This window comes from Trichoderma aggressivum, assembly GCF_033847375.1.
Source record: "Trichoderma aggressivum f. europaeum strain CBS 100526 chromosome Unknown scaffold_011, whole genome shotgun sequence".
Classification (NCBI taxonomy): Eukaryota; Fungi; Ascomycota; class Sordariomycetes; order Hypocreales; family Hypocreaceae; genus Trichoderma; species Trichoderma aggressivum.
The window spans coordinates 433,916-494,863 of NW_026946377.1; the positions used below are offsets into that span (position 1 = coordinate 433,916).

General features: G+C 52.0%; 13 protein-coding genes across 13 annotated transcripts; 7 read left to right on the forward strand and 6 right to left on the reverse strand.

The window, feature by feature from the left end:
• Positions 1-968: 968 nt before the first annotated feature.
• Triagg1_3771 (uncharacterized protein) lies at positions 969-2,158 on the forward strand (the record flags this gene model as incomplete). Its single annotated transcript, XM_062898100.1, has 8 exons — positions 969-1,003; positions 1,124-1,155; positions 1,215-1,241; positions 1,305-1,384; positions 1,464-1,486; positions 1,565-1,593; positions 1,666-1,923; positions 1,986-2,158. 8 exons carry the CDS (start codon positions 969-971, stop codon positions 2,156-2,158), a joined length of 657 nt encoding a protein of 218 aa, XP_062757274.1.
• Positions 2,159-12,740: 10,582 nt separating this feature from the next.
• On the forward strand, positions 12,741-14,948 carry Triagg1_3772 (uncharacterized protein; the record flags this gene model as incomplete). Its single annotated transcript, XM_062898101.1, has 1 exon — positions 12,741-14,948. One exon carries the CDS (start codon positions 12,741-12,743, stop codon positions 14,946-14,948), a length of 2,208 nt encoding a protein of 735 aa, XP_062757275.1.
• Positions 14,949-18,675: 3,727 nt separating this feature from the next.
• Positions 18,676-19,999, reverse strand: Triagg1_3773 (uncharacterized protein; the record flags this gene model as incomplete). Its single annotated transcript, XM_062898102.1, has 3 exons — positions 18,676-18,888; positions 18,954-19,704; positions 19,794-19,999. 3 exons carry the CDS (start codon positions 19,997-19,999, stop codon positions 18,676-18,678), a joined length of 1,170 nt encoding a protein of 389 aa, XP_062757276.1.
• A 942-nt stretch (positions 20,000-20,941) lies between these two features.
• Triagg1_3774 (uncharacterized protein) lies at positions 20,942-22,878 on the reverse strand (the record flags this gene model as incomplete). The annotated part of the gene is made up of 3 exons (XM_062898103.1): positions 20,942-22,500; positions 22,573-22,689; positions 22,743-22,878. The coding sequence occupies 3 exons, from the start codon at positions 22,876-22,878 to the stop codon at positions 20,942-20,944; spliced, it is 1,812 nt and encodes a 603-aa protein (XP_062757277.1).
• Positions 22,879-26,027: 3,149 nt separating this feature from the next.
• On the forward strand, positions 26,028-27,221 carry Triagg1_3775 (uncharacterized protein; the record flags this gene model as incomplete). The annotated part of the gene is made up of 3 exons (XM_062898104.1): positions 26,028-26,697; positions 26,758-26,917; positions 27,116-27,221. 3 exons carry the CDS (start codon positions 26,028-26,030, stop codon positions 27,219-27,221), a joined length of 936 nt encoding a protein of 311 aa, XP_062757278.1.
• A 1,967-nt stretch (positions 27,222-29,188) lies between these two features.
• On the forward strand, positions 29,189-29,792 carry Triagg1_3776 (uncharacterized protein; the record flags this gene model as incomplete). The annotated part of the gene is made up of 3 exons (XM_062898105.1): positions 29,189-29,435; positions 29,478-29,549; positions 29,662-29,792. 3 exons carry the CDS (start codon positions 29,189-29,191, stop codon positions 29,790-29,792), a joined length of 450 nt encoding a protein of 149 aa, XP_062757279.1.
• A 1,101-nt stretch (positions 29,793-30,893) lies between these two features.
• Positions 30,894-33,247, reverse strand: Triagg1_3777 (uncharacterized protein; the record flags this gene model as incomplete). The annotated part of the gene is made up of 4 exons (XM_062898106.1): positions 30,894-32,638; positions 32,705-32,832; positions 32,997-33,111; positions 33,178-33,247. The coding sequence occupies 4 exons, from the start codon at positions 33,245-33,247 to the stop codon at positions 30,894-30,896; spliced, it is 2,058 nt and encodes a 685-aa protein (XP_062757280.1).
• A 145-nt stretch (positions 33,248-33,392) lies between these two features.
• Positions 33,393-34,545, reverse strand: Triagg1_3778 (uncharacterized protein; the record flags this gene model as incomplete). Its single annotated transcript, XM_062898107.1, has 2 exons — positions 33,393-33,760; positions 34,056-34,545. The coding sequence occupies 2 exons, from the start codon at positions 34,543-34,545 to the stop codon at positions 33,393-33,395; spliced, it is 858 nt and encodes a 285-aa protein (XP_062757281.1).
• Positions 34,546-35,376: 831 nt separating this feature from the next.
• On the forward strand, positions 35,377-37,039 carry Triagg1_3779 (uncharacterized protein; the record flags this gene model as incomplete). The annotated part of the gene is made up of 2 exons (XM_062898109.1): positions 35,377-35,511; positions 35,627-37,039. 2 exons carry the CDS (start codon positions 35,377-35,379, stop codon positions 37,037-37,039), a joined length of 1,548 nt encoding a protein of 515 aa, XP_062757282.1.
• A 2,214-nt stretch (positions 37,040-39,253) lies between these two features.
• Positions 39,254-41,087, forward strand: Triagg1_3780 (uncharacterized protein; the record flags this gene model as incomplete). The annotated part of the gene is made up of 4 exons (XM_062898110.1): positions 39,254-39,314; positions 39,527-39,657; positions 39,738-40,112; positions 40,173-41,087. The coding sequence occupies 4 exons, from the start codon at positions 39,254-39,256 to the stop codon at positions 41,085-41,087; spliced, it is 1,482 nt and encodes a 493-aa protein (XP_062757283.1).
• A 2,235-nt stretch (positions 41,088-43,322) lies between these two features.
• Positions 43,323-44,263, forward strand: Triagg1_3781 (uncharacterized protein; the record flags this gene model as incomplete). The annotated part of the gene is made up of 2 exons (XM_062898111.1): positions 43,323-43,583; positions 43,688-44,263. 2 exons carry the CDS (start codon positions 43,323-43,325, stop codon positions 44,261-44,263), a joined length of 837 nt encoding a protein of 278 aa, XP_062757284.1.
• Positions 44,264-46,584: 2,321 nt separating this feature from the next.
• Triagg1_3782 (uncharacterized protein) lies at positions 46,585-46,935 on the reverse strand (the record flags this gene model as incomplete). The annotated part of the gene is made up of 1 exon (XM_062898112.1): positions 46,585-46,935. The coding sequence occupies one exon, from the start codon at positions 46,933-46,935 to the stop codon at positions 46,585-46,587; it is 351 nt and encodes a 116-aa protein (XP_062757285.1).
• Positions 46,936-54,644: 7,709 nt separating this feature from the next.
• On the reverse strand, positions 54,645-56,166 carry Triagg1_3783 (transcriptional regulator family: Fungal Specific TF; the record flags this gene model as incomplete). The annotated part of the gene is made up of 2 exons (XM_062898113.1): positions 54,645-55,454; positions 55,552-56,166. The coding sequence occupies 2 exons, from the start codon at positions 56,164-56,166 to the stop codon at positions 54,645-54,647; spliced, it is 1,425 nt and encodes a 474-aa protein (XP_062757286.1).
• Between the last annotated feature and the right edge of the window lie 4,782 nt (positions 56,167-60,948).

The window sequence follows — 60,948 nt, forward strand, 5'->3', positions numbered from 1 at the left end:
TCCTACCCGGCCACGACGCTATTCTCCATCCAGCTACTCTTCGACCCCCAAAGGCACACGCGCTGCTATCAATCAATCAATACCCTTGACAACATTTGAAGTAGGTACTTTTGTCATAATTATTTCTTTTATTTATTTATTTATTTCTTCTTTTTTTTTCTCCTCATCCTGCTACACCCACCGCTTCTTTGAACCTTGTCTCAACCCGTTCCAAGGGGAGAATCAGAAACGAGAAAGAAAAAGAAGAGAAAAAAAAAGAAAAGAAACAATCGACAGATCGTTGTGATAAGTTGAGGAGAAAAAAAAAAGAGAGAAGAAACAGCATCCCATCCCACTCATTCTGCTTTCTTCTCTCATTCTTCGCTTAAGACCCCCTCGCCCTGCAGAGCCGTTTTTAGTGCTGCAACTCGACATTCCCAGACTAGCAGCCAAATTCAGTCCAACGGCCGATATCCTCACAATCCCCGTCGTTTTGCAATATAACCGCCATTCACCGCCCCCACGACGGTGCAATTTTTCCGGCTCGTCTTGAGAGAGTGACATTATCTGATTGATTACTCACCCTGGCGATTGCAACACGACGTCTTGTCTGGCCTTTTTTCTCTCCCTCTCCTGTGCCCGTTGCCTTTGACCTATCGCGGCTTTTCCCTATTACTCGCTGTGCTCTTCGCCGTCTGACCGTCGTCCAGCGCTTCCATTGGCCGGCTTTTCATACCCCGGAACTTGCAGCGTCTGCGGCTACGCGAGACGAACAGTCCCGAAATTTGTCTCAGTGGCGGCTTCGTGTTTCACAGCGCATCGCCGGCTCGGCCCTCGAGGCTTTATACAGCTCTGTGCACCGTCAAACCCGCTCCTCGTTGGACTTGAAAAGCACTGCCGGCTGGTTACGCTGCTTTTGTCTCACCTCTTGTTATAAGTCTCAAACCCTTTAGGCTACATTGCGCCATATACCAGTACCATCGTTTGCCATGGCGCCGCGAAGTCCCTACTCGTCGTCGTCCAGGTAAGGCAATAACCCTGTGGCACCCAATTGACCTTGGTCGATATCAGATGATATTCTCCTCTCTCCTCCATGGCCGTCTCAAACGTTCTCTGTCTAACCGCATCGCTTTTCTCCTCATAGCCGTGAGCTCCATGTGGTTGTTCTTGGCGCAGGTTTGTCACGCCTCAAGCTCCCAAGCCGGACGTGCCACATCGCTAACCGTCTTGCTTAGGTGGCGTCGGCAAAAGTTGCCTGACTGGTGAGTCTTGTCATCGCCTATCCCAGCCACCATTTTTCAACGCATCTGCTGACGGCAGAACAGCTCAGTTTGTCCACAACGAATGGATCGAGAGCTACGATCCTACGATTGAAGACTCGTACCGCACTCAGGTCCAGGTCGATGTAAGTTTTTCATGTTCCTCGGGTCATTCTTACCTGCGCATTGCCGCCAAGTTTCTAACACTGTGTTTCCGCTTTCTAGGGCCGACAAGTAATTCTGGAGATGTAAGACTTCTGACCGCTCTCTAATCGTTGCCACATGCCTTGGTTGTTGTTGGACAGTTTCTGACATCAAGATGACAGCCTCGACACAGCCGGCACTGAACAATTTGGTATGCTCCCCTTTGTCGTTTCTTCTTCATCCAGCAGGGGTTTTTTCTTCTCTCAAACTGACAAGCGACTAGTGGCCATGAGAGATTTGTACATGAAAACTGGTCAAGGTTTCCTGCTCGTTTTCAGCATCACATCAGCCTCGTCACTTAACGAGCTGGAGGGGCTTAGGGAAGAAATCCTTCGCATCAAAGATGACGAAAATGTTCCCATGGTGATTGTCGGGAACAAGGCCGACTTGGAAGAAGGGAGAGCCATTCCCCGCGCCAAGGGCTTCGCAATCTCACAGAAATGGGGAGCTCCGTATTATGAAGCCAGTGCCAGAACTCGAAGTAAGTGCATTCCCGCTTACCCCCTTTCTGAATCCCAGTCGACCGTACTGACCATGGCCAAGCAAACGTTGATGAAGTCTTCATCGATCTTTGCCGACAGATGCTCCGCAAAGAAGATGACACGACTGACCCCGACGACAGTTCCAGGATAGATGCGCTCAAGGCATCCAACAACAAGCGCAGGCGACGCTCCAAGTTTCGTGATAGCACCCATCCGCGATGCGTCATACTGTAGTTGGCTCATCCCCTATTTGACAACACAATACGCCCATGTGGGCTACGGCTTAGAGCACATGGACAAGCTGCCAACGAAAACAAGCAGTGGAGGAAACCCTTCCATCACATGGACCGCATATATACCCTGGTATTTGATTGTGTTTGCTATTGAGCAAAGCGGGATTTTGTTTTTTTTTTTCTTTCACGCATGGCAGAGCCACTTCACCCTCACATGGTTTGTTCGAAGCCTCTCGGCGATCATTCCTATGTATCCGGCGAAAAGGGGGCTTGTGACCTAGATTCGAGCCCAAACACATTTGGGAGAAGACCAATCGATTCGTTCCTCTTCGCGGCAAACATGTTGCAAGGCCGCCATCACCCTGCTGTAACTTCTTCACCTTGAGAAAAGCTGAGACTAGATGTGTGCCTGACGTTTTCTTTTCTTTTCTTTTTTTTTTTCGTTTTCATCTCCTCGCACCGGAAGAAGGGGTGGTAATTCCTGGGGAGGCGGGGGGACATGGCACAAGACATTGACGGCGTTATTAGACTTGGACTGGCAAGACTCGGAACGGATGTTGAGACAATAGAAGCACGCATACTCACTCACGTGGCGCGGGATGGACATCAAAGAAGGAGTATCCAAGAAGGAAGAGTTAGGTTGACAAGCTGCAGCAATTCCATTTATTCCTTACCCGCAAACAAGGCTTCCAGGTGTTTCCTGAAGATGACTGTTTCCCACACCAAATTCGGTGTATATTTCCCTTGCGGAAAGTCTTTTAGCAAGAACATTGTGTGACTCCTGAGGAAGCCTCTCTTTAACAAGGGGGAGATGAAGTTGGTATTCGCAAGGAATGAATTGATTGAGGACGACCGATGAAAGTTGATAATCATGAATGGATGGTTAGGGACAGACATGAAACAAATAAATAAAAAAGAGTGAATGGGGGGGGGGAAGAGAAGAGAAACAAAAAGGACAACCTCCCTCCCTCTCGAGGAGAGAGGGAAAAAGAAAGAACGGGTCTGGCCGGGGATTGAACCCGGGACCTCTCGCAAGCAAGCTGTAGGGTTTACCCTAAGCGAGAATCATACCACTAGACCACCAGACCGAAGATGTGCTTCTTGGTGAAAGAGACTGAAATATTTGACATTATATGCTAACATCTTGCGCTCATCGATCGGAAAACGTGAAATTGACTTATAGGTAATCAAAAGCACTCTGATCGTTATTTGTCTTTCTGATTCCGAATTCACGGTGAAGTTGTAGATGGAGTGCATGTAATGACTTACCCGACAGGGTCCACATTTCCCCCATTCATGCAGCAAGTGCATACTCTTGTCATTAGGTGTTGGATATCCAAGACAACGGCCTGAGTGGCCCAACCATTCTTCACGACATCGTCACGCTGTCTCAGACTACAGCTGTAGGTAGGGTTCAAATGGCGCGCTTGACAAGGTCCAAAGGACATCGATGGATGACTACAACATGGTCCGATGTCAGGAGCATCTATCCCTCGTGTGTGAGGAGATATGGTTGGCAAACAATGCATGAAGTTTCCTCATGTGTTGGAAGACCCCTTGGAGTGTCCGGTGAACAATCAACTGTTTGCGTCTTGGGCTTATCCTGCGTATAGGTACCCAGTAGTGGTGCTTGAATGTGACGATCGCAAGGGACTTGCATGATGATGGATCACCTTCGGAAGGAATGACACGAAGATCGTAAGCTAGGCAAGTGTGCGTTTTTAGACGGTTGACACGAACGTGATGATATAGATGCACTTTTCAGAGAAAAAATATGATGGGGCGAAATCAATATTAGTCAAGGCTCCGAATGAGATCAGACACACAACAGCAAATGAGGGGGCAGTATTGGCTGAGACAGAGCGATTCTCACTGCAGCATCGTCAACAACTTGCAGCATTCTCTAGAGCCCATTTCGGATATAGCAGGGAGAGACAGTTTTAGGACAGTACAAGGGGGAGAAACACTGGATGATGTCGACCTGTTGCGATAGGTTGAATGGATGCGCCGAGGAGAACTTGGTCCATTGGACTGAGTGGAAGAATCAGTCCCAAAGCAGCATCTCCGTAATATCAGAAAATGAGAGCGCAGGTGATAGTCGAGCGGGGAAGCTATGGGGGCCTAAAGGCAGAGATGCCGGTCTATTCGACTCTTCAGGTAATGCAATTTCAAGGCAGCCATCGATCGAATCTGGCCTCCGGCTGACTTTGAACAGGGAGAGAAGCGGTGGTGTGAACTGCACCAGTTGGAAATGGCCACTTGATCGTGTGAATGAAGCCGGTGAATGTAATTATGAGCACCAACACTGGAAGGAGCTGGAAAGAAGGCGTTATCACGCATTCGAAAGGCCTAGACAAACTCTCACTCTACTCAAGTCAGCCAATACTTTGTAGTCCGAACTGAATACTGAAGCACGTAGAGGAGATTTTGTCTCGTAGATGACGACTGTGCCCGCTAGTTGTCGTGGCTATACGCACTGGAGAAGGTATAGAGTGAGACGGTTTGTTCTTGGTGGGGATACAAGCAGCAAGGCGAGGCATCTAGCAACAGAAATAGGCACCAATCGGATAATCAGCTTCTTCTTCCTCTTCTTCCTCTTCTTCTTAAGAAATGGTGAAGACATACCAACCGCCAATCTGAGAAGATCACAGCCAAGAGTGACGCTGGCTCGAAGAATCTAGTTGTCGACTGAATTCGACAAACAACTCATGAAAGGCACCTTAGAGAAGCTCGACTGTTAGGACGTGTTATTCGCAGAAGCGGTTATGGCTGTTATCAACTCACGCGGGCTGCTCCGGCGTCACGCACTCTGCCCTTTGGAAAACTGCGCTGTCGTTACGGCTGTTGGTCGAATCGGGCCAACTACCAACAATCCGCGCATGATAGAGGTGATGGATGCATGCTTTTCGACACATTACTCCACCCTATTGACAGACAGACAGGCAGAGAGAAAACGCTTCAAGGATGACTCGAGGTATGGCTAAACTGTGCGAGTACCACGAAAGAAGCCACCGGAGCCGAGCTGTTATCGTGGATACGCTCTGGAAACTCTGGAAGCCTACCATGTGCCCACAGTCGATTAGGCTGAGATCAAATGTCCCAAATAGAGCAATGGCTAGTAGTACCGACGAAAGCCACTCGGCCTTCGCTCTGAATTGACTATCAGATCAACGTGGGAAGTCCCCTACTTGCTGCGCTGGCGATGAGCACGGGCTGATTCTGACCTGAGGTAAGTTGTGAACCGAAAAGGGGGGCTTTTTCATCTGTCGGCCGTAGGCCGAGATGGAAGCTTTCATGAGCCTAGAGAAAGCGAGCGACGCAGCCCACTTTCATCCTGCTGAATCCAAGCACTTGGGGGTACTAGTAGCAGCCGAGACCACTCCGGGGTCGATTCCGCCTTTCAAGTGTGTGTGGATGCAAGGTGAAGAAATGTGATTGACGGGCTGACACACAGTAGCGTGTCGTCTGCTTCTAGCCATGGCCAATGAACTAGTATCTCGTAAGGAGGCCCACGCCTGGGAGCGTACCGTCCAAAAGGCTTTCTCAAGGGTCGAAAAGGAGGCCCGTCGTGTGCCGTACAAAGTGGGCGTGATGCTCTTTGGTGCGGGATGTGAAAAGGTATGTACTCGTATGGCCCACGTGAGTTTGGGAGAGATGCGTTTTGGGCATCAGGGGTGTCGATATGATCAAGATTGCGGCAGTGGCTATGCATGTTAGTCGATGCCTGCCGTTTCCGCTTGGCCGAGAGGTGGGATGAAGATGCATACTTGTATGTAACAGCAGCAGGAAGAAAGCGGAGATGAACTTGTGTGTGGAATGAATGAGCCAAGGGCCGGTAGAACGCGCAGTGAACGGTGAGCAGGTGTGGTTGAAGCGATACAATAATGCAGGCACAAGGGTTCGGCTCAGCATAAACATGGCAATGTGCCAAGAACTTCGAGGGCGAATGAGACGACAAGAACCATGACCTTGGCCGAGGCTGAGGATCCCGCGTGGCAGATGCCATGACCAAGTTTGGCTGCATGTCTCGAGTCGGCTGCAGTCACTGGAGCGTTGGAGGATTTCGGGTATCGCATCCTGGGTAAAAGTTTGGTTAGCAGGAGGGCGGAACTGTGGTTTCGAGGTGGTGGGTAGAAGCACACAACCTCGGCGCACTTCCAGATCCAGCACGCGGTTGATGCCTGCCGCCTCCTGCTTCGACTCGCATTGTTCCGAGCGCAATGCCAAAGGGAAGAAAAGAAGTGACAAAGTAGAGGGGAATGTTTTGCGGTGAGGAGTGAATTTGTGGGCAAATGGCGAGATGAAGAAAAGAAAGAAATCAAGCTGTGCTCGTTGTGGCGAGGGCGTAGTTTAAGCGAGCATGAGGAGGAGGGAGCGCGGTGATGTGATGATGCCACTGAGCTGTGGAATTGTACCAGGTACCTGTACCTGGACGGACGGGGAATACAGGTACCTACCTAATCTGTCAACCTCTGGGTACAGGTAGTAATTACATGTAGGTACTAAATGAAAGGTCGTATAATACCTAATGACTTTGGGTAGATTAGTAAGGTAAGTATCTGTTCATAACGAATAGCTGCCGAAGTTGGGACGAGTAAGTCGTTCGAAGCACTGCTTTATGGCGCGGAACTATTCGGGAGAGTCGCATCGTGGGAACATTCAATGTTCTTGGTGATGTACAACAAACGCCTTTCGATGTTACTATACCTTAGTGCTTTAAGCTGCAGAAGCCCCATACCATGCAGTAGATAGGTACTAACCTGTCTATATTGCTTTGTAGATTTTGTCAAGCTGAAAAGACTGGAATTGTCTTTTGTATCCGAATACTACCTTGCTCATCTGCTCTTCCATTGCAGGTGGCTGCTGCGACGACATGGCGTGTCACTATTTCCAGCCCTACGAGTCTATCGCAAGGGGATCAGAGCGCGGAACCGGCACGGAGTTAATACCCGAGTTGGAACCGCTAGGTATAATACGCCTGTATTGTGGTGCGTGTACCCCTTCATTTCCCCGGAGAAATACGAGTAGTAGACGCTCAAGGACAAGGTGATGAACCAACTGTGTTGTCGCCGGGCCTCGCTTGATCCTCGCTTGTGGACTCTTGTTTCTAGGATTTCCAGGTAATCTGCCCTGTACGAATTGAGCTAGGTAGCTCGTTCAGCACTCGCTGGCACCATGAAATAAGGAATACTCGTACTATCCGTACACGCACGGCTCGTGATCAAGATACGGCAAGGTGGAGATGTATGACTAAACCCACGCGATTTGCTCCGTGCGGTAAGATATCAGCCATCGTGGAGCAATTTGATGCTAGTCATGCTCTCCCCTTTGTTGCCGCCGAAGCCTGCAAGATCAGTATACTACTAGTACCTAGGTCATCGATTACCGAGTGGTATGGAGAATAGCACCCCGTAGCCTGCATCTATCAAGGCACCGCCCACGACGGCTTTGTCATGGCCGATGCCACTTGATACTACTATTGCCTTGAGAAAGGATACGAAGTAATAGTCTGCCGCCATTTGCAGACAAGACGGCTAGCCCCCCTCAACGTTGTGCTATGCTGGCCTGAGCTTAGCCCTAGCTAGTCGTCGTGTCTGTCCGTAGGGCAAGCGGGCCACTTCTGCGGCCGTGTGGTCCCCCTCTTGGGATTCAAGCCTCCTTGTCCTTGTCCTCTGTTCTATCGAGTCTTACCAGGAGGCAAGACTCGTATCAAGCCGCCTAACACAGCCATTGAAAGGTGGTTTGCGATGAACAGGTTCGGCCGTCGGTCGCCGGTAGCAATACCTGCAGAAGCTCCGTTAGCAGATGCGATCTGGATTCGGGAGACTGGTATTGGTACGGGATAGTACTCGTAGAACACCTGTTCTCGTACCGTACCGTAGTTCTTAGTCAAAGAAGTGCACGGAGAATTCGAACTACATACAGTAGAGAGCTTGTACGAGTACGAGTACAGACGATGGCTCGACCCATGCTGGACTGATCCAATGCCGGTTCCTGATGAACAGGGGCAAGTCGGCGCGCCAGTGGTGTGATGGGCGAGCTTCGTCGGGGGGGGGGGCAATGATCTCCTAGACTCCCCCCCTCTCTTGCAGCGGAATGGCGTCCGCCAGCGCAAAATGAACGACGCGCGCGCGTCCAATGAAGCGGCAGTTTGGCATCATGTCCATCGAGGACAGCAATTTGACATGCATAAGCTGCCCTGCTAGTGTATGGCGACGGCGGCGTGTGGTTGGCCGGCCGTTGCTCCCCATAATCTGCAATCTTAGTGCTAACGAATGCGGCGTAGCCTCGTACGGAGTGGTACCTCTAGCACGACGTGCGCCTCCGAGCCGTGGGACGTACTCCAAAGTCGGCAGCGACCCCACTGCAGATAGCCCCACCAATGGGCAATTTGCACGTGCTTGTGTCTGAGCTAAAGATGGTCATGAGCCATTGCCGAATCTCGGGTGGGATGGGACAAGACGAGATGCGATGTGATGCATCAGTAATTGTTTGCGGTACTCCCTATACGGACGGATACTACTCGTACGAGTATGTACTACTAATTTACGGCCACCAGATTTTGCAGCCTCGGGGGAGGGATGCAGGCGGTTGAGCGCGCCGCCTCCACCCGCGATGCTACGTGTCCTGTCCTGTACTGCCATGAGTTACGGATACCAAGGTAGGTAGTACATACCTCAGCTGTATCGTCTTCTCGTCATCACTCATCACTCATCACTGCGCGCTGCTTCATGTTTGTATGGATGGAGGGATGCTCGTTCAGTGTGGCGGGCGGGAACGATGCCGCAACTTGCCTCAGAAACACCCCCTTGGTGAGGCTCGCACGAGCACGGAGAGCAAATCCGCGCGTGCCAAAAGACCCAGCCCATCTTCAAGTGCCACCATCGACCACAAGCACGTTTCAATGTTGGCTGTCAAGGTTTCCGAGGACGGGTTGCCGCCAACTTCCCGCGGGTGTGTTGCAGTGCAGGCAGTGACAGGGGCAATGATGCTGCATCCCCCATGATGGATAATGCAAGTCGAGAAGAGGAGAAGTACTAGTAGTAGAGGGAGAAAAATCAGTATTGGATCGTCTTTCTTTGTTTTTCTTGAATGTTTTTTTTTTCTTGGAGGAAGTATACGTGTTCTTGTTTGAATGGCCGCTTGGGTAAGCATGAAGAGCTGCGCGCGAAAATCAAGTCTATATAATCAGCACGATCCAAGGCGATGCACCGTGGACAAGGTTATTCGTCCGTACTGCCAAGCGACACGCAAAAGGGGGGGAGGAAAAAGAAACGGGGAAAAAGAAAAGGAAAAAAAACACCGTCGCATCAGGGACCATGGCGGCGTGTTCTAGAAGTGCCAGGTGCGACAAAACAAGTGCAGAGGCGGCACGGGTTTGTTCCAGATGATAGACACGGCCATCGCTGGATGCTACTGTACGAGTACACGATGCAGTACTTGGTAGTGCTGCAGCACGCAGTGGTCGGCCAAGTATCTGCGGTAGTACTCGTACTTGTGTGTCTTCAAGCCCCCCCTGTCGACGAGCTGGAGGGGTAGCAGCAGGTGGCACAAACAAGAATGTCTGGCGCAGTGCCTTCAGTAACGCTTCGCTCAAAGCCGCCGCAACGCGACTACCTAGTACTTGTACAGCCCTGATAAGTTCAAGCTGGTTCCCCCCCTGCCTGTAGAGACCTGGACATACATTTAGCAGAGGAGGTTAGCAGCAAAAAGCTGCAGCACGCGCGCTGCTCCATGTCGATAAACATGGAGGATGGAAGAGCATCAACTTGGAGGGATGCTGCCTGTTGCGGAATAGGGCGCAGTGGCTGCCTCTAGTGGGCAGTGGCCATTTTTTCAATTTGTGGATCGATCAGAAACCCCACACACACTCTTTATCTTTTGCGGGACTGCCAGCCTGGATGGATTCTTGGGTTTGGTACTCCGTACTCGTGTCGTTTTGGACTGGGTTGGATGCTCATGCCTGGGCTGGGCCGTTGAACGAGGGACTCCCTGGCTTTGATTGTCTGCCTTGGTGTATGTACGAGCAGGTACTCACTCGTGCTGGTGCTGACGCTGAACCGACCCGATTGCGGTGTTTGTAGCAGTTGCAGTTGCATGCACGGGACAGGGACGAGTACAGCGGCGGCTCGGGCACTTTCATTGCACGCAAGCGGCGGCGTGGAAATGGAAGCGTGCATGCACGAGATATGACCTGTTACCTTTGGCCAAGGCAAGGCACCGATGAATCTGGCAGAGTGTAGAAGATGGAACTCTTGCAGCTCGGCAGCGGGTTTGGAAATGGGACCGTAGAGTTTTCCGCAATAGTCTCTCATTTCTGCTCTTCAGCCTGGGAGGCCGCAGGCCATGGAGACGGAGCCACGGCGGTTGATTCAGGGCGGAATGCAACAGGTGGTCGTCTAGGGAGTGGTGAGTTGACGTGACGTGCTGTGCTATGCTATGCTGTGCTGTGCTGTGCTGGTGCTCCCTTGTTTACATGGATCTTGGACGGCCGTATCGAATCTGACGAGCAAGGGAAGCAAGGTGTCACCTGGATGCTTTACCGGGATGAATCTTCAAAGACGCACGTAGGGTTTTGGTGATGTTTTGTTTTTTGGTTCATGTTTGTATGTACCTTTTTGCCCGTCTTGTTTGTACCTGATGTACATGTGCGACTTGGCACGCACCTCTTGTTGCCCAACACATTCTCTCTTAGAGAATATTTAGAAAAAAAAAAAGTATTAGTACCAGGTTACAGTAAATAGATGAATATCTACTAGGTACTAGGAATATAGTAATTTTTGTAATTTTTGATTTATAATTTTTGATTCTTCTTGTTCTTCTTCTTCTTGGCCAGCCTTGATAACAACAACAACAAGCTTTTCGTGGTGTACTTAGAAGAAGCACTAACATCATTTTTTGGCAAAGACACCAGACAGACCAGCAGAAAAGGAAAAGGGCATTTGGCACTAGTCCGAGGGGGGTGGTGCCCCAGTACGGATACTCGTAGCTGGAAACTACCTGCAAGGTACTGCTGCGACAAGCATGCTGACGAAACACTGGCCGGTACTCGCAAGACTAAACTTCCAAAGGAGGGCACCAGACCAGGCATGTGCAGGTACCCCCCCAAGCGTCCGGGAAATGCTGCACCACTCCCCCGATTGGCCTGATGCAAGCAGCCAGTGACATTGAAGCCGCACCGCAAATCAAACCAAATCAAATCGATGGGCAGTTCAAGTTTGGCCCTCTCTGGCCCTCTAGCACTCTCTGCCTCTTCCTCTGTTTCTTATGTTGCCTTCTTGGGGGGCTTCTGCACTCCCCTCCCCCCCTTCTCAAGTACCTCTTGGGTACCAAGGTACTACTCGTACTCTCATCTCCTCTCTCCTCTCCTCTCTTCGGGTCCCTTTCTAGGGCACTTCAGTCGCTGTCTGAGCCCGCTAATAAGAAACCCGCCGAAACCCTCCACTGACTCTCTGAGATTCATCTCATCAACTCACTCACTTCTCACTTTGAATACTAAGGTTATGTACTTTGTATGCCCGTAGACATTCATCACCAACCCGCTTACCTGTAATGACCCTCCATCCAACCCTCCCTCCAAAACAAAATCCGTCACCAAAACACCCCCCCCCCCCCCCCAAAATTGGTCCAGTGCAAACTAGCGCATCAGCCCCAGCGCCAATGAGAAAAAGCCTCCCTGGAAGCAGGTCCGAAAAAGCGCCCCCATTCTAGGCCTACCCATTGAACTCTTTTTCTCCTCCCAGCAGAGTTCCAGTTGAGTTGGATCTTCTCTTAAAACCCTTTTTCTCCTCAAGACGCCTCTCTCGTCTCTCCCCACCTTTTCCCGGCTGCAACTGCAACTGCGGCTCCCCCAAAGAGGCCCCAAAAAGGCCCCAAAAAGGCCCCAAAAAGGCCCCAAAAAGGCCCCCCCAAAAGGCCAAGCCCCGGAACAGAGGAGAAATATGCGAACTGCACCTGCGTCCGTGCCGCTGCCTCACTAAACCCGCTCAAACCGCCAAACTTTGGGCCAACTTGGACGCATCATCAACCTCAACCTCATCCTCGCCTCGCTTTCCCTCCTCAACCCCGTTCTCGCCCTGAACCTTTTTTTTCCGCCGCCGTCGCCGCTTCCACCCGCTTTACAAACTTCTCTCGCAATCCTTTCCTTCTCATCTCGCGCCGCGCCACTTCTCCATCCGCTGCTATCTGCATTTCCCTAGGCGCATCGCATCGGCGCTGTCCTCAACTCAATTCGCCCCAAAGGCTATATCGCCCACCGAACTTTCCGCGCGCCCCCCGACGACGTTTTGGATTATCGAGCGCATCTCTCGACGGTATATAATCCTGCGGGGAGCCCCCGATTCTGCCTTCGTCTTCTTTCCACGACCACCGCCCGAAGCAGTCTTATTTGAACCGCGACAGCATTATTCATCGCCATCACTCACTACCTTGCCGGCTCCATCCCTCTCTCACCATCACACGCACACACAGTCTCTCTCTCTCTTTGGCTACGCCTCATCATTCTTTGCTCGCTGCTACAACCCTCCACTGTCGCTGCCTGATTGTCATCGCCCGCCTCCCTTCGTCCTCGCGCCGTTGTGGCCATGAACGGCGACCACAACAAGAGACGGCCGACGCCGCCAAAGACAATACAACCACCGTCCACGACCACCTGGCGGCCTGTGCCTCACCAGGGCATCTGGTCCCCGTCGCCTCTGGATGAACTCCCAAACCCCCTCGATCGAGGCGTCGAGACGAACTTTGGTGCACCTCATTCGTCTTTTCCTAGACCGTCGTCCCACAGCGCATCTTTCGCGACTCAGATGCTACCACCGCAGAGGATCCCTTTTCAGCAGTATCCCCAGGTCCCTCTTCGCCCCGGCGACGTGGGCGCGTCCTTCTTTGACCATGACTCGCCCCTTCCCCAGGCGCCGGTGCGTGTCATGATCCAACGCCTGCCGCCCACAATCTCGGAGGCCGAGGTGCGTCTTATGCTCGTCTTTTCTCAGGAGCTCGTCGGCATCCAGCTCACGGGCCCCGACAGCTATGAGGGCATTTACTACCGTTCGGCTGTGGTGGTCTTTCGGAGTATGAATGGCGCGACTGAAGCCCAAAAAATGCTCCACGGCCGCGCCAACATGGACGGCCGCGCCAACATGGCTGTTACTATCTTGTCCTCGCCCGCCGTTGGATCGCCCGCCATTGGATCGCCCGTCAGTGCGCCATTCGCCGTGCCGAACCCGGCATCCAATGTCAGCGCGGATGTCTTTACGGCGTCAATCTATCGTCCACAGCCGGCCCCTATCGGCAACGGCTTTCCGCCGCGTGACGCACTGTCGCCGACGTCCAGGGCTGGTCGCTTTTTCACGGCTGCTCCTCCTCATCAGGACCTTGCTGCTCCGGACACCCAAGCCGGCAGCCACTACAAGAGCCTCTTTAACCCCCATTCGCCTATCGGCAACCATCTCGCCAACGAGGCGTCAGGACGACTGGGTAAGCACCTCATCAACGATGAGCTCGGCGATGATGACGACAGAGAGCTCCTTAGGGATTCGTTTGCCTACGCGGGTAAGGCCACCCCTGCCCAGCGGAGAGGCACTACGCCTCAAGACCCCATCAACCAAGCAATGGCAAACCTGGCTCTCAACTCGGGCGCCTCTTCTACGCCCTCGCCAATGTCGGCGTCGTACATGCCGGGTCTGACTTCCGCCAACGGCAATGGCAACTATCTGAGCCTTGAACAACAGTTGCAACAGCAGCAGCAGCAGCAACAGCAGCAACAGCTACAGCTACAGCTACAGCAACAGCTACAACAGCAGCAACAGCTACAACAGCAGCAACAGCTACAACAGCAGCAACAGCTACAACAGCTACAACAGCAGCAACAGCAGCAACAGCTACAGCTACAGCTACAGCTACAGTCACAGCAGCGTCATCAGCTTTCTCAACTGCCGCAGCAAAATCCACAACAACAATCGCTGCCGCAGCATAATAAGCAGCAGCAGCAGCCACGAGCGCAACCTCAGCAGGACAGGCAACAGCAACAGCAGCGACAGCAGCAGCAACAACGGCAGCAGCAACGGCAGCAACGGCAACAGCAACAGGCGCCGTATGGAAGACCCAACTTTCCTCCCGTCAACCCTGCGGATCAAAACCCGCCCTGCAACACCCTCTACGTTGGCAACCTGCCCGGCGACACGTCCGAGGAGGAGCTCAAGCTCTTGTTCGGCGGCGTGCGGGGCTACAAGAGGTTGTGCTTCAGAACTAAGCAGAACGGACCCATGTGCTTTGTCGAGTTCGAAGACATTGGCCATGCCACCAAAGCACTCAGCCAGCTGTACGGATTTTGTTTAAACAACAGCTCAAAGGGTGGCATCCGCCTGAGCTTCTCCAAGAATCCTCTTGGTGTCCGCAACAACCCCGCGCAGCCTCCTCATGGAAACATGGCTCCTGTCAACGGAATGCCCTCGTCCACAGCTAACGGCTTTACGGCGGCCAGTGGCCCTCCCCCGGGCCTGCCTAGGCCGCCCAACTTTGGCAACCGGGCCTATACATCATATACCCCCAACGGCCGCGGCAGCAACACGGGGACACCTGACAATGGCTCTAGTGCTGGCTCTAGTGCTGGCTCTGGTGCTGGTGGCTCTGGTGCTGGTGGCTCTGGTGCTGGTGGCTCCGGTGCTGATGGCTCTGGCGCTGGCTCTGGCTCTGGTTCTGGTGCTGGCTCTAGTTCTGGCTCTGGATTTCAAAGAACACCATATTATAGGAACGGCGCCAACGGGCCCAAGCCTCCTCATCCTCCCTTTCCTTAATGCAGGGATTGTCAACGACGACGACGACAACAACAACACCAACGCTTGCTCCTCCTTGTTTTCTAATTTTACTCCCCCTCCTTTTTCTTTCTTTTTCTTCTTCTTCTCAATCATCTGGTTCTTCTTGTTTCTCGCTTTCATTTTCGGGTTCCTCCAAGGCACAGGGGCATCATTTGGATACAACGATAAAGTTCAACTAGCATCAGGGTTTACGAACAGAGAGGGGCGCAACGAGAATTCTTTTCTTTATTTTTACCATATACCATCTGGGCTCTTTTGGTCGCATCGCGTCCCCCATCAACTACGGCTTTTTTTCTCATCTTCAGATAGAGAGATGGGACAAGAGAAGGAGCGGACAACGGCGTTGGCTTCATTTGGGATTGATACCTTTTTGACTTTTTTTTTTCCATTGATTCCCCCCTACATCTTTTTTTTTCCTAATATGCTCTGGGATACAAACGAGAAACCCTCTCGTCTTGTGTGTCCATTGCTTTTCTCCTCTTTCTCCTTTTTTCTTTTTGATTTCGCTTCGGTCTGGGAAATGGATTACAAAAAAGACTTTTTTGTACTCTTGTTTTGGTTCCCTTCTTGTTTTGGTCTAAGAAAAAAAACTGGTGAAGAAAAAAAGGTGCAAAAAAAAAAAGGCGAGACGGCTATTTTTAATACTTGGTTGCTTTTCTTCCCATCAGCGCTATGTGTTTGGATTGGAAATTGGGGAAAACATCTTTTGCGACGGCTTCAAGTTTGAGATTACCATGTCCCCTATGTTATCATTACCCCCTGTCCGTTTTTTCTTTTCTCTCCTTCTCTTCTTGGGTAACCAATCCCGTTGATGGCCTGCTGCTTTATTGCGGCCATTCTTACAACCCCCAGCGTCTTCATAGAAGCGTTCACGGCATGCAAATGCTACATACCACTTTTATTTTTCGGTCTGTCAAACGGAATTGTTGTTAACTATACTCTTTATGGGTGGGTTGTTTCAGCTTGCTTTGCTCCTCGGACGAAATGGGCAATGGGCAATGGGCACAATTCGTTGCATGGTCATCAAAGGGATATTTGTGTTTTTTCCCCCCCTGTTGCTTCATTTTGGTGTGTGCGTTTTGCTTGCTTGCTTTTCTCTTTTTTTTCATCAGGGAGTGGTGTTTGTTGTGTGCCTCTGTGTTTTCTCTCTTTCTAATGTTTGCATGAATGGGACGGGTCGCTGATCTCGATGGGCATGGATAACGGAGTATCAAAGTTGGAGAACCAGGAGCAAACCTTTCTTTTCTTTTTCCTTTTCTTTTCCTTTTCTGTACGACAGAGAGAGAGGACCGGGAGGAGGAGGGGTTTTTTTTTTTTTTTTGGTTGGACTTTTGAAAACATTTTGCTCATTGGACGTGGGAAAAACAAAAACATTTTCAACGGCGCGATACGACAAACATGGCTATCATTGGGAAATTTGTTTGTGGCTGGGGCTGCCTCAGCTTCTTTTGTTTGGGAGGGGCAATTGTTCGTTTCTGTCGTTTCTACTGCTATTATCATAAAGCTTCTCTTTTTTTTTTACAAATATCAAAGGGGGGTGTCAAGCGTCTAGTTTTGGGCTGCCGTCTCCATGTGTGATTCTGTCGTGATACCCATAACTGATGATCCCGCCATCGTTATCCAGAACTTGGCGTATCCCGCCATTGGGTAACACGTCCATTCCGTATCAACCGACCATCCATCATCGACAGGCTGCTCGTGCTCATGTTCGTGACCGCGCACGGGTTCACGTTGCGAATCATGTTGGAATGTCACCCGCGTTCTACATACTGGGAGGCCGAAACCCCGAGATGTGGGACAAGACTCTGTCTGGATGCAGAGAAGGCCCGGCCCGGCCACTCTCTGCGCAGGGTCGACATGAAGCCGAGATCCCCCAATAGCCCGGGATCTTCCGTTTAGGTAGTGGAATAAGATGCCTCTGCAGCATCCCGTGGCTTGGTCGCGGAAGACGAGAGCTGACGCAACGCCATCCAGCGGCGCCCAAGAGAAGTAATTTGCCTTGAAGAAACAATCTCTAGTAATGCGACGGGGTTCATAGCTATCCAAGGGAAAATCGTCCGGCAACAAGGGCCGTAATTCCGGGCTATTCTTTACACGTCCTAGGCAGTAGAAGAGGGTTATGCCTCGAATGCTGTCTGTCTCAACAGCAAACAGGCGTGACCAGGTAGCAGGAAGCTTATAAGGGGAGATGTTGCATAGGGACAAGAGAGGCGGAGTAGGAGTATTCCATATTTGGGGGGCCCGCCTGTTGGGAGAGAGTTTGAGTCGTAAATGACCATCCTAAGAAGAGGAAAGAAAAACAGATGAGATGGTGGTTTGATTGGGGAGTGCGGGCGAAAGATGCACTTACCACAATCTCTGCTTCCAACCCTTCAGAGAGTTCCCCATCGGTTTCGGATCCAACAATGTATGCAGCATGCGTGTGGTTTCCTCTCAAGTATTGGGCATGTCTGGGAAGCCTCTCAACTCTGCTAATACCGTCGGAATCTGTTGTCAGTCTGATTATAGGGGCCAGCGTCCGGGAGTGACTCTTGTCAAACTCCCCGCCTCGCTCCCATGAAACGAACATGTCGCAACGCCACGATCTCTGATTGCCGAGACTCGTCTCTCATGTTGGAGGTGTAGAAGAGAAAGAGGCTGGTTAGGCTGATCATCTTGTAATAAGAAGCGAAGACGAGCTTGAAGGTAGCTCAAGAGAAGAGAGGGGAGAAGGGGAGAGGCGAGGCGAGGAGCAAAGACGTACGAGCCACTGCTCTCCGGGTAGTCTGGATGTTTTCTGCGCAGATGCCGCGCTGAGAGAAGAGCCTGAGATGCCGTGGAACTTTCGGCATGGTGATTCTTTACTTGTCCTGGACGTCGGTATGAATGCGTATGAAGTTGTATCGATTGTAAGAAGAAGATGAAGAAGAAGCCATGTGGAGGTTGATGTTGTCTTGTCAAATTATTGGGAGGCGCAGATTTACTAAGCCCTGGCATGGCTGCTCCTGCCAGTTCCTTTTGACGGCTTCAAACTCGAACTCGAATGACGGTGAGAGTTCCGAATACGAACAGACGGATACAGTGATTGATGTAAATATAAGAGACAGGTGTAGTGACTGATGCTGTAATTTATAACCTCATTGGCGATTTGAGCCGCTAATTGCTACAACTACCTACTAGGTAGGCCTATGGCCATCGCCTAGATACGTCGTACCTTGGGTAGGTATAAATAGAGCACAGCATCAATACCATCGCCGTATAATATTTCGAGGTAGCGCAAAGAGTAGAGTCCATCCCCCTTGATCCCTCCAATTTCCCAGTGAAGTGTTTCTTTCCTCTTGCTTTGATTTTTTTCCTCTCCTTTTCTCCTTTTTTTTTTTACCTCATGGCTTCAATGTTTGTTCCCTTACATTCATTCATGCCTCGGTCATGTAAAATGGAAGCCCCCCCCCCTATTCCCTGCCCCCAAAACGCCTTGAATGAAGCCCAGATTCCCACCCGGGCTGTACCACCTCTATCGTCTCTTGTTTCCCGTTTTGAAGTAAGGCATAATGTACAGTATATGTGCAAATGACAAGTATCTGCCGCTTTTTTAGGGGGGACTGGTATGTGCGTGCGTTTGTGTGTTTGTGTCCCCTCGGTGTCCTCTTTCGATTTGATGATTCGACTGCGTCTCATATCGTACATTCCCGTTCGCCCTCGCCATTTTCGTAAACCCAACCAGACCTTAGGCCGGCGTGTGGAAGAAGCGCAAGATGACCTCGTACATGGCAAACATCATTGCCGCACTAGGAACCGTTCGCATGAGGTGAGGTGTCAAGCCGCCGTAGAGGCCCATGAGGCCCTCCTCCTTCCAGACGAGCTTGAAGCACTGTACCAGACCGGTGTACTTGAGCTTGCCGTCTCCCATGGGAGCCTGTCGCAGACGGGTTCGCGCAACCTTGGCAGGATAGGATTAGCCTGCATTCTTTCTTCTCCTTCAACTTGTAACGTGGCAAAACTCACCTCGTGGGGATAGGCAATGACGGCAGCAACCAGCTTTGCACCTCCAGCAGCTCCGCCGTTGCCCAGGACATCCACCGTCTTGTCCCACCAGTTCTTTAGTCTGCCGCTGGCCTGGATCGCAGACTCTCTGCGGGCGAGATAGGCCTTGAGCTGCTCGTACAGCATCCACTGCATCGTCGACTCGACCACGCCCAGGTAGCTCGCGCTCATGCCCTTGTACAAGCCCCTGACGCCCTCGTCGCGCACAACCTGCTTGACGCAGTCCCAGCTGTTGCGATACAGCCTCTGCGTCGCGCCGCCGCTGCGCTCCGAGACGTTCTTGTCCAGCTGCAGCCTCGTCTTGACCATCCAGATCGGGTTCGTCGCGGTGCTCGTCGCCACGCCCGCCGTGACGCCGGCCAGGAGGTGCACCCACGGGGCCTCCTCGCCCTTGTTCCAGTAGTCGGCCATGAGCCTCTTGCCGTTGCCGTACACGTAAAAGTTGATGCTCCTGGCGGGAATGACGCCCACCAGGTTGGGTCCCAGGCCCTTGAACAGCGCGCGCGGCCCCTCGGTCCTGTACACCGAGCCCAGGATCTGCAGCGTTTCCGACAGGTGGTGCATTGCGCTGCGCACCGGGTTCAGTCGCTGCAGAGCTTGCGCCTGCGCCTCTCTGGATGCGCGGATCTGCGCCTGGTAAAAGTCGGACTGTAGCCTCGTCTTGAGGACATCGAGCGGCGCCGTGACAGCCGCGGCCGTCATGCCGCCAACTCTGGAATCACACAACGTTAGATGGAATCCTTGCATAGCCCCCGATCAACCACGGAGAAGCAAGAGAAACAGACAAACAGACAAACGTACCCTCCGGCCATGAAATGCACCCAAGACTTCGCAAACGGCAAGGCCTTGACCTGCCCTCTAGGACTGTCGTCCGGCAGCACATCGCCCGTCTCTCTCGACTGCACCAGCGCCGCATGCTCAGCCGAAGCGTGCGAGTGCTGGAACGGCCGCCCATCGTCTCGCCCTGGCAGATACGGAGCAACAGCCGCAGGCCCCTGCTGCGCCATGGCCAGGAAACTGCTTCTTTTTGCTTTCGGTGAAGGGGACGTGGTTCGTCGATTCAGTTCCTTGCCTTGCCTCTCTTGTCGCAGCCCCGATTCGGTAGGCAAAGTCGGAATTGGCGATGCGCAACAAGGAGTCGATCGGTTTCAACCTCGATTTACCGCGGTGGGGGTCATTTGAAGATGCGGCAAAAGTTGACCGGGCTGGGGGGGTGAGAAAGAGCAGCGAAGCGGTAGAAATAGTTGTTTGCCCGCAGTGATATCGTGAGAGAGAGTGAGAAGGAGCAGGACGAGGATTTGCGGTGATTGTGGGCAAAAGCTCGTTGAATGAGAGGGGGAGATGAGAAATGAGGCAACTGTGAATCTAAAGCCGAAGAATGATGCGTTTATTGCCTCTTGGCTTTTTTCTGCGGCTCCGGCCTTTTTTTTTTTTTTAACCTTCTTATCCTGTCATGTTTTTTTTTTGTTTTGTTCTTTAGCTCAGCAACGAGCCGAAGTGGCGCCCTGCAGCTAAAGCGAGCGCCGAAGTTACCCCAAGTGGCCGGCCTAAAACGGTACGTATCGTCACCATCTGTCCCGTACCAGTAGGGAGCACTTCTCTGCAGATTCTCCAAGTCACTTGTTACAGTAGACATCTCATCAACTCGTGCCCGATATTGGTATTTTGTTGATTTTATTAGATTGAGACAGCTTGATAAAAGAATAAAAATCAACATCAAAGGATAGTCATATTCTCATTGGCCCGCCAAGATCCTCTCTCTTCCCAAGTCCCATTCATAATCCCAGCATATGCGCATCCCGATATCCATCCCAATCCGTCAAAAGGTGGCAAACTTTTCCCCCTCGAATCAAATCCCATACACAGCAAACTAGTTTCATTCCTAACCGTACCCAGGTATGTATGTATTACTATCAAGCCGTAACCGTACCCATTCTTCACCGCCGTCTTCATCGTGGCGCTAGCGGCGGTAGCGATCCAAACGGCCGAGGCTCATAATCGGGAGGAGACAAAATCGCCGCCAGCTGCCCCGTCCGGGGAGGGTTCCTGGGCACGGTAGGGGCTGGCTCGATCCTGGTCAGCCGAGTGGTGGGCAGCAGCCTCCGCGGCAGCTCGGCAACAGGAGCCGGTGCCAGCGGCGGTGCCATCATCGGTGCCGGCCCTGCTGATGGGCCCGGTACGGGCCAGTGGTGGACCTGGTCCATATTACCCGCCCCAGAGCCGCTGGCCGGCCGAGAGCTGCTCCCTGCCTCGGGCTGCGGCGGCGCCGACGCTGGTGCCTTTCCAGATCGCTTTGCTGATGCGGCCGCAGCGGTCGTAGTGGCTGCCTTCTGTGCTTCGTTGTATATCACCGTCAGCTCCTCCTTCACAGCTGCGGCCTCGTCGTCCGTGACGTTCCTCCAGTTGCACCTCGCGTGCTTCTTGGTGCAGCCCCGGCAGGCCGTCAAGTGCTTGACACATTGCAGACGGAGGCGCCGGCATCGGTCGCAAGGGGGAAAGATGATGTCTCCCTTGTTGAGTGTGTCCGTCTTTTGCAGCACAAGGGGCCGGTGCACTTCCGAGGCGGGGTCGCCGGGGAGCACCACTTGGCTGAGTGCTATGGTCGCAATCGACCTCGAGTTGGAGGCCGAAGCCTGGGCTGGCGCCGCAACAGGGGCCGGAGCCGGGACCGGAGCGGGGGCTGCCGTCTCCATCGTCGGATAGACATTTGCCGGGGGTGGGTGGTACGGCGGTGCTTCCAAAGCCGGCGGGGCCAGCGGGCCTTGATGGCCTTGATGGCCTTGATGGCCGGCAACGGGGGCGCCGTTGGGCGATCCGGGCTGTGCCTGGTAACCCGGAGGCGGGCCCTGAGGCGGGCTGTTTTGCATCGCGGCTATGGTGAACTGGTGGAGAAGGTCTGAATGGATATCGTACGGCTGGCCGTTGGGATTGGTAATGACGGGGCGCGGTGGCTGATTGATGGCCTGAAAGCTGGAGCTGGAACCGGAGCTGGAACCGGAGCCGGAGGCTGAGCTGGAACTGGGCCCGACTTCAAGGAACTGCTGCCGTCGGGCAACATCACGGGTACGGAGCTCAAGCCTCTGGTGGAGAACGCGAGCCCTGGCCGCGAGCTCGTCCGCCTTTCTGTGCAGGTACGAGGCTCTTCGCTCGAGAATCTCGAGCGTCGCCAGCTCGGCCGCCTCGTCTTCCTCAAAGGTGTGTTCCAACGGGAACCTATCCAGTGCTCCAGAAGATATCAGGCGCCAATCATCCTCTATAATCTCAGCCTGCACTCCGTTATACACGAAGCGACAACATCGTGAACCATTGGGTTGTGGAATCACGGTGAAGGCTTCTGGATTCGTCTTGGCAAATGTGACAATCTCCAGCCAGGTGATTTGATGATAAATATTCGCCGAGATGATCTTGATTGGGCCTTCAAAGAACCTTTCGAGGCCGCGGAGGAACCGGGGACCCGTCAGTTTGGCCCCGAGATTCGCTGCCATGCTTTCCTTCCGGTCCAAAACACCTACATATTCAATCAAATCAGCGTTGCATCTTTACCATTCTACAAAGCCATCAAGGAGCCATGCAAACCTACCTTCATACTCGCCCATGAGGTAGATGATATCGTTAAAGGTATCGACATCGCCTGGCAAAAAGGACAGCAGCGGGGCGTCGGGCCTTGTCACAAAGTTGACGATGGACTCGGGGGCCACTGAATTACACTTAGCATTGCAATGGCAATTAAGGGGAATGACAACAATATACTTGAAGCCAGAGAGGGCGATGCCTGCATGCGGCCGGGTTCGTGAAAGCCGGCCTGGCGGTGATGGGCGGGATAACTGCCGTCATCCCCAAGGTCTCGTTTCCGTTTGTGGGGTTCGTGCTCCGGAGCATGTGCCATGGCGGTTATCACTGCCTCGGGCCTTGGCGGAGAGCGGTTACGGAATGGGCGGAGAGAGCGGAGATCTGGGGCAAAGAGAGGCCGACAGACAAGCAGGGAGAGAATAATCAGGCAAAAAGCACAAGCCCAATGAACAACTGCGTGATTGCCGTGTGGTCGTGCAAGGGGGTGATGGTGATGGTGATGTTGATGTTGATGGGTAAAGAAAACCCAAGGGGGGCAGAACGAAAGGGCCCTCAAAACAAAACGCCGGTATGCGCCTTGGTACGGCCAATGGATCAAACAAGAATGGGATGAGCAAATCGAGAGGGGGGGAGGGCGGAATTGTCTGGGTTATTGTAGGAAAGGAAAAGGGAAGAAATCCTTGACAAGGTCCAAGGCCATCATATGCGGCCTGGCAGCAGCTTGTCGGATGGGATTGCCCGCTCGTCCAGATGACTGTGGGTCTATCGACGGGCGGCAGCTAGGGGAGGGGGCGTCCGTTGAGAAAAAAAAGAAAGAGAGAAAGAAAGAAAGAAACAGGACGGGTTGCTTTTGAACAATGGGCCAGAGGTAGCGGTCGCGGTAGTATGCGCGAGCTAGGAATAGCTTCATCAGGAAGGATTATTCGTACATGCCCGGTGTATCGTCTGTACTATACAGGTACACCTTACATACGAGCACGGGCATATACACAAGTATGTGTGCGTACAAGAAGAGGTCGGCCTGAAGTGCGTGTAGTGGCTAGCTATGGGTGTGCATCATCTAGGTAGTACAGACCAGTCTGCAGGTCGGTAAACTCGTCTTGTATGGAGTACAAGCGGGATACCATGCTAGTAGGTGCCTGGGTAAGAGGTGTACAAGTGTGAAGCACGCAGTGCAACATGTACGAGCATGTACATGTATGTTTCGACAAAAGGGTCCAAGTACAAGCAGGCGGCAGCAAGGGGGGTGGCATTAACCACAAAGAGGATAACAATGTCGAGCAAGGGAGACGGTCAATGTGGCTTGCAGGTTGGCCAAGACAAGAAGACGGGAGGCAAGAAGATGCACAGCGACTTGCATTGACATTGACGCAGATTACAGTAGAGCAAGAGAAGATGGGCGGGGAAGGAAGCGTTCCGAAAGCCAGCCCTTGATGGCTGTTTAATCAAACTCGTGATGCCGATGCCATCGTTCAGACGATGATGGATGGAGCGGCAGCAAGGCCCTACTTCTGGTCATCTTTGGTGTCAGAAGGAAGAAAGAACCCTCCGTAATCAGCAACGGAGAGGCGGGAGGGCCATGAAGGGGAAAAAATAGAAATAAAAAAAACTTCCCGGGCGGAAAGAAGAGGAGAGGGGAAGGGGTGAAAGGGGGGGGGGGATAATGACCTGTCTCATCGCGATGGCTAGAGCATGGCAAAAGGCAAGACATGGCAAAAAGTAGGGCGCGGCAGGGCAGCGGCGTGGTGTACGGAGTAGCAGCACGATTGACAGGGTCTGGGCAGGGCCTAGCAGGGGTGGGCTTCGATTGGAGAGGACAGCAGCTCGGACGAAGATGGAGGTCGAGGTGCTTGTCAGTATCCAGCATGAAGCTAATGGAGAGGCGAACGATTCTTGAGAGCGAGAAGCGAGCGACCTGGGCATTGGCCGATTGATGTTGCGCTTAGGCACGGGCAGACCCAAGCCGTCCCAAGCCGTCGAGGTCCCTGGGGTCAGAGACAAGCGACGAACAATGCCTGAACAGATGAGAGACAAAGGCATGGGTTCGAGCTTGTGCTCGAATGGTCGAATGGCATAAGTATCATCGCAGTTGGAAACCCCAAATCAGCGACGAGACCAGAGAGAGATTGAGCCCTGCGGCCGGGCCCTGGTTCCGTGTCCAAGACAAGCGAGTGCCATTGGCACAACACCGCTGTCAAGTAAGTTTTACCGGATGCACACTCGCTTATTGTGTCATCGCTTGCCTCCTTGTTTGTACTTCGGCGTTGTTGTTGTTGTTTTTTTTCGATTCTTTTTTTACCTCTCTTTGATTTTGCCCTTTGATTTCTCTCCTTCTTTTAGCTGGTGGTGTGTGTGTGTGTGTGTGTGTGTGTGTGTGTGTGTCTGGTGCCTGGAAGAAATCATGTGTAAGAAACGAACCAAGCACCGGCCGGGCTTCTCACGCTCCGTTGCATACGCCAAGGCATAGGGACTGTAATAGGGGGTGCATTGCGCGCAACTTGTCACATATTCGCTTCCTTGTAGATACCTGGTAGCAGCTCCGTAGGCGGCGCTGGACCATGGCGACGCCAAACGCCACCAACCAGCGGTCGAGTTCTTGTTTGCTCGCAGCATGTGCTCGTACCCAAGCAGCCATGGAACGGACGGAGCAACTGCTGCTCCGCCATCGATTCGAGGTCCGGACGGCCAAGGTAACCCAAAGCCTTAACGTTAAGTGCCGGCTAGAGCATGGCGAGAAATGATCGCCAAGCGGACCGGGCGGCCCTGCTGTGCCCCCAGAGTTCCAGTAGATTTCCGCAAAGTGGGCGCGTTGCGGCAATCCATCCTGTTCCCTGCCTGCAAGTCAGCGAGACCCTCAACTCAAGCTAACGGCAGCAGCAGCAGAGATTGAAACCAAATACTAGTACCCAGGACAGCTCGGCGTGCTAGTCGTGAGACTAGCTAGTAGCTCAGGTTCAGGTCGAGCCAGGTCAAGCCAGGTCAAGCACGGCCAGGCCCGCAGTTGACGACGACCAAGTGCTAATGTACGAGCATTGCATTTGGTTGGTACAAGCACGCGACTAGTGCAGACCAGAGACCAGACCTGAGTCTGAGTCGAAGCTATTGCGACCCAAAGCCAAGGTGTGTGTATGTGCGTGTGAGTGAGAGTCAAGGTGTGTTTGATTGTGACGTGTGCGTGTGTTTTTGTCGTTGGCATCGCCTATTACCGTATGCAATGCAATGGCAAGGAGGCGACGGCCGTGTGGCAGCAGCGGGCAGCTTCGCCTAGGCAGCCATAGGACCTTTGTTGATCCTCGTGTAACAAACATGTCGAGGGCCGAGTTGGAGGCCGACAACTGGCAAAACGCCCGAAGAGACACCATCCCATGGTCGTCCGTGAATGCAAAAAAAAAAGAACGGGACACTCCATACCATACGAGCAGCAGCCGGTTGGTAGTCTATTCCGCGTCGTCAGCATGCCCACATATGATATGCCCTCCCAGTCCTCGTACAATAGGCCGTCCGGTGCAAGAACTCGTAATAGTTGACTGGCAATGCAATGCGATGCGCGCCGTGGTGGTGTATGCATATCTGCCCACTGGTGCAATTGCCATGCATCAGAAGCAAGCAAATCGCGTGTCAAGTCGAGTGAGTGAGCAGACAGGGAGCCCAAGTCAAGAGCCCAACGCGGACAGATGTCGATTGGCCGCTGCACTGCCGATAGCCAGCGAACCGGCTGCATGTCGACTCCATCCCGGTCTCAGCATCTCTCCCGGCTCAGTCGACCATCTGCCGCTTTTCTTTCATCCAGCCCTTGTTGTTGGAGAGGCTCCAAGCCGTCTCCCGGGGTTCACCACAGCGGATTCGTACCCCCCCCCCTCCCCTCCTCTCCCCCTCTCCGTCTTCTTGTTCCTCTTCTCCTCCTCGCCTGGCCTGGAATCCCCTCGAAAGACGCTCTCTCTCTCGCACACGCCCTCTCCATCTTGCTCGGATGCCAGCCGTATCGCTGGATTCTCGTCGCCCAATCTGGTCCGCCACTTGTACTCCGCAGATCGTTGGGTTCCGCACCGCTGCAGCAGAGGGAATTCCGAAGGCTCGCTTGTGAGCATGGAGAGGAGAGAGAGGAAACCGGAATCCATGGGCCGACTCGATACCCGTATGTACTTACGAGCACTTTGCTGCCAGAGAGGGGGGTTTTTGGTAATCTGCTCCGTAGAGGATGGAGATGGAGACGGTAAATGCAGGCGAGGAACGACGGCGGACAAATGGCAGACGTGTGATTTGCCTGTTGAATTCGACAACTGCACGACTACGGTGGATGATGATGCAGCCAGTGGCACAAGTTCAGTTGAGTCCAGTTCTACGGAGTACAAGAGGTACATACTCGTACCCCGTAGGCTACATGTTCAGGCCTAAATACATCCACTGGTCCAAGCTTTCCATTGTTGTCCTGTGCTCGTTCTTGCCTTCCAAGACGTGCCTTGCCTGGTAACTTCCCAGCCTAGGTATACCTAGTAGTACATTTCTAGGTAGTGCTAATGTACCCAGTACGGAGTACACACATGTACACGTAGATACCAGGTACTGCACCCAGGCCGGGATGCGGCTCTGACGGAGAAGGAAGGTTGTGCGGCCGCGGCTTCTGCAGCTTCCAGGTTGTCAACCGACACTCTGGCGTAAGCTGCGGCTTAGCAAGGAATGGGGATGGATGGGATGGAGGAGGGCGGAATGGAAAGGAAAGGAAACCCCCTTTTACTTGCTCTCTTTCGGTCCCTTGGAATTGGCTTTGGCTGAATGTCTCAGCAGGGGGAGAAAGCGGCAACTTGCCGCATGTCTTGGAGGTACTAACCTTAGGTAGGTACTCAGGTACTTCTGGAGGTTGTGATGTGAAGTATTACCTACTGCCTCTGACCTTACCTGTAATACCAGGTAATAACCTGCTCTGGGCGGTAACCAGATGGAGTAGATGCTGCAGTAATGCGACAGTACTAGGTACTAACCTACTCATACATCTCTAGCCGGGCAGTCATCTGGAGTAGCTTTACTGTGCTGTGCGAGTACAAGGATCTCATCATGGATGCCCAGGTGGTTTATTTTGTCGACTTGCTTTGTCACTCGTGCTAACTTGATCCATATGTCACCCAGCTATGTGCTCTGATGCCGTTGACGGCCAGCGATTCCTACGAGTACGAGTACTACTACCTATAGGTACTATAATACACTGTAGGAGCTGGCCACACACATCTCAGCATATCCCGGATGGCCTAGCTGCAGAAGCTCGACTCTGAATCACGCCACAACACCACGAGGTAGCAACCGGCAAGTTCTCCCACATGCCATTCCATCATGGAGGTTCTTACATCAGTCATTTGGTAATCATACTCCAAGTTACGGGACGAGTCCAGTCCTCACAGCAGTACCTACTCGGATTACTCCGACGTCCGTTTACGGCGCACACACACGCACACACACACATACGCACACGCACACGTACCACTTCCACTCTGAGTGGGTGACGGACAGACTGAGGTCCCATGTACGAGTAGATGTGCAAGTAGGTACTAGGTAGTAGGTCAAGCAACGATGAGAGAGCATGCACAGCCGACGTGGAACGGAACTAGGTACTGACTGGGTTGGAGCAAGATGCTGGTCGTCCGGAAGCTTTTCTGCAACAACTTTATCGGAAGATAGCCACCACCCCTACTCTAATGCGACAACCCATGGTTTACCGACGAGAGAGATTTTTCATCAATCATTGGTTATCGCTCCTTGTCAGTCAACCAGGCTCCTCGGAGAACCTGGTTTGCCGCCCGATTCCATGTCAGTACGTACAGGCATCCATACACTGGCCAGGGTAGCTGGCGGCACCTATGACTGCTTTCAATGCAGAGTTAATTGAGCAACTTCCTATTGCCGCTCCTTGCATCGCTCGTGCTTCACCTACTGTAGGCGACTGCTAATAATACCTAGCCGATGCTACGTGTTTCGACCGGCTTGCACCTCAGAAGCACAGAGGAGCAGAAATGGAACAGGCCCGGCCGAACCAAAGTGGAATGCCCGGTGCAGTAACTACAAGTATGTAGTAAGTTGAGCGGGCACCCGGGATATACTAATCCTTGACGTGAGCTGCTTCATGTCTCTGCGATGCTTATAATCGACCGAGGACTACCTAGGTAAGGTTAGGGATGGACATGGAGCTGTCCGTATAAGTGCCTTGTAACATGTACACACAGCTCCGCCCGTGACTACTACTAGGTAGGTACCAGTAGCCAGATGGCCTTTTGTTGCCAAGAAAGAACAAGCAGACAAGGGTAAACATTTCCATGTGTCGAAACAGATTTCTCATCGAAACTGCATCCTTTGGTGTTGTGCTGTACTGTGTTTAATGGAATGGAATTGAATAAAAAACAGCTTCAGTTAGCGGCCTGTCCCGCCTAGTCCCAATCGGGCACTGCCCCTCCGCCCCCTCGCTCCCCACCTCTGCCTTTGCCAAAATCCCAGCCATCATGTAGCATCAAACGCACCGCAAGCTTCATACTCGTACCTCTAGCAAAAAGCTCGACCAATCCGTTTCCCCCCCTGTCGCCCCCGGCAAAAAAAAAAAAAACAACGCACACGAGCAGGCAAGCCAATGCGCAGCAGCCATCATGTCCGATAGACCTTCGCACAGAGGCGGCCGCGGCGGTGACCGAGGCAACTATCGAGGCCGCGGAGGAGCAGCCGGTGGTGGCCGTGGAGGCGCTTCCGCCGCCCAGGGCGAGAGGCCCAAGAAGGAGAACATTTTGGACCTGGCCAAGTACATAGATAAGGAGATTACCGTCAAATTCAACGGCGGCCGCGAAGGTAAAGAAGAAGAAGAAGAAGAAGAAGCGCGACGGAATGGACTCAAGTCAGGTGGACCGGCTGGCTGACTTTTTGTGTCAATGAATCAAACAGTCCGTGGTACTCTCAAAGGCTACGATGCCCTCATGAACCTCGTCCTTGACGAAGTGCAGGAAACCCTCCGAGGTCAGTAATTCTGCCTGGCCCATCCTTGCAACAGTTGTTCACCACGGAGCAACAACTTGCTGCCATTCTTCTTGACCATAGCTTTGTAACTAACCCAACCGCTCTCCAACAGACGAAGAAGGCAACGAGTCATCCCGGCCCCTTGGCCTCGTCGTCGTCCGCGGCACACTCCTCGTCCTCATCAGCCCCGCTGACGGCAGCGAAGAAATCGCCAATCCCTTTGCTCAGCCCGAAGAGGATTAAGAAGAAGAAGAAAAAGGAACTAGAATGGCCCCGCCGCCGTCAAAAGAGCAAAAGGAGGATGAAGAACAAAAACAGCGATATGCAACTTTTGAAAACGACGACTGGGCAAGAAAAAAAACCGACATGAATGAAGGGGGAGAAAAAATACACAAGTCACAATATCAAAAAGAGGGTCGGCTTCTATTAGATACCCCGTCCGCGCGAAGATGGGAAAAAACAAAACATAAACTTGGGAGACAGCAATCGCTATGGCGCATACGACTGGGCTGGCTGGTGATAGAATTCGGATATGGGGCAAGGACTCCCCATCGCCAGAGGAGAGGGAACGCAGGGGAGAGACGTGTACATCAGTACCTATATGGAACTGAGATTACGATAGTCTCGGGCTGGAGGCACCTTTTCGAGGCTTCGAGAGAATATGGCAACCTGAGCAAAGGGGAAACCATGACATGTTTGGCACATCTCGATACGACTATGGGAGGGGTCAGCATCTGTGCGGCTTCTTCATCTTACGACTCGATTAGTTCTCCTAGGATATGAGCAGTACCGCACATATAAGCTGACCGCTGCCAACTGATATCCACCCCCTGTGTGTCCCTGCCTCGAGCCTCCGTGTAACGAGGTGCAGCGTATTGTGCATAGTAAGTGTAAATTGATTGACAGTAAGTATATAGCTTTTTTTGGTGTTATGTATCTGTGGACAAGCCCTCTCCGGTTCTTCTCTCCCTCTGTCCTCCATATTCCCCTTCATCTTGCATCTTGCATCTTGCATCTTGCGTCTTGCACTCTTGTATTTCTTTCGTCTATCCAGCCGCCCATCCTTTCTCACATTATCCAGGAAAAACATAACGTTTCAGAATCCTTCAGCGTCAGCAAAAGCTGCTTTGCAACATTGTTGTAATCCATTTCTTTTTCTGTCGCAAATTCTCATCGACTCGTTTGCCATGGTCTCTCGCAGAGCAGCCGCGTCCTGGCCTTGTCTTTGGTCTTGGTTCAGCTCATCGTAGCAGCAGGGCTCCCCGCCGGACACCGTCAATGGTTTGCTCGCATCAACCCCCCTGTCCGTCTCTTCTCTTATGCGCCGCGGCTGGGCTCCATCTCCTAAAAGTTCCTACTCGGCTTGGCCGCCTTTATCAACTCGTTGAAGGCATTGACCAGTTGCTTCTTGAGCTCCTTGTAGCTGACAACAAAGCTGGTCTGTTCATCTCTGCTGGTCAGGCAGATTCTCTCGTCAACGCCGGCATCGAGCTTGTTGAGGCAGCGTATCATGTGTCCAATGTCCATGACGGGGTTTCCGTTGCTGTCCACCTGGTGGAAGACGTAGTCTCTGAAGAGCTTCAGCATGTATCGCTCTCCGTTTTCCGACCAGGCTCGGTCGCCTTCAAACTCTTGTCGCTCATTGACGGTGCCGAGCTTCATCATGAGCCTGGCGATTCTTCCGTTTTCTAGTTCACGAAATAGCTCAGAGTTGAGAGCATCCGCCCTGTGCTGGCTCTGGTCAAAGGCCGCTACAATATGGGTCGCTATCCCTTGAATGAACTCGTCAATCGACTTGTGTGCCGGGGCCGGGGTTGGCGTCAGCAACCACGTAATGGTATCCCTCATTTCTGCAGAATATGTCCTGCTCATCTGCTCCATGGCCGCATTCAGGTTGGTGAGCTGCAAGGGGAGGGTGCCGGTGGCAAGGCAAAGTAAAGTACGGCCGAAATGCAGCAAGTCTTCTTGTTGCAGTTCTTGGACAGGCCGTCTAACGTCAAAGTGAACTACATCCAGTACGGAACACGCGTTGAGGCGAATTCGGTTCTTATCCGTCAAGATAATCTTGCTAACGTCCACACAGCGCGCTGCTAGGTTGTTGTCATGTATCGACTTGAGGGCCGTGGCAATCTGGGAAATGTACCCCCAGAGAACCTGTTCGGTAATGGGCGGCTTTGGCTGGAATCGGCCGCCTGCCGCCACCGTTGGCGTGAGATGTGCCTCGGCCAGCGTCTTGGATAGCGGGTGGTAGTCCTGCACAAAGATGAGGGAACTGTCTCCGAAAGCCCTTGTAGTGAAGGCATCGTGGATGCTGACAACGTTGGCATTGTCAATCCGCTTCCACTCCTTTACGGATCGAATGGCATGCTCATTGGTCAGTCGAAAGCCTTCCAGTCTCCGCAGACAATAAAGATTGCCATTCTTGGACGAGGTGGCTTTGTACACCCAGCTGGGGTATCCAAATATGTTTGCGTTTTTGCGATGGGTCGTATCTAGAGCGACCAAGGAGTGGTAGTTCTCCAGCTGTGGCAGCTGGGAATTAGGCATTATTTGAAGGGCCGCTTCCGACTTCTTCTGCATTTCCTCCCTCAGCTTCTCCGGTAGGAAGAACTCGTGGCTGAGGCGATGGTATGGCATCAGATCTTCTCGGTATGGCCCGATTGGGGCGTAAAGATGATGTTGCAATGGTTGTAATGGGGCAGCAAAAGCGTTTTGGGGTTGAAAGTATGTAGACTGAGCTCCAGCCATGGCATTATGTTCTTCAGCATAGGGGTTGAATGGCGTCGTGGCCATGTTTTGGCTTTGCATCCCAAATGGATCGTATGTGACGGCTCCATCTTGCGAGGTCCCATTTGTTGATACAGCCTTCGCCACCCTCGTTAGTGGGATTGAAATCGGAATTGGAATCGGGATCAGATGAGGTCCTGCGGGGACAAGGGGGGGAGGAGATGGGTGAGGAGGAGTAGGGTGATCTAGGAGAGGAGATCGTACAGAGGAAGAGCTGAGATCGAAGCTGGGCGTGAATTCCCGTATGGAAGCTGGGTTAAACATGGGCGCCTCGGTATCTGGTAAAGTAGATGGCGTGGCGGCTACAAATCAGATGCAGTTAGCACCCAAGAAATCAAGTCTTGGAATTGGCAATGGTTCGAACTTACCACCTAGGCCACGCGGAGTGAAGGATGGGGCGGTGACAGCTTGTGAGGAAAATGTAGGCTTCTTATTGATAGGTTGTAGGAGTGAGGGCGTAAAGGATGGCGACTCGACGTTGAGCGCTTTTTTCGAGCTATAACGAGTAGCAGGGTCAGCGACAGCCGTGTAATATGAGCCAGGAACCGGGGGAGCATGTGTGCGCGTGTGTGTATAGCATCGGCGGAGATGGGAGGGAAGAAGCCGGTCTCGTTGCTCTTCTATCTGGTATATGGGATGGGGAATCAGATCAACACCTACTTGTCTTGCTGGGGCGAATTCCCCTTGGTTTGGTCGTGCGAAAAGGAACACCCTTGGTCCTCATAGCGACAATGGCCGTAGATGAGAACATTTCTGCAGAGCGTCTCCTTGTTTTCTGTTCACGGTCAGCCTGGTCTGGTCTGGTCTGGGAATCGGTTCATGATATGCTGCTGAAACCCACCTCGTGTTTTGGGCCTTGGGGAGCCGACCTGGCGCCGCATCTCGGCAGTTTGATATCGCGACGTCGCCATGGTGGTCAATTGTGTTTCTCGAAAAGAGTGCCGTCCCCTAGGCCGGATCTACGACTTCTGGAGGCGGGATCAGCTTATGATTTGGGCGTCGGAAAGAGCACGGCAAGGAAGAGCAAGCACAGGTCGGCGACGGAATCAGATGTGGTTAGTCGAGTTGCAGGAGAGGAAGAAACAGAGACGGCAGAGCCAGATGACGGTGAAGGAGGAGCAAGGAAGAGCAAGGAAGAGCAAGGACGAGGGGACGGAGACGGAGACGGGACAAGGAGGAGAGGAAGCACGACTTGTGGTGGCTTGGGTTTGGTTGTTTATCAACATACTGGATGGCAACAATCGTCTCCCATGGCTCAATTGATAGGGGCGGCGTCGCGCCCATGGACGAAGAAGAAGACAGGCTCGAGCCCGGCCAAGGCAAAAAAGTATGAGCACGAGAGTTGGTGACGAGCAGCCGCGCCTCGTCGCCGCTGATCGGGTTGGTGTCTTTGGAGGAGTGGGGAGACGCCGCCCATCTCGAGACTATGGTGGAAGCCAGATGCGGGTGCTAGCCGACGTTGAGCCGAGATAGGAGCCCAAGGCGGTACTACCTTAGTACTGTGCATGTACCTGAGTCTACCACAGAGCGTACAATACCTGGGCGATGGCAGTCCATCCAATGAGAATTCACAATAAGAGGCGGACAGAGAGTTGAGACTGAATAACTTCCAAGGTACCTAAGGATTAGAAGGTATGTGGCATCTATAATACAGGCACTAAGAATCTCGCTCTACCCTTGATAACGGCTTTGAAAAATACAGAGTGCCATTCAACGGACTCGAATTATACGGCTCTGTTTCCGCAAATCCTTCAGACTTGTACAGGCTGATGGCGGCAGTCATCTTTGACAGTGTGTCGAGCAGCATCTCGTCATAGCCCGCGGCTTGGGCACATCTCACTGCCTCTACTAGCAAAGTCCTGGCTACTTGTCTCCCACGGGCCTCCGGATACACAAAAAGTCGTTTGAGTTCGCAGTAGCGTAGCCCTGCAGGTCGCGATTCAAGATAGACAGACTCAAAGCCTATAGGCCTCAGAGCAATGCAGCCGAGAACCGTGTCTGTTGTGGCATCCACGGCGAGGAGAAGGGCCCCGGTGGGCGCTGCATATTTTCCGGGCAGCCCGTTTAGCTCGGCAGTGTAATTCTGGTGAGTCAAATCTTCGTCAAGCCATGCAGTGTACTCTTTAAAGCATTCGACTACCGCTGCGAGATCTAACGAGGAAGAGGCCTGGCGAACAAGAACGGACGAGGCGGTAGGTTGTGTTGCCATGATATCGTGTGTCAAGCTACAGGGTAGGAGGTAGGTAGGTGGCCTGGTGTATTGGATGACAAAAATTGAGTCAACGCCTTGTCAAGGTAAAAGAAGACTGGAGAACTGGGCGGCCAATTTACTTTTCAACACATAAATATCAGGGTCGCCAAATTATAAATAAACGGGTGCGATGAATATAAAGTGCAAATCTCAAGTGACGCATATAATACATTTGCCGGTACCGGAGTCTTGTAGGATCGAATTCCTTACCACGGGTGCTACGGTACTACTAGGTGCCTTTTAATAGCGGCGCAATACTTTAGTACTGTAAGGTATTGGCTTGTCTTGCACATGATTCAGTACTAGGTACTTCCACACTCTTGGTTGCGGTTGACTCCAGAACAACCTAGCAACCAGGCAAGGTTGACGCAAGGTGTATTGCTGATACTTGCAGAATCTAATTTTTCTGCCGATTAATGTAAAAACTTATTATTCAGCCACGGAGATTATAAAATGGAAGCCTTTCTCACACAAGCGCCAACGTGCTTATCGATCAATTTAGAGGCTCGGGAGAGCTTTAGGCTGTTGGGCTCCGCTATAGCGATGAGGTAATGCTGCTGCTTTTGACGCAGGCACCACCTTGATAAGCCGACTGGAGCCCGCTATTATGACACTGCGACGACAGCTCCAAGATTCCTTATCGACGTCAAGCTCCAAACGCAACACAATCACCAGCCATCCGTGGTCAACCGTTCAAGAGGAACAACGTGGTCACATGGACGGCACTCAGGCATCTTGATCCCATTCCTCATCCTTCCGGTTCCGGCTCCTGTCGTTTTCCCGCCAAAGATGGCCGACAACGCCGAGGATACGGGACAGCTGTCACCAAGCCAGCAAGATGCCTTGCAGCAGTATATGCAGTTGACAAACCAAGAGGCAAAAGATGCCATCCCGCTACTGACAAGATCGCAATGGAATGTGCAGGTAAGATGACATATTTCATTGCTAATTTCTGGGACCCCCCTTCTTGACCTCTTTCCCCCCCTCCAATGCTGGCAAATGTCGTGCGTCGTTGTTAGCCTTTACTGACCATGCCTAGATCGCCATTTCTAAATTCTTCGACGGCGAGACCGCCGACCCAGTTGCCGAAGCAATGGCAGCTCAGGAAGCTCCGCGCTCGACCGCACGCCACGAGAATCTTCAGGAGAGCTTCTTGGTGGCACCGGACCGATCATCTGCGGCGAGCCGGCGAAACCGAACCGACGCCGCTCCCCGGGTTGTGCCCTCGCCGCCCGTGATCCATCGGACACCGTGGTTTCTGGGCCTCCTGCTCACGCCGTTCAGTTGGGGCTGGCGGGTTGCGTCGACCCTCCTCCGCACGATTGGATACATCCTAGCGTTCTTACCTGCTTCCATACGGCCGCGAACTGTTACAGCTGGAATTGCCACGGGCTTCCGAAGCCCAAGCGGTCGACGGATGCTGATGCCCCGGGATGCGGCAGCTAGATTCAGACGAGAGTTTGACGAAGAATACGGATCGAATAGCCTCTCATTCTTTGAGGGCGGCATAGCCCAGGCACACGACCTGGCCAAAAAGGACCTTAAATTCCTCCTCGTCTTGTTCATGTCTCCCGAGCACGACGACACCGAATCATTCATCAAGAACACACTGCTGGCCCCGGAGGTTGTTGAATTCCTCAATGACCCGGCCAATAACATGATACTGTGGGGAGGCAACATTCTCGATTCAGAGGCATACCAGGCAGCCACTGAATATGCTTGCACGAAATATCCCTTTTCAGCCCTCGTGTGCTTGACACCAAAGGAAGGCAGCACTCGAATGGGTATTGTCAAAAGATTGGTGGGCCCAATGCCTCCTTCGACTTACTTGTCAGAACTGCAAGCCGCCATGGAAAAATACGGCTCCGACCTGAATAGGGTGCGAGCTGAAAGGGCTTCACAGGAGCTGGCTCGTAGCCTGCGCGATCAACAAGATTCGGCTTACGAACGATCACTGGCCATTGATAGAGAGCGCGCGCGAGAGAAGAAAGAGGCTGCCGCTGCCGCGGCGGCGGCGGAGAAGCGAGCTCTGGAAGAGGCCGAGGCTGCTGCTGTCCTGGCTGAGAAACGACGACAGTGGAAATCATGGAGAGCCCCGAGGATCCTACCCGAGCCTCCCGCGACCGACAGAAAGGCTGTTCGGGTGGCACTCAAGATGCCTGAAGATTTGGGAGGAGAAAGAATCGTTCGGCGGTTCCCCCACGACGCCGCTGTCGAAGAGCTATACGCATTTGTTGACTGCCAGGACATTCTGCGCGGCGAAACTCTGGAGGAGGACGAGGTAGACGAGCCCGAAGGCTACGAGCACAAGTACGAGTTCCGGATAGCTTCGACCATTCCGCGTGTGGTGTACGAGCCAAGCAAAACTGCGACGATGCTGGAGACGATTGGCAAGTCTGGCAATCTCATTGTGGAAGACCTATCTGATGACGATGACGAGGATGACGAATGAAGGAGCATGATAGACACCTGACAATACTGATGGGACACCACGTAGGTTTACACCACGTAAGTTTTCTCTTCAAATATAAAAAAAACAATGAAAAATAAAAGGAAAATTGATCCAACATGACTCGTCTCTCTTGCGTATGATACATTGCAATAGCTTGACTTGTGGTTCACGTGCGTTGCAAAGCCGAGATGCTTACGTAGAACGGCTTTGCTGACGGCAGCTGGCGGATGGGGTACTGACGAAGCACCTCAACCACCTTTTCTCCCATCTACAGTATGGTCAAGGAGATCCAGATGTGTGCCCTGGAATTACAAAGCAAAAGGGTAGAAAGGAGAGTTGGAGACGAGGGCTAGCACACGTGAGGCTCTATGGGGGTCGGAAACAAACCGAAACTATTCAGATTTGTTTGCCGCCGTGACCCCGTTCTCGGCATCTTGGAACATGTGAGCATATCCATCTTGCAACCATCTGCACAATGCCGTGAGCAAACCACGAAGGATTACGTAGAGCTTGAGGCTGTGCAAACAAAAAACTTGGTCGAGCCGACACATGGCGGCCTCCCAAGAAGAGAGACCAGAGATCAGAGCCAAAGTTGAAGGACGAGTGAGATAACATGGAAGCAGCGGGAACGGGTTTGCTGGCCACTCATGGCGGTTGTTAGTCCTGCTTCTGCCCAATGGGGTGTAGTAGAGCTGACCAGCGAAGGGTCAAGCAAGTGTTTGATGGTTTCGACGGCTTTGCCTCCTCCACAATCCTTATTGCTGTTAAGCTTGTGCAAGTTGATGTAGCATGTCTCTCCACGGTAAAGCCGAAATCCACAGCACCAACGTTTATTAGCGAGCTGCCACAGTGACATTCGCACAGCACACCAGCTCATGCCACTAATAATAAGAGGCTTTCGATTAACCGTTTGAATGTGTTTTAGAAGTTAATTTGGCATGTGGGTTTTGTTTTATAAAACTACGAGTAAAAATAGGTATCGTCTTGAGTGTTCAGATGTATTGCAGCTAGCATATCAAAGTACTATAGGATCTATGAGTAATATATCATAGATTAGTACCTGTTGGACAATGATTCCATTGTATAAAAAAAAGACCCTTGGAATCAGAGTGCCCGGTACTTGGAATGGGGTTCTAGTGCTGCCAAGTACCTGCTAACGCTCTGTAGATCAAGCTGCGCCGCTTTCCATTACGCACTTTGTCGATTTGCTGAGCAAGTACACACTGCACCTCCTAGCAAACCGCATCCGTTGCCGTTATTACTGCATTCATACTAACTCGTCGCGCAACCCCAGACTGCCTCAAGCAATCAAGCAATCAAGGTACCTCAACGGAGCCCGCGGAGTACTTTGGAGCAATGGGCGCTGGCCACTGCATGTCTCGGTACCGCGCCAGGTATCGCACCAAAGCCCTTGGACCCCTTGCTCGGCTCGATTTAGTGGGAAAATGCAGCGGCTAATGCATGTACCAGATACTCGACCCCAATTTTCGCGGGACCAGAAACCATGGCAAAGTCGCATCTGCTCATGGTTGGGCTTGTTGGAGAAGAGAAAAAGAGACCAGGCAGCGACGGGATTAAAGCCGAAGAGGATTGACGAGGCCGACAAACAAATTGAGGACCGGCTTCTCGCAGCGCAGTTGGCAAACAATAACGAGACGAGATTTGAAATAAAAAGAGAACAAGATACGCGCAAATCTCACAGTACCTGCTACTTAGGTAGGCAAGGTAGACGCATCATCTTATAAAGAACATTAACCTTGGTACTGTACCTACCTAGTCCATTGTGGTAATCTCCGAGGCTTCTGGCGCAGTATCGAGGCAGCATTGACATAGTCGCAGCTTTAGGTTGTTACAGACAGAACTTGCAACCCCCAGCCCAAAAAGCTCCAATACTGCAACCACCAACAAACCTCGCCTCTCCCCTCTCAAACCTCCCAATACTCTCAACCTCTCAACTCCCTCCAATCCTGCAGCTCGTCGTGGGTTTTCTTTCTTTCTTTCCGTCTCCCCTCCCCTCCCTCTTCCTCTATCAAGCTCGACGAATCTCCCGCCTCGAACCGAATGACGCTGGCAATATCCCGCTCTTGATTCCGATTCCTCTTTGTCCGTCCTCCATCGTGCCCCGCAAAAAGTGCCCAACGCGCTTCCCATCATCCGTCCTTCGCGATTTTCTACCAGCGACGCCCGAGCCGAGGAGACATAATTTCGCTCAAGATGAAATCCATGAAGGGCCTTTCCATGAATAAGATGCTGGGGAGCATCAGGAAAAAGACAAGTATGAGCTTCCCCCCTCCCTCCCTTCCCTCTTGAGCCGGCATCTGGGCACATGTTTCACGATGGGCGCCTAGGCTATGCATGATGCGATATCCTCTGCACGTTTTCCTGTGCAAAATGCTAACGATGCCTTCTTTCGTGATCGACAGGTAGCACAGATCGTTCGGCTGCCACGACACCGGGGGACACTCCCGAAGTGACGGCCCATAACAGCGTGGTATGTTTCTGCTCGGCCTGTTGCTGTCTCGTCTCTACGGCGCAACGGCTTGTTGGGTTTGGCGCACGCCTTTGGACTGACCGAACCTTTCCAGAAAGCATTTTGCGAATCTGGCGGAACCGCAAAGGTACGTAACCCCAACAAACCCCTTCGAGTCTCTCCTAAACATGTCCGCTAACCGACGCTTGCTTGCCGTTGTCGAAACAGAGCGACGAAGTGCTTTTCCTCCCCCCGATTGTCGATGCCGCCGAGTCTTCGCCCACCGCCGCTGCCGAATGCGCCCGCATCATCAGGAAATACATGTCCAAGGAGTATTCCTCGCGGCCGTCATGGCAGTACAATGCCATCATGCTGATGCGGATACTGGCCGACAACCCGGGCGAGACGTTTACGAGGAACCTCGACACCAAGTTTGTAGACACGACTCGGGCGTTGCTCAAGGGAACCAAGGACAGCAGTGTGCGCCAGATTCTCATGGATACGCTGGACGACTTTGAACGCACCAAGTTTTACGACGAGAACTTGACCCTGATTATCACGCTGTGGCAGGAGGAGAAGGAAAAGGCGATCAAGCAGCATGGAGTATGTGACAGACAGGCATCTATGATTCCAAAAGGGACGGCTAGCTAACACGATGAATAGGGGCGAGCACCTACACTACCCCAACGCCCTCCGCAATCAGCGGCGCCTGATAACGGATATTCCCAAAACTACTTCTCCAGGCATCACAGCAACCACCGGCTGCCCGAACCCATCGAGCTGACCAGTCGGCTGGAAGAGGCGCGGTCCTCCGCAAAACTACTGGAACAGCTTGTCATCAACACGCCGGCGGTGGAGTTGCTTGAGAACGAGCTCATCAGGGAGTTTTCAAACCGATGCCTGAGTGCTTCAAGGAGCATCCAAGGCTACATGGTGTCGACTGATCCCGCGCCAGACAACGATACCATGGAGAGCCTCATTGACACCAACGAGCAGCTGCAGACTGCGCTTAGCCAGCACCAACGTGCCATACTTAGCGCCCGAAAACAGCTGGGTCTCAACGAGCGATCCGAGAACCCATCACCCGCCCCCGAGCAGCAATCACTTCACGGCTCCAATGGTGTTCAGGGATGGCAGGTCCCCAACGCCGCCGCATCATCGTCCAGATCCAGCCCCGCGCCCCCTGTCAATGTCTCAGTTGGCAACGGAAAGGGCAAAGACACCGACCTTTACAGCCCTCCGTCCCATCCCCCGCCAAACAGTGGCAAGCAGCTGGACCCGGGCCGCGGCAGGGCTCCTCCCCCGGAGTCCGGGCCTCTGGTAGATCCATTTAGTGACCCGCAACCAGGTGGTGCCAGCTCCAATGGTCATCCAGCCGTCATGGACGAGCCTTTCCATCCTGGCTTTGGATTGACCAGCCACCGGGATGGCTCGTCAACGCATGGCACCACTGGATCCGGTGTCGCTTCCGAGAATCATTCGACACACAATCTGCAGCCTGACTACCAAGTTTCAGACGACGAGGACCTTTATACTTCTCCTCCGAAGAGCAGCAAGGAGCCCATGTATCGGTACTGAGTAAGCGAATCGAGAGTGACTCGAGAGCAGAGGAACGGGGGTCTATGCACCAATATATATGCAGATGGGTATACACAGAGAATCGCAGGAGTCATTGTTTGGAAGATGGAGGATATCTCTTTTTTTTTATTATATATTTCCCAGCACTTGACGGTGCTAGCTAGGCATCGTTTTGCTACAAGTGTTCCCTTTCGTTTCATCGTTTCCGATAACTATCCCCCCCTGTTATGGCGAATTACCACTGCTACGTTGAGCAAGCGTGAGAGCGACATCTTTTTACATTTAGTCTATACAAATTCGCAACTTGTCAAGTCAAAGTAGCGTCGAGTTGATAGTTTGTTAACATCAAATCACGTTTGTTGTTGCCTGAGTGACTCTGAACTTGGGATCTGAAGATACGAGAGAAATTGAAGATGAAGAGCCCCTAGATTATTGGATTCTCCGTAAAGGAATTGGGCGTACACGCCATGCTTGGAACGCTGTAAAAGATTTGGTACCTTGACGATGTGTCTGCTGTAGCCGATTCATTGCTTGATTGATATAAAAGTCACATGTTGTGTTTTGAAGCCTCAATACCTTAGTACCTTGGTAGGATTGATCAGTACAAAAACTGGGTGTCTTGATTCTGCCCTCTCGGACTGGCCACTGCTTGCCAAAACAACAACCACGCCTTCTCTCTCCTTGGATCAATTTCTCCCTCCTTCATCATCTTTCAAAACCAGGTCCAAATCATTGACCCATGTCGCATCATCATGGCTATGCCCGAAATTTGTCTCTTGTCAGCATCTCGAATTTGCCCAGCTTGGGGCACCTTTTCTACGCCTGCAAGATCCCAACAGCACCCTCTTGTGCAGGATGCTGAGGCCTAGGAACAAACTTCCCATGTAGCTTGCCCGTTGGACGCTACAGATTTCCCTGGTGGTTCTTCTCCTATTTCCTCTTCTAATGTGACTCGGAAGCAGCCCAGTCATCAATCGCCATCGTGTCGATCAATGACAGCGAATACTAATGGCATCACCGCGAGCCCAAGTTGGCCTGCCTTTGACAAGCTATCGGCGAGGCTTGCAATATAGTGCCGCTGAACGTCATCTATGCTTTCGAAGTAGGTAGGTATGCCAGGAGTCTTGATGATAATAGTCATTAGTACTGATGCTAATTAATGATCCGCTTTCACTACAGAAAAAGAGCATGCTTCTTTGAGAAACCACACATCTCTTACTTGGATGATTACCACCAGCTGAGGACTTGACAAGATGGAGCGCCAATCCCCTGGAAATCCTCCCCACGAGGCAAAGCATATCGGTTGGTTACTCCGATTACCAATTTATTCCACGTTTGCATCATCCTCGACCAGAACAGCGGTACATCACAGTTTCCGGGCAACGGCCGGACGGGAAACATAGACAAGCTATCTCCTGCGCAACGGTTGCTCGGGTAACTTTAGAGCATATTTCTTCACTCCTTTCCCATTGAGCTAGAGGAGAATCTCTCTCGCTGCATGCGAGGCAAACATGAGAATATTCCAAGTAGGCTTCTCGCAAGAGGGAAAAATTCAACGACGCCACGACAGCGCACTCTACCATCTCTTGAGGATACTGTATCTCGAAAAAGAGGAGAGGTCCTCCAAAGGATAAACAGCATCGTGCAATGGCTTCTCTAATACCCGCGGAATTAAGAACCAGTGGCCTGGACTTGGGCCTTTATCAACGCCATCTCTCTGTGGCGTCCGCGGCGCCATAGAAGCTAATATTAGATTGACCGCTATAGCTTCATCCAAACTGCTGGATGTACCACGATAAATTGAGGGTGGCAAGCATAAATGTTCTTTTGTAGAAATACGCCGTATGCTGATGTGGAAATAGATGCTATCTTTCAATCCACCTATCTGACTCGCTGTCATAGAGCCGCATCCAAGATTCCAGATGTAATATTGGGAGAGACGCGATCCAACAGCTCCATAATATACAAGGGGAAGAGTTAATTTCCAACCAACGACATCCAAATCGAGATACAGTTTATACTAGCGTTGAATAATGTTGAGTACCAAAGGTTATCTACCGTTCTACTGTTGTTTATTTGTTTATATTCACCGTTTACTGCCAGTTCGTCGATTTGACCAAGCCAACCCCGTCGTTCACCCTTCTTCATATATTCCTGCGAGAATATCGTATAACATACATGTATTTGTCCTACTGTTCTTGATGGTACTAGAACTGTGATATATAGGAACACGACATGTTTACCTGGAATTTTATTGCGGCCAGCATTGTGGCCATTTCGGCTCTTGCACCTACAACCATGGGCAATACATTCGATTCCAGCAACCTTAGATGCATTTCATCTCCCAATGACGAGTCTGGGAAAATCTCCCAACTCTTTGCTCAAGAAGCGGCCGTCGGCCGAAAACTAGGTCGGAGGGTTGCCCAGGAGATTGGTATTAGTGTATATGTACACATTGTGGCAAGCTCACAGAACGAGGCAGATGGATATCTCAGCGTAAGTCGCATACCATTCTTCCTCCTCCATTTCACATCTCCTGAGCTCCTTTATCTATCCCGCCTTTGAGTCTTCTTATTGTCAAACACTAAAGCAACGGATAGGATGAGACTATCCACAGCCAGCTACAAGTTCTAAGCTCCGATTACCAGCCGGCCAATATCTCCTTCACCCTAAAAGCCATGGACAGAACCATCAACAAGACATGGGCTAACGGCACAGATCTCGAGTTCATGTGGTACTCTGTTCGTAATGGCAGTTATAACGATCTGAACCTTTGGTTTATCCCTACATTCCATACCCTTGGTCTTTGTACCGTTCCCACCGCGGGCGATGACCTTGATTTGGCTCTTTCGCAAGACGGCTGCACCATTCGCTCAGATACAGTCCCTGGTGGTAGCTTAAACAACTACAACCTCGGAAAGACACTCACGCATGAAGTTGGTCACTGGTTAGGACTCCTGCATACGTTTGAAGGGGGATGCGACGGCGACGGCGACTTCGTTGATGATACGCCTGCGCAGGCGTCTCCCTCCAACGGATGCCCTGAAGGGAGAGACTCTTGCCCTGACAAACCAGGCCTGGATCCAATCCACAATTTCATGGATTATTCGTACGAGTACGTCCAGAACGTTGCCTCTGCTCTCGAGGTTCTTTGTTTTGGTGGTGCATACGACTAACTTGACTCCGTAGTTCCTGCTACAAAGAATTTACGCCTGGCCAAGTGGATCGAATGAGGAGTGTTTGGGACGCATATAGAGAATGGGCAGCACACGATCCATAGATATGAGGTACTGCATTGTGTAAATGCGAGAGTTTGTAACATTGGAGAGCCTGTAAGATGGAAATGATACCGATGGCGGAGTCATTATATGACCATCCCTTTTATATGGAAATGAATCGATCAACCAAATCTGTATCCAGGCTCGCCCGGTATTTGCCAATATACTACATTTTACGCCTTTAATTTTCTACAAGCTTTAGTATGGGCCGTAGCATCTTGCAGCATTTACCACTTTAGCACTTTACCACGAAGTGACAGAAGAATGAACAAAGAATAACTGTTTAGATTGACGCTTTGTTTGAGGCGGAGGAGTTGGTCACCATCCAATGTCCGCTACATATACAATGACAAGCGAACACTAAAAAATCCCTACAACAAAGCCAAGGCTTTGACAATTTTTTTTTCATTGTCCTGCTTGATTCACCTGCGCCGGGTATTTGTCCCTCGATCAGCTCATAAATGAGCGAGAAGCCCATTTGTCTATCTGTACTCATCACTTTTTTTTTTTTTTTTTTTTTTTTTTTTTTTTTTTTTTTTGGATATATATCAAGGCGAAACACGAAGCCGACCGTTCAGTTCTCCGTCTCTCTCGCCAGTACTCTGTCATTACTCGTTTCCAATTTGTCATTTCATGCAACCAGCCAGACGATATGCGAAAACAAATTGACGAAAGGCTAGAGGGCACTCAGATCATACACGAAACGTTACAAATGATGTTGGCACTGATGGAGGTCTTGGGATTCGCACCACGAAATCTCCACCAAGATGATCGAATGGAGATGGACCGAGCAGAGACAGCTACCCTCCGCGATGAGAGAAAAGCCAACCTATATCAAGGTTATCGCGGCATGGTCGAGCAAAATAACGAGATAGAGAGAACCCTCGCCACGTTGGAGAGAGAAAATGCCGAATCGCTGGAGCAACCAAATCGACAAAAGACAGCACATACTCGCAAGCCACCCCGAAGAAAAGGAAATAAGTGGACAAAGACGAAGCGGCATTAGCAATACTTTAACTCCCATGTCGGTAAACTGTTAGATCTAGTGCTACGAAGCTGGAGCACTGGTCTGTTGCTACGAATTTGGAGGGCACACCAGGATGGTCGTCACACCCCATAGGGCACCACGGGCATACATATGCAGGTCGATAGAGAATAATTGGTTCGGGCATATGCCAGATCTATACAAAATCGATATTAAAGTGACATTTCCAAACTAGAAATGCCACAACTTTTGCCGTGAACAAATACGCAGCTCGAACCCCTGGGCCTTGGTCCTCACGTGATTGTATATGGCTATCTCTGTTTGGCCATCCCACGCCTGCGTTTCTACTTTTCATCATTTGTCAACAAGTGATCAGTCTTTTGTTAAAGCAACTGGAATCCGTCAACGCCAGATTCATGTCATGGCCTTTTTGAACGCCCCTTTGAAAATCTCCAGAACCGGAAATCGAGATAATGGAAGGGTGACTGCTCACGCCACGACACGCGGCCGTTCTCTTGGCCGTTGCCTGTCTCCCTCGAGTCCTCTATTGTTGAAGATTGTGCTTTCACAAGCATTGGTATCATCGCATCGTCGTCTTTCTTTCCCTTTTCAGACCATGAGCTGACGAAACGTACCATGCTCAATAGGCTAAATAAACGAAACGAATTCGAGCCCTACTCAACCTTTGTATACCGATCCTCGGTTAGGCAATTGGAAATATATTCGACATAATTGCCCAGTCGTATTTTCGAAATTATTAGCTTTCAAATCCCCAAGATAGAGCTCGAAACCCGCTTAAGGGAAGATCGCAGGTCAGTCTGAAGCTATACCGGAGCCCAACTGTGGTTGATAATCACACCACCAATTCGAGCTACAATTGCAACAGCAGCGTTACATTTGTATTGAATTATCAGATAAGGCTACTTGTGCCTGAGCAGAGCAAGATGTGAGACTTTATTGGCGCTAGATGCTGTTGGCAGGTCTAGCTTTGTGAACCTGGAGACGCATACACAAACGGGCTACCATTCATTCTGACCAGTGATAATATATACCATACGGATCTTGTCAAAGCCCCTCCAAAACCCAAGAGCTCCCCCGACCTTTTTATGCGGATACAGTCTAGCGGAATGTGTTTCAATGCAATTTCGCCAAGTCCAGCACCCACTCCTGCACACTTCAGCGCATCTTCTTATCTTTTCTGTCTCCTCCGAGCCTTTGTATCCTGGTTCTCAAGCTACTCTTGGTTCCAGCAACGGAGAGACTTGATTCCCTGCGGAGTGTCCGTGCAGCAAAGACGAGGGTCGAAGAGGTTGTTGGCAGTGCAGGTAAGCTGTACCTCTTGGCCACTGCAGCCAGTGCCGGTGTACACCTGGCATACCGTGTCCTTGCTCTGGCTGACTGAGCCTGCAACGACATTATCGAAGAAATCGAAGCAGTAGACGGAATCCTTGTAGGTTGCGTAGCGAGAGAACGAGATGCCATCCTCGACTTGCTCTTCACACGTCTGGCTGTTCCAGAGGACGTATTTCTCGGCCACCACCCACGCGGGCAAGAGGAGGGTAAGGGTCCAAACGGCAGATCGCATATTTACTTGCGTGATAATTTGTGAAAGAAGAAGTAGACTTGAGAAACGGGCGATGGAGATGAGAATAGAGGTTAAGGAAAATTTGAGCGGTGGAATAGAGGATGGACAATTTTATATATAATCAGTAATCGTAAGGCTAAATTATATAAGGAATCTATTTTCAGAACATTAGACATAATAAGCTTAATGGTAGAAATACTCCGCGGAGAGTAACAGTGCCATTCTTTAGCCTGTCAAGTCCACAGCAGACAAATTATTGCCCGCCAAACATCCTCATCTCCTGCCTAAAGCACTTTAGGAACGTCACATTGAGCCGTTATAAGTGCAAACTAGTTGCGAATGCCAATGTTTGGGATCATCCGAAAAGCCGTCCGAAAGCAACACTCCGGGGGAACCAGGTTCTGAGTCGAATGCCCGTTCGTCCATCCCCCTACGGAGTAGCTGAAGAAATCGATAGATTATCATCCACGCCGCGGTTCTGATTTGACTCTCTTTTTCAAAGTACCGCACTGGTAAATGGTGACTAAGATTGCGCATAAGCGTCCAAGCATTTCCAGCAGACTTCCGAATCAACATTCCCATCTTGATTTTTATGCTTTGATATTTTTGTTCTCGTTCATCTTGTTGTTTTCCCTTAGTACTGAGTGTGCTCTGCTGCTAAGCTGGCGGCCCAACTCGTTGCAGTTAGCCTGTCGTCACTAATAAACGCAGCCCGTGGCCCATTGGCCGAAATGGCGCCAAAACTTTCCTCTTTGGAGCGACGACCAAAGGGACGAGCCGTTATTAGCGGGACGTTATTTTAAATAAATTCTATCTAGATAATAATTCTAAGTAGCCCATTCCGGCAGTCATCATGTTCGACACGGCGATGGATGCAAAAGAAACGACAGGAAAGAGCGATGGATTGAAACGAAATTAAAAGCTAATAGATGCCTCTAAATATCATATTCGTCATTAGACACATACCGGCTAAGCCATTCTTGCCTGTGTTATTTTCAGTGACGGTCTTTCCTCCCCTTTTGGCGCCTGCCTCCAGCTGCCTCCCACTTTCCTTGTCGGCCTTGCGGCACAAGCCACATGGCAAAAGAATCAGAAAATAACGCCAAACGTAGGTCTTTCTTCAGCGTTTGAAAAGTTTCATCCAGGACGAAAATCTCTCACTTCCAGCATCCTCGATCCTACAATCTTCATCAGCATCAGCATCTCGTTTCGACTCCCTAAGCAGTGATACCTAAATGAGCGTTGTCACAAAGCAGGCTCCTGTTTTGATCTCGTTCGTTTCCAGGTAATAAACCCTCATCAGAGGATATTTTCTTTCGCTCCTACGCCCTTGATCTCCCGCTAATGACCCCCCTTTTTTCTAGTTGCGTTGAAGCAGATTCCCACAATGGGCGATTCGGATTATGGTTTCGATGATTTATTTAACGACCTTGAACAGCTTCCCCCGGAGCTTCTGCTGGTGGTAATAGATATGATAAATCATCTCCAGGACTGGCTGCGTGGACTGGTGAACGAGGACGTGCCTTGGGACGAGTGGGACCTGATAGATCCAGACGACTTGCTGGGTTACCATCCAAGATACGCTCCGAATTCATGGGGCTTTCCGCAAACTCATCGAACTCGCGGTCCGAGTCGGTACCAATACATCCAGCAACCGCCAGCTCGACGAAGCATGGCCCAAGAAAAGCAATATCATACCTTTTTTGGTGTCCCTTCAGCTAGACTCGGCACTCTAGCCACCCGAAGCTACACCTCACGCTGCCTTCTCTCCTGAAGTTCCCCCCCCCCTGAAGACCAAAGTCACTCTACATTGCGTCAGAGACGGTTGGACAGAGCAAAGCACCGGGCTCTAGCTTCATTCAGCTACAAATGTCGCCTCCGAGAGCCCCAGAGAGGCGTCAGATGGGTGGATATGGCGATAAGTGGGTGGATGGGTTGGGGTGGCTCGATGAACGGATGTACTTGCTACGAGACGAAACTCTTTTTCAGCTAATAACGAAGTATCTCCGGGAGGTGACTCGAATCCCTTGACTGCCCAACACCAGCACACCATAATCATGAGGGATGAAGCATCCCGTGCTCACATCAGCGTGCCAACATGACATCTGACGAGGTCCACGAGACTGAAAGAGGCAAAATTCTCTCGTTGATTTCATGTTAGGCAGGATACATGCCCTCCCAACAACGACAAGTCTCCCTTCTCCGAGAGAAATGGAGATGACTCCACGCTCGGCTACGCCGGGGTCGAGCCCCTTTAGTTCTCGTCGTAGTCGTCGTAGTCTTGCTCGTTCCATACTGTACCAGTCCGTCCCCCCCTCCCTTGTCTCCTCGATCAAACGAGGCGCCAGCGGGCTTTTTCGATCCCTCGCTGTCGGGCCTCGGGCCTTTTCGGGCGGCCCCGTGCTCAAAGGCAGTTGACGGGTGGCAGACAAAGTACGAGGAGCATATTTGAATAGAGTTCGGGTTGGCTGTGGCGAAAAGTGTGAAGCCGCCTCCTGAGTATGAATTACGAGGCAGCACAGGTCCTTGTTAGATCAACCTTTACCAAACCAGTTATCAATATCAAATGCCGGAAATGGAATTTACGCAAAGGATAGAAGAGAGAAGCAAAAGTAGTTTATTCGTATTTAAAAGAAGAAGAAGAAGAAAGAAAGAAAAAGGTGAAGCTTCGACGAGGTGGCCGCCGGAAACGTCATTTGCATTCCAGTCGCGGCTCCGACGATCTGGCTCATGCAGGTACCACATCCGGCAGAGTGGCATTGCGGAAAGCCAATCTCAAACCCCTTTTTTCCCTTTAAATAGCGTTCTCAATGAAAGGCCCAATGATTTGGATTTTTTACAAGGGGCTCGTGATTTATTTAGCCCTGGCATTCTTCTTGTACTGTTCGAGGTGCTTCGATGCGTTATCAGCGAGTACTTACACCACTGATTTTATGGCGGCTTGATGACGGATGAATGAAAAAAAGGGGGAGAAACCAAGACAACAGATACTATTCTCCCTCATTCCAACGTCAATCTCAAATGTACCTGCTATGAGTGCAACCGCATTTTTGGTATGATTGCTTGATGGAAAGTAACTTTGAAAAAAAAAAAAAAGAAGTCTGCGTAGAGCACCAGGTACTCTTGGGAGAACACACTTGAAAAGCAGGTGCGACTGCATCATTAGTATTCCTTTTCGGAGAGTTTGGTGTTCCCCATAGGTACCATTCGGCCAGAACGACACAGTGATGGGTGCTTTTCGTTGCTGTTCTATACTTTGTCAGCTACTTGATGCCGTTGTTCACCCCCTCACTTGAAAGTTCCTTCCCTTGACCTCCTTTCTTCCTCTCTCATTTCCTCTCACTTCTCTTTTTCATCGCAATCTTTCTTCTCTTCTTCGCAGTTCTCCAACTATCATCAATGGCGCAGAATCAAATCGGATTTTCCGTCCATCTCACACGCTTCGGATTTACTTCGAATGTCTCGGCTCCTCCAGATTGCCTTGTCTCAGCCGCGGTCTCAGCTACTCAGCTCACTGCCACCAGGACAAGCCCATTAAGCCACAGCCCGCCATAAACTTCTCGCTGTACTCCGTACAGAGAACTGCTGCCTTGTCCTCTATCCTTATACCTCGACTCGCCGGCTGTTCCCTTGCCATGATTCGGATTCTCAGCCTCTCGAGACGCCACTTGCCTCCCGCCTGGTCCTTGTTCTCCGGCCCGAACTGCCTCAAGTAGCCACGAGATAGCGGCCTTTGTGCTCCAGTAGGTCAGCGTACGCACAACGACCATCATTGCCCGTCTTTCGCAAATGCTCACCATGGCATCTTCCGAGAACGGCGGAAAGAAATGCCACCAAGTTTCACCCCCAGTCCACCCAGTACTAGACACGGAGGAGACTGTCTAGTTGGCGGGCTAGTGGAACGGGGGTCACAAACAGTACGTGCTCTTCCCAGTCCCGAGAAGATGCTAGAAAATTAGTAACTCAAGCCAAGAGAAGGAAAAAATACCAACAGTCACGCCCGTTTGTCAGCCGCCAGCCACTGCTCGCACTCCCCAAGTCTGGTCTGTCTCTTCCCCTCCCTCCCCCCGTTCTCTTCTCCGTGCTGATGCTGCTCATCAAGACCTCGCCGGCAAACCAAGGCTGCAAGGGCGGGCACTCAACCTGACGGCGCGCTTGAGGCTCGCGGCCACAAGAAGCCGTTTCCGCTGCCGCCGGCGACGAAGTTTATTGCCTCACGAGTCCCACCCGTCTCGTGCGCTGCCTGTCAAGCGTCGGTCCGCCTGGGTGAGGCGGCGAGGCCCTAAGGTGTACTGGGACCCTCCTTGCTCTTGACCGAGAACTGGGTCATGGTCATGCTGACTCGCCCCCTAAGTGCCTTTGCGGCGTCCGTCGTCACCCCTATTGTCTCTATTGAACTCTACTAGATCCAACAGGGACACCCTTTCGCGTTCTCGCGCCCTGGGAGGCAAAGTACAGCCTCGTGGTTGTATCTGGATGCTTTGCTCTACCTCACTTCGCCTCCTTTTATCGCCTCTCCCCATCACGAAGATGTATTTCCCCCCTTACGCCGGCAAGTGCCTCTGGAGCCATTTTTAAATCAATCTTGGTGTGACTCTGGCCTTGAAAGAAAGAAGAACGGCCTGCGAGAAACAAAGCCGCACCAGGCTGATTGATTTATCCAAAAACACTCGTGGTACCATCTCCGTTCACCCCCTCTAAAGCCCACCACCCGATTCATGCTCGACTTCACGTTGTTCGGCTACTTTGATTCTAGCCTGTCCCTAATGACTTCAATATCGTCTTCCACCCCTCGATTCCGTCTCGTCACTGCACTGGCTGGGCGACTAGCCAAGTCCATTCCCTCTTAGCCTTGCCTCCTTAGCCTCGTCACGGTACTAGGAACTCTTACTACCAACGACTCGCCCCAGATCAAGTCATATCCTTTCGCTCCATCACCCCCCCTTTCTCTCAGCACGCTGAGAAGCCACTAAAGGCAATGAGTCCCGAGGTGTCATGCATTCTGTTCGACTCGGGTTTTCTTTCTCGTTCGTGCTTCAACTTGTCAAACACTAGCCAAGTCCCAAGCTGCTCGGCCAGGCTCATCGCCAACGCTTCCAGTATGGCAGCGCCTCCAAAATGATAATCAAACCGGGCTTTCAAAACCAAACACAAGCACAGATGGACAAGCTGAAATCATCATACACAGCTCTTCCTCCCCAAGAACTCCCTAGCCCTTCCATCTTCCCCTAGCATCCGTAGCAGGCAATAGCGAGGCGACCCGACCGGTGCCGCGGGATCAAAGCCTCTAGCTCGCAAGCCGTCAAGTGCTGCTGCAATGAGCCGCCAGCTTTAGCTAGGCCCAAATCTAGTCGACAATGCTGCCTGCTCTTGTCCAGCTCTCTCGTCTCTTCAGGGCTCGGAGACGGTGCATTTTGTCCCGCGCAGTTGGTTGGCAGCAAAAAGATTTACGCCTGTGGGCATTTGGATGAGGGCATTCGTTTCATCACTGCCAATCATAGCAGCCTGCTGGGAGTCAAAGAAGGACAAGGGGAGGGAAAAAAAATTCATTGACCCCTCCCTCCCTGTCTTTCCTAACAAACGAGACAGGGACCAGCCTTCCTTCTACTTGCATTGAGAACACCGAGAACCCCCCTTCGCCTCGTCTGATTCGATCACCGCGTCTGCAGAATGACGAGGATTAGGAGCAAGACCCAGAGCCCCCTCCTCTGCTCAGCTGCCTACTCGTGCCTGCGCTGTCACATTTCCCATCATCTATCGAAGGCCCCGTAAGTGTGAGCAAGAGTATGCATGCGCGCTCAAAGTTGGGCTCATGAGGCTGGGCGGAGTAGTTGCAGATGATTACAGACCGACATTTTCTGTCCCCCCCCCTCGTTTGCTTCTCAGCCGCGCATGCAGGTAATGCCAGCTGATCACCTGCCACCTTGATTTCTTTCCTTCTTCAGATACCTGAACTCTGACTCTCTGCCTCTCCATCGTGCTCATTCCCCATTTCTCTTCGGCAGGGGCACAAACTCACACACACACACACACCTTCTTCCCATTCACTCTCTCGCCCATGTGACCAAAGCCATGACCAGGCATGAAGATTTGAAACTTGATGGGACAACGTCGATGTGTGTCGCCTGCCACGGTGATCAATAGCTGCTTCCAGCGGCCAAAATCCAGTTTCCTCAGCCCATTCCTGTGTTTTCAGGGGGGGAGAGCCACAGCCACCGAGTGGGCGGGAGGGGCCCCTTCATCCTCACAAGCTGGAGAGCGAAGGAGGGCGGGGCTGTTTCCCCCCCCCCCGGTCTCCATCTCTAGTCTCCATTTGCTTCATGTTAGTGCATTCTGACCTTAACATGGGGGCGTGTATCTCTCCAGTTGACGGTAAGCAGACAAATTTCGTCCCTTACCAAGACCGGCGAGCCGCGCCGGATCAGGACAAACCCGGGCTTCTGCTAGGTTCAACCAACATGGGCAAGGCCAGGACAATACGTGTCGACCAGCTGCATTCACTCGTCCAACAGCACCATCGTCATCGTCCCGGACGCATGGCACACGTGTAGACGCCAGGCGAGTCGGCAAGGCACGGTAGTAAAAACATGAATTAGCATTCTGTATGGACGGCTAACAGCGGCGCTGCAAACACATCATGAGCAAGACAAGACTGAGAGAAATGAGAAAAAAAGAAGAAGACGAAGAGAAAAAAAACTGACGTCTTGTTGATCGCACACTATAACACAAATGTAAAATTTCAGACAGAGTACCCTCCCTTACGCAGCCGCCCTTCCGCCTGGTATAGCTTCAGCCAAGCCCATTCCGCGCCATATCCACCGAACCGTCAGCCCAAGCCCAAGGCTTTTCTTTTACCGTTGACCCAACAGATGAATTTTGCCAGCCTGCCTCCAATGAGCCATATTCCCCCCGTGCCACTGTGAACCCCCCCGTGTGCCGTGTTGCTCGGGTTTGCCCTCAACGGCAATGCCAGTGAAGCAAGAACCAATATTATTCCCAATGTGCCTCTGTTGTGGGAAGGAAAAAGGGAACAAGGAAAAGGCAGGGAAAAAAAAGAAGAAGAAAAAGAACGGGCAGACAAGAGGAGAGAAAATAATATCAAAATCATGTAATCGCGTAACTCAATCCCCAATCGTTCCAAGCATGGTGTGCCGTGAGGCTATTCCGTCTTATCTGATAATAAAAAATGGTAAAAAAGAAATTTGTCCAGACAAGAAGCAAGTGAAAGAAAGAAAAAACAACGAATTGAAGTTGAGAGAGCCCCTGGGCTGTCTCTTTTTTCCTTTTTTTATCTTTAAAAATTGTATAGTGAGGTTGTAATGTGATGTTCATGAACCCAGAGAGCACAGCTCTTTGTGGAATTTTTTTTACAGGTGGTTGAATGATAGGGAAGGGAAAAATGCACAATTTGCAAGAACCGCGTATAACCGGAATGTCCCAATGCCAGAAAGACATCAAAGGCAACTTCAATTGGTTGTATAAAGACTGGGTTCGTTGCCAGGCGGAAAAGTCTTTGATAAATCGACTGGTTTTCTCTCCGCGTCTTCTTTCCGCCGTTTCGTCATATCATATTCTTGAGGTTTCTCGGCAAAACACCTTTGCTGATTATAGTCGGCAAGAGGATGAGCTGGCGTATATTCACCAAGATTGGTGGCATTGCAGCGGCAACTGGCCTCCGGTTTGGCTGTGTCTCTTCCACTTTGCGGCATTTAGCGAGAGGACTCTCTCTGACTCTGGCCAGAACCGGTATCTCGAGGACGGTTGAGGCGATCAATCATGGTTTTGTCAATGTCGTTCTTGTCCACGAGATTGCTGAGGCTCATGATGGAGCTCGATTGCTGCGACTGGCTGTTTGAAGGACCCGAGCGTGCGGGTGTCGAGGAGCCGCTCGACCCGTTCTGCTGCGTGACAGGCGAACGGCCATCGGCATTGCCAACACTAGCGGGATGGGGTAGCGCTGGGTTTCGGGGGCTGTGCCTCGCCGGGCCTGCGTAACGCGAATAGCTCAAGCTTCCGGGGCTGCTGTTGTTAGAGAGCTCGGCGGGTGATCTTCTTCGATGATCATCTTCCGCCACGCCAGCTCGGGGAGGAGGTAACCTGTACGCATCTTCCGGATCTGGCGACGACCTTCGACGTCTCCTTCCTGACAATTGGTCATCCCCTCTCAATTCTCCATAAGACGAATACGAGTCTGTAGGAGATTGGGCCTGCGGATGGTAATAAGCCCCAGGCGGTGGGTGCGGCGGACCTGCCGTCGGAGGATAAGGATGAGACGGGTGAGGAGGGTGGTGAGGCGGGTGCGGGTGAGGGTGAGGGTGAGGGACGGCACTTGGAGCCAGAGGCTGGCCGTATGCTCCGAATAGCTGCGTTCCCGGCGGCACGCCTCCCGGGACGGCCGAGACGGGAATGAAGGCTGTAGAGCTAGAAGACGAGACAGGCTGAAAGATGCACTCCTGGTTCATCCGAGCACAGTTTTGACACTTTCCACCAGGGGCGTTCTGATGGCCACTGCAGCGGATCTGGGAAGGAGGAACAGAGGGTTAGCTACTGGAAAGTGAACAGATGGACAGACAATCAACAAACACACTAAGGGTCGATCCACGCTGCGTGACAAACCTTTCGCTTTCGACAGTATCTGCATGCAATGGAAGTGCGCTGTCTGGGAGCTTCCCGTGGGCGCTCCATTCCGGGCTGGCCATAATCCTGTGCGTAGGCAGGAGGGGGACGCGAGTAATCGTGAGGATAGCCATTATGGTGGCCCTGCGGGAGCCCTCGGTAGTAGTATTCGGAGGCATACTGGTCGTGGTAGGCCGGGTGAGGAGGGGGGCGGCGGTCATCGTAGTAGGCGCCTCGTGGCGGCTCGGGCGGAGGATAGGCAGACCGCATATCTGCTTGCGGTTGCAGGGGAGGGAGGTACGAGGCTGGCTGCTGTTGACTTCCAGGGGGTGGAGGATATCCATTGACGGCATTCGGAGACTCATAACGAGGATCGCTCACGTAGCCTCGGCCAGCCGGCGGCGGGGGGCCGTAGCCGCTGGGCCGAGGGTCGTGGATGGACGGCAAGGTGACGGAGGTTGCCATGGTGGTTCGAGAATGAGGACTTCTGTCGGTATCCGAGTGAGGTGCGTCTCGAGAAGGGAGGTGGTGGTAGAATGAGGGGGGCGGTTGGTGCTTGATATCCTCTGGCCGGTGCTGCTGAGGATACTCCTGGCGATGTCGATCCTCTGCCATGCTCTGTGGAGATGGATAGGAGAAGGAAGTGGCGGGACAGTGGAGAGTGTGCCGCCGATTATTAAGTGAGTCGAGTGATTCCAGAACCTCCAACCAATTCCCAATTGTTGGTGAGGAAGCGAAGGGGCATCTGGCGGGCCCGGATTGTTGAACCAAAGCACCGAGAAACAGCTATCTTCAGTTTCGGACAAGACCTCGAGGCTCCTGACGAAAAAGGAGGTGGTGCTGGGTCGTGAAGAGCTGAGAGAGGAAACAGAAAAAAGTTTGCCGAGAGGGAAGGAGTAAGAGAAGAAAGCAATTGGAAAGTGAAATAGATTAAAAAGAAGACAGCCTTGCCAGGGATCAAAAAGTAAGTCGAGACACTCGTGGTCAGCTCGTTACTTTTGAGGCTGGAGTGCGTGTGTCTGCCTTGGTCGACCACAGACAGACAGAAAGATGTGGTGGCAGCGGTTGGAGGTGGCTGCAGTGGCTATATGTGCAAAGACGCAGGCGGACCCCCCAGAGAAACGCCACGCTAGAAGCGAAGACGGAGAGGCCAGAGAAGACGAGAGACACCGCAGCAAACGAGCCAGGGCGTGCCGAGTTGTCTCTCGGTACTCAAGCTGGGTTGACGTGTGCAAGAGGACAAGGACAAGGAGAGAGAGAGGGTCTCTCCGGGTGTGGCAGAAAGGAGGGGAGAAGGGGGGAAGACGGGAAAGGAATCAACAGGAAAGGGAAGGGGAAAGGGAAAAGGGAAAAGAGAGGCACTTGCGTTGGCTGACCCAAAGTGAAAGTGACTTTTCCCAGCAGGCTCAAGGTGGAAAAAAGAAGGGTTTTTGGTGGGGTGCGAGAGTGAAGGAGGGGGGACGAGATAAAAGAGGACGCAGGAAAAAGACGAGACGGCGGCGAGCGGGAATGTAAAGGCGGGCGGATGGCCCGGTGTCGTGCCGTTCCCAGCGCTGTGGCCCAGCTAAGGCAGGGCAAGACGCTAATGCTAGGGGCTAGTGGGTGCCCTTTCTAGCGCTGGTGGTAGTGCGAGAAACGGGGGATTAGGGAGTGCCGCAGAGCAGCAGCTTGTAGGTGTACGAGTGGTCTGTCTGGTGCTAGTACAGTACAGTAGAGCTGATGTGCCAGTCTCAAAGGCACAGCACAGGTAGTGAGTGGCACTGGCAGTGGCACCCCTAGTGTGCAAAGTTTAGTAGGTACCCAGGCGTAGCGTAGGGGGGCGTTTGATTCTCTTGCGCCGTCCTCGTACCCTGTGCGCAAACTCAGCTGCACACACACCACCTGGTGCGTAACAAAAGGGCCAGTCGACGTCTGGTTTGATGTGTTGGTTGCGTTGGATCGCGCCAGTAGGTAAGGTATGTAGGCGTATGTACGAGTATGCCCAGAGCACCTGCGATGCGTCCCCGAGGCGAATCCGGATTGTGATGTGTTTCTTTTGTCTCTTGTTCCGTTTCTTCGTCACCAAGAGAAGCAAATGTAAATGCCGAGTTGCCTTGTCTCTGACACTGTTCTGCCTGTCTCTCTCTCTCTCTCTTTGGGTGGCGTGGGCGTCTTCTATACCAAGATGTGGTTTGAAACAAGATACAGCCAGCTACGATAGCCAGCTGGAGTATGAGAAAGGGGAGCGAAGCAACAATGCAATTGCTCGCTTGACCCTTGGCTCTACCGCGAACCCAGCTCCCTCGTCGTCTTTACCTGTCGTCGGCGTTTTCGCCAAACGGGGGAACTACCTTAAGAATCTCTCGGTGCAAGTCGTATGTACCTATACCATGCATGTACCAAGTATAGCCGCTCAGAGAGGTGCCAAGTGTGTCTTAAAAAGTTTGGCTGGCGGATACGGCAACTGAGACCTGGGGCAATGTATGTGTTAGACCCTTCTTCAATCATCCTCTCTATGCTCCTGCAGAGCGTGCTTTGTCAAGGTGGAACATGTCGGTCCGTGTGTGTGCGAAAGCGGGACAGTGCCTCTCTTGCAAGACAAAGAGCTCCGTCTACCACGACGTGGCGTCATCCGGAAACCAGAAAAAAAAAAGAAGAAGAAAAAAAAGAGAGAGAAAAAGAGGGTCGGGATGGGCTACAGAAGCAAGAAGCAAGAAAGGGGACCGAGTGCTCTGGGAGGCTTGCAACGAGAACAGATCAAACAGACTGCCGCAAGGACGAGACAGGGAGAAGCCCAGCATCTTGCAGAAGCCATTGCCATGGATATGCCCAGAAACTGGGTGGCGTAATGCATGCTAGACGCTGCTGTTGGCACCGCGACCAACCACCGCCAGGGAGTGTACAAGTAGCAGCAGCAAGTTTCTCTCACTGTGCTCCATTGCTCCAGGCTTCGGCCACGTATGAAGGGCTCCGTAGCCATGAAGCTGCATGGCTTCGCATCGTCTCATGCAACATCCCTTCCCAAGCTGCCGCACCACTCAAAAGCAGACGGGGAAGAGGAAGGACAGCATAGGCATGCGTTTTTGTATGTGCCCATACTTACGCAGCATTGCATATCTGCACGCTCGCATACTCCATCCTTCTATCTCGTCCACTCACGGATTTGCGGCCTGTCACGGCTGGGCAACAAGTGCAGATGCCTTGGTGCCCACATATAGGCACACACACGTCAAAGCAGACGAATCATTTGTACAGAGTCAGGGGAAGGCATTGGAGAGATGAGATAGGAAGGAGACCGCACACAAGTGGTTTGCAAATGACACATGACAATAGTACATACCGAGTTTGATATGACGGCAGTTGACGGATGGTGCACCCAAGGCCAGTCAGGCTCTTCTCTCGGGGAACCGGTCCAGGCGAGAAGCTTTGATGCAACGGCTGCTGGCCGACAAATCAGGCGGCGGCTGCAAGGAGAGAGAAAGGCCGGATTCGGCTGTTCTCAAATGGCTTTGACAGCCGATACTTTGCTCTGCCGTCGTCCCGGCGGAGCTGTGTGTGTGTGTGTATGGCTTATACGATTCGTCGGGGTTTGCGAGGCGAAGTCGAGGGGAGAGCAATATCACCACGTTTCATCAGCCAAAGGGGGTTTGGCGAAGAGCCTCTCTGATGACGAAGAGGTTGGAGAGAAGGAAAATAGAGAGTGAGATGAAGATGGAAGTGTTTGAGATAGATGGAAAAGTTTGGATGGCGACGAGGGCAATGAGTAAAGAAATATTTGGGCAAGAGCGGCCACTGCTGCCAAGGTATAGGTAATTGATACAAAAGTAATGTACCTACTAGGTACCTAGTAGTACCTTAGTAGTTCTACAAAAAAAAATGCACGCTCAGCTGTTGTTGGTATGGGCGGTATCTGTACTACAACACGTCTCTCAATGCCGATACCTCTTTTTAGGTACTTAGCCGCGTACTGATGTAGCGACCTGGGTACTAAGGTATTAAGAGGCCGGATTCGATGCTGCATGTACTGGTAGGTATTCGGGGCAAATGAAAACACAAAGGTAAGGTAAGGCACTATACTGGAAATCATAGGTACCTCCCAATACCTGGCTTTTGCTCTCAATGTCCTCGTACTGATGGACAGCACTAGCTTGGACCGCCGTGCTCGCTCAAACGAAGCCTCGAAGCCTCAAGAGAAAACAAAACAAAACTCAAGGCCTGCGGTTCCAGCCAATACAGTGCGTGCGCCGCCAGTGGCGTGTGTCCAGTGAGGTCACCGAGGCGTGTGGTTCCCATCGGGTGCGGGTACCTCCCTGGGCATGCGTCTGTGCTGCGGAAACCAGGTACTCCCTACAGCCACCATGGCCTCGGGCATTGTGTCTTCTCCAGGGCGCAAGGGCTGGCAAAAGGGTAGATCCTTGCTAGTGCCCAGAGTCGAGCGTCACTAGCAGCCGTGGTCGCCGTCGCAGTGCGCTTTGGCCGTGGTACGACGAGACTTGTACGGGTACTCGTTCAATGGGTGATGCGTTTGGCGCGGGTTGGCGTGTGGGTAGCACAAGAAGCAAGGCCTTGCCTGCGAGAACCAGACAGAACCTTGTCCTGGCTCAGCTCAAAGCACCACTTTCGCAACGTGGACCGTCATAGCGCTTGAGTGACGAACGAGCGAACCTCGAGGCCGTACAGTACCCGCTAAAAGCTGTCAGATAAGACGGGGTCTGTCTCTGTCTCACCCGAAAAGAAGGGCAATAGGAGTGCTCTGCTCGTACGTGTACGGAGTCAGAGGCGGAAAACCGACGAGATTCAAGACAAAAAGCACCGCCTTGGTGGGGGGTTTGAGACACCCGCTCCTAACCAAATAGCCGGGAGAGACATCTCGACGTCAACAACAACTGATTGATTGACAGGAATGCGCCAGTGCCAAGTCATCCGCTCCCTTCAACTCACAGGTCAACTATCACCAGACGATCAATGGGATTCACGATCCAGCCGCTACCCAGGCTTGCCAGGGTGCCAGAAACCCCACCAAAAGGGGGTAGTCGTCGCTTGGGTTTGATATTGATCGTACAAGAACTGGTAAGCTGCAGGGAGATGGTTTTTTTTTTTTTTTTGCTTGGCCCAGGCCCATCAGGCGAGCGCCTCGGGGCGCCGTGCCATCAATACAAGCACTCCAGCTACCAGGCCTAGGAACTAGTAGTATAAGCAACTGAACCTAGTTGAGGCCACTAGGCGGGCTGTTGTCTGGGGTCCCGCGCCGCGCCCGTTCTTCCCGCTATGGGCTGCGGGCTGCAGGTTACAAGGACGGCCGCAGCATGCACAGGCTGCGTGCCTTTGCCTTTCGTGTTTGCGTCTGCGTTTGTGTCTGCGTCTGCGTTTGCCTGGTCCTCTCTGGCCATTGCGTCCGAGGTTGCCTTTTCGTAACCC